At 43.9% G+C, this 70621-nt stretch overlaps 5 protein-coding genes across 6 annotated transcripts in view; all 5 read left to right on the top strand.

Moving 5' to 3' along the window:
• Positions 1-1096, top strand: part of cfap61 (cilia and flagella associated protein 61) — a 26000-nt gene extending 24904 nt beyond the window's left edge. The window contains 2 exon segments of the mRNA XM_055232380.1: positions 520-622; positions 992-1096. Of these exon segments, the coding sequence (XP_055088355.1) occupies positions 520-622; positions 992-1096 (208 nt within the window).
• Positions 1097-2883: 1787 nt separating this feature from the next.
• LOC117393180 (insulinoma-associated protein 1a-like) lies at positions 2884-3773 on the top strand. Its single transcript, XM_033991373.2, has one exon. It carries the CDS (start codon positions 2884-2886, stop codon positions 3730-3732), a length of 849 nt encoding a protein of 282 aa, XP_033847264.1. The 3' UTR covers positions 3733-3773.
• A 3981-nt stretch (positions 3774-7754) lies between these two features.
• cpsf3 (cleavage and polyadenylation specific factor 3) lies at positions 7755-18154 on the top strand. Its single transcript, XM_033991022.2, has 18 exons — positions 7755-7960; positions 8341-8404; positions 9227-9324; positions 9444-9572; positions 10414-10591; positions 11428-11517; positions 12614-12764; positions 13214-13389; positions 13483-13641; positions 14198-14344; positions 14561-14713; positions 15024-15132; positions 15205-15303; positions 16119-16213; positions 16556-16643; positions 17081-17150; positions 17345-17438; positions 17718-18154. The coding sequence occupies exons 1-18, from the start codon at positions 7890-7892 to the stop codon at positions 17805-17807; spliced, it is 2061 nt and encodes a 686-aa protein (XP_033846913.1). The 5' UTR covers positions 7755-7889; the 3' UTR covers positions 17808-18154.
• An 11851-nt stretch (positions 18155-30005) lies between these two features.
• LOC117393179 (NACHT, LRR and PYD domains-containing protein 3-like) lies at positions 30006-56965 on the top strand. Its single transcript, XM_055232176.1, has 14 exons — positions 30006-30099; positions 37110-37386; positions 37467-39219; positions 39288-39455; positions 39521-39691; positions 46170-46331; positions 46566-46754; positions 46829-46996; positions 49778-49945; positions 50220-50387; positions 50460-50633; positions 55397-55443; positions 55861-55997; positions 56223-56965. The coding sequence occupies exons 2-14, from the start codon at positions 37110-37112 to the stop codon at positions 56634-56636; spliced, it is 3996 nt and encodes a 1331-aa protein (XP_055088151.1). The 5' UTR covers positions 30006-30099; the 3' UTR covers positions 56637-56965.
• Positions 56966-57790: 825 nt separating this feature from the next.
• Positions 57791-70094, top strand: LOC117393178 (protein NLRC3-like). Of its 2 annotated transcripts, XM_055232177.1 has the most exons (12): positions 57791-57938; positions 59736-59804; positions 62758-62871; positions 64408-64521; positions 64740-64826; positions 64922-64982; positions 66044-66239; positions 66320-68090; positions 68217-68384; positions 68462-68635; positions 68717-68763; positions 68859-70094. In XM_055232177.1, exons 1-12 carry the CDS (start codon positions 57883-57885, stop codon positions 69419-69421), a joined length of 3420 nt encoding a protein of 1139 aa, XP_055088152.1. In that variant the 5' UTR covers positions 57791-57882; the 3' UTR covers positions 69422-70094. The 2 variants fall into 2 exon arrangements, with proteins under 2 accessions (XP_055088152.1, XP_033847262.2); XM_033991371.2 differs by lacking the exon at positions 59736-59804 and having other exon boundaries at positions 57792-57938; positions 68859-70078.
• Positions 70095-70621: the final 527 nt, after the last annotated feature.

Genomic DNA, 70621 nt, shown 5'->3' with positions numbered 1-70621 from the left:
GGAATTGAGGAGACTTGAGGAGAATTAACAAGGAAGGGAAATGAGGAAAGGAAACAAGCAGAGGAAATGAGGAAGGGAAACGAGAAGAGAGGGAACAAGGAAAAGAAACAAGGAGAGGAAGCAAGGAAAAGAAATGATGAAAGGTAACAAGGAAGTGAAACCAGAAGAGGAAACAAGGAAAGGAGGCAAGGAAACAAGGAAAAGAAGCAAGTAAAGGAAAGAAGAAGTGAAGCTTTTTAAATGAGGCAAAAACATGCAGGTGTACTTTAAAGCAATTCCTGGAGATGAGGGCTCCACTTAATGACATCACCGGGTGTAACAGAGTGTTGTGACCTGTGCAGAGATTACTGAAACATGTATGAATGAAAAAAACACAAGTCCAGGGATGGTTCTGGGGAGGTTAGTCTTGGTTTTGTCCTGGTTTTGTCCTGGTTTTGTCCTGGTTTTGTCCTGGTTTTGTCCTGGTTTTGTCCTGGTTTTGTCCTGGTTATTAAAGGATGGTTCTTTGTCTGTCCTCAGTTTCTTCAGGCAGAGCTGGTGTTTGGCCATTTTCCATGATCGATTCAGTGATTTCCAACAGGAGCTCCGGGCCATGGCTCACCACTCTGCCACTGACACAAAGGTTTGGGCCACATACACTTATGCACCTGATCATATACAGTCCTGTCATGCTGTGCTTTTTGGCTACAAGACAATTTGAAAACCATGTGTGGAGTCTTACCATTTTAAATTATCACAACTACAGCAGAGCTGTGGGCAGAGATAGGGGGTAGGTGAAAACTGCAATTTTTTGAGCACTCGAGCTTCAAAGACTGACAAAGTGAGATGATTTTGTATAACATGTCCCTTTCAGTGTGTGCAGGTTAAGAAGACAGAGGACAAGACTTCCACAGGAGGTGAAGAGGACAGAGAGGGAGCAGTGAGAGAGGAGAAAGAGAAGAAAGAGAGAGAGGGGGAGGAGCGAGAGGAGCCAGTGCTTAATTCCACACAGGTTTTGGACGCTGAACCCAGAGCCATGGTCGGAGGTGCTGTGGTCAAGTATGTGAGCTACAACAGAAACCTGCTGCCCATGTTCGCTCTGCCTGGAGAACTCTGACCAAACCAAGAACAGAACTCTGACCAAACCAAGCAGACACAAACACTGTGTCTGAGGACGTGACACAATAAGGGATCTGCAGACATGATCGGATCACAGTTTTTGTTTTTTTTCAGGATTCAGCTCAAGTTATGATTCTATCTTGAACAGTACTGGAAACTCAAGTTTCAGAAGTTGTAGTGTAAAAGGCAAACAGAGCAGAGGATGCAGATGAGAGGAGCAGAGGAGAGGGTCAGAAGAGCAGAGATGCTCTACTCCTCTGACCCTCTCTTCTGCTCTTCTAATCCTCTACTCCGCATCCTCTGCTCAGAGGAGAGGGTCAGAAGAGCAGAGATGCTTTACTCCTCTGACCCTCTCCTCTGCTCTTCTAATCCTCTACTCTGCATCCTTTGCTCAGAGGAGAGGTGTAGAGGAGCAGAGGATGTAGAGGAGAGAGTCAGAGGAGTTAGAGGAGAGGGTCTGAGGATGCAGAGGAGCAGAAGGTGCAGAGGATACCCGGGGGGGGGGGGGGGGGGGGGGGGGGGTGCAGAGGAGGACATCTGTTGAAGCTGAACATTAACTGTTTTTTTGTGATTCAAATGAGGCTCAACGTAGAGCCCCTGACACCTGCCGCTACACGCACTGGAAAAATGTACTGCAAATACCAGCACTACTACAGTTAAATACTGCTACTATCACTACTACTGTCACTACTACTGCTACTACTACTACTACTGCTACTACTACTGCTACTACTGCTACTACTACTGCTACTACTACTACTGCTACTACTACGGCTACTACTGTTACACTGCTACTGCTAAAGCTACTACAGTCAGAACTAATGTTTGTAGTTTCAGTAAGTACCAGACTGATTTCATGGGTTGTACATTTGCTCACTCATTTAGTTCATGTTTTATACATTTTACATATTTAAAACATTTTGTAGAAACAAAAGATGGAAATGGTGCCACTGGTCCAGAAGCATTATATTTATGATAAATACAAAATAAAAAAAACATTTGTCCTAAAGCCTCATGATATTGCATGTTTTTTATCTTTATTTAAATAGATTTTTTTTCTGTAGAATTTGGATTTGAAGCTGTTTTTTGTGCAGAGTCAGAGGAGAGAGTTCAGAGCTTTGTCAAACACAGCCATATGCCACTCATTTACATACAGCTGCACAGGAAACCCCCACCTCCTCCTCCTACTATTATTAAGTACTACTATAGCTACTACTCTTACTACTACCCCCGCTAGAACTACTGTTTCTACTATTATACTCCAATAACAGATTTAAATACACTACAGGCCTACTCGAAGTTTGAAAAGTTTAGTGTTATTTAGATCTGTCATTTTCATTATTCCTCCTCAGACAGAAGGCCACTCTAATCTGTGCCTCGGGCTGACCCACCCCACCCCCTCTCCTCTCTCCCCAGGGTCTGAGCACCTGCTGCTATGAGAGACCCCCCACTCACAGGTCCTATGTCCTGCAGTAGGCCTACACCAGCCACACACCAGCTAACATGTAGGCCTATCTATGCTGAGACTGGAGCAGACCAGATCTCAGACCAGGTCTCAGACCACAGACGGCCTGATCCTGACCCGGGTCAAATTTAATCCGGACTCATTCCAGTTTTCCTTTTGTTTGGCGGAGGTCGCGTATACTCCACTTTGGGCACGTGCGGTCCTTTGTGATGCAGCGGAGCGCGAGGAGAGGGGGCGGGCTGTGATTGGCCCTGTAGGCGGCGCGTGTCGTGGGGCCCCTTTAAAAGCGCGTGGCTCCGAGCGCTAGGACAAACGGAAAGATGCCTCGCGGACTGATGATCAAGCGTAGGAGAGGTGTGAGCGCTGTGTCGTACCGCGTGCGGATAGAAGAGGAGGATGCGCCGCGCGTCACGCACGCGCCTGAAGTTTTCCCACTTTTCTCTCTCCCGCTGCGCGCACAGACGGCTCCGCGTGCGCCCCCAGTGCCGTTTGGAATCCCCGAGGCCCTGCACCCGCTGCACAGTCCCACGCGCCCCGTGAGCCGCGAGCACAAGCGGCGCTTCAGCCCCTTGACCCCGGAGTCTTTCAGCGCACGCGCCGCGCTCCCGGAGCCGGAGTCAGGAGACGCGCCTGAAATCACCTCCACGCGCACAGACTCAAGGGCCAAGCGCACGCGCCTGGAGGAGCGGAAAAAGAAGACACCTGCGCGGAGACTTCAGGTGCGCGATGACGTCACTACGTCCCCGGTGCTTGGGCTGAAGATTAAAAAGGCGGCACCGGAGCCGCGGGCGCAGGCGCCTGTCGCGGGGCTCCTATGTCAGCTCTGCCGCGAGACCTTCCCGGAACCGCTGGCGCTCGCGCAACACCGGTGCTCGCACATAGTGCGCGTGGAGTACCGCTGCGACTGCGGCAAAGCGTTCAGCTGCAGCGCTAACCTGGCCTCTCACCGCCGCTGGCACCAGCCCCGCGTACACGCGCACAGCGACTCGGACTCTGCCGAGGACGCGCCTCACGAGTGCGCGCGCTGCGGGAAACGCTTCAAAAGACTCGCGTCTATGCGCAAGCACGAGGCGCGGCACGAGGACGCGGCACCCATCAATCTGAGCGCGTGCCATAGAGCCGCGGTCAGAGGGCACGCGCCGGTTCACCTGCACGCGCTCAGCACATGAGTCCTGACCAAGACCCTGGACCAAGACCCTGGACCAAGACCACGGACCAAGACCACGGACCAAGACCAGGAACCAGGTCTGGACCAGGTCTGGACCAGGTCTGGACCAGTGGATTGTCTGAAACACTGAGTTGGATTCTGTGGAGCCAGAGCTAAGACTAAACCCGAGTCTGAACTGTATTTATTTATTAACATGTTTCACCTCTAAATCATATGTATGTGTTATTTATATTATTCTTATTCTTATTTAAGTTATGCACAAAAGAAAATAAAGTGCTGCTGCAATTAAAAGATGTTGTTTCTCCTTACATAACGTCTTAACTCCATACTGAATTCTGACATCATAATGTCATAGTCCCAGATGAGGGGCTTTGCTGAATATTCAAAAGGCAAATATTCAAATGTTGAACCTTATCATTTCTATTAGTGACTAGGGCCAAGAACTCACTGTGTTACAACAACAATACATCTGAGTTTGAACAAGATTCATTTGATCTGCATCTGTGTTAAATATGACTGGACTATAGATGTGGTGATGTCATCTTAAACTCAGAGATACAGTTCTTAAAGCCTCAATATTACAGAAAATTGATTCTTTAAGTCATGTTATAATAATCTTCCTCAAAAACAGACCTGGAGTTGTGTTTTGTTTCATTCAGACATGTTTGAGTAACACTTGTTACCTCACCTTGTGATGTCATGAAGTGGCAGTTTTCATGTTAACAGCTCCTTTTACCTTTAGTTCAGCAGAGATTGGCAATTATTCCAGGGCTGAAATCATCCAAATGGTTCTAGTGACAGTGTATGGAGTTTAAAAACATAGTGGACCACTTGCTGTATTACCTCATGACATCACAAGGTGGAACAAAGTGTTTTCTATTTTTGTTTCATTCACATGTTAAACATGTGTGAATGAAACAAAACACAACTCTAGGTCTGTTTGTGATGAGGAAACAACATTAGAACAGAGCAGAGAATAGTGTAATATGGGCCTTTAATGTCCCACAGCAATGACTGTGGGACATTAAAGTTGTGCGTGCGTGAGTGTGCCCCCTTCTCCAGTTTCTCATGTTCCTTTTTCCTGATGTTCCCATCACTTGGTTCTGCGATGTCCACCACAACGGCTTTGCTCTGTTGTTTTACCACCACCACAATGTCTGGTTGGTCCATCACTATTCTGTCAGTCTGTATCTGGAAGTCCCACAGGATCTTGGCTCCATCATTCTCCACTACCTTTGGAGGTGTTTCCCACCTGGACCTCCAGTCCATACTCTGCACAGATGTTCCTGTACACTTTGGCTCCACTTGGTTATGCCACTCCATGTATGCTTTCCCTGCAGCATCTTACACTCTGCAGTTATGTGCTGGATCAGGGGCCTCTTCGCACAGCCTACACCTTGGGTCTTGTCTGGTGTGGTAGATCTGGGCCTCTATCACTCTGGTGCTCAAGGCCTACTCCTGTGCAGCCAGGATGAGCCTATGTCCTTCAGTCTGGCTTTCTCAAACCATTGTTAGAATTTCTTGATATCAGCCACTTCAGTTATGTTCTGGTGGTACATCCCGTGCAGGGGCTTGTCCTTCCATCATGGTTCCTCCAACACCTCTTCCTCTGCACTCCACTGTCTGAGACGTTCACTGAGCACATCATCTCTTGGGCCCTTGTTCTTGATGTACTTATGGATCTTGGATGTTTCATCCTAGACTGTGGTTCTCACGGTTACTAGTCCTCGGCCTCCTTCCTTACAGCTCACGTACAGTCTCAGGGTGTTGGATTTGGGATGGAACCCACCGTTCATGGTCAGGAGCTTTCGGGTCTTAACATCTGTGGTTTGTATCTGCTCCTTTGGGTATCAGATTACTTTCTCGCATCTCGCCCATCTCCGTCTTGTTCCAGTAGCCCATTTCTCATCAAGGTGCTCTGGTTCCCCAACACCTGATGCAGACCTTGTTTGGCCAGGCGACGTCTGAGCCGGCATCTCGTAAGTTTCATTCGGACTCATCATTGCATGAGGTAGACAGTGGCTTGAAGGGTCTTGCCCAATTACTCACACTGGTTGTTGGTAATTGCTCATTGCACCAAACCCGGGTGTGTGTGTGTGTGTGTGTGTGTGTGTGTAGGGGTGTGTGTGCCTGTGTGCATGAGATTGTGATTGTGTCTCAGACTCTGTTTCTGTCACAAACATCAGGAACAGATGGAGCCGACAGATGGAGACGTCTCGAGGACAGAACTACAATTGTCATTAAGAACTACAGTTCCCATCATCCGGTCTGCAAAAGGTCTAAGGATTGACCAGATCCAGGCTCAGTTTAATCCTGAGACCCCGAAGAATAGGTCAAATGCAGAGGACACATAGGAGCAGGGAGGGTTCACATGGATGAAATCATACAACCTGGTTTAGTCCTGGTCTGGTCCTGGTTTAGTTCTTGTTCAGTCCTGGTTGAGTTAAGGATTAGTCCTGGTTCAGTCCTAATTTAGTCCCAGTGATTTAGTTCTGGTTTAGTCCTGGTCCTGGTTTAGTTCTGGTTTAGTCCTGGTTTGGTCCTGGTCCTGGTTTAGTGCTGGTTTGGTCCTGGTTTCTTGTTTGGACATGTTTAGTCTGAGCCAGGGTCTCATCTGGTCCTGGCACTAATGAGGCTGATGAACATTTGAGGCCTTAGCTCAGAATCAGCTCTGGGAACAGTTTAGGGGAGGGCATCTGACACACACTTGGGTCTGGCTGACTGACAGGTGTTGGTTTGGAGTAAGGTTGTTCATTGACCTTTGCCCTTTGACCTCTATACTCTGAGTGCAGCAGTTTAATCTTGTTTTCAAACATTTAAACCCTCTCCTCCTCCCTCACTCTATCCTCCCTCTTTCTCTTTTACCCCCCCTCTCTCTCCTTCTCCCTCTTTCTCTCTCTCCTCCGCCCTCTCTCTCTCTCTCTCCTCATTCTCCCTCTTTCTCTCTTACCCCCTCTCTCCTCCTCGGTTTCTCTCTCGTCCTCCCTCTCTCTCTTTCCTCCTCCCTCTTTCTCTCTTACCTCCCCCTGTCTCTCCTCCTCCCTTCCTCTCTTTCCTTCTCCCCCTCTTCCTCCTCTTCCCTCCTTCTTCTTCCTCCCCTCTCTGACCTCTGACCTCTTATTGATTCTGTCCATCTCTCTCAGATTAAACACAAACTAAAACAATTATTGACAAAACTAAATGGACTTTACAGATTTAACCCAGGACTGAACCAGGTCTAAACCAGGTCTAAACCAGGACCGAACCAGGATTTGGTGAGGACTTAGTCAGTGGCAATAGTAAAAGGCCAAAGTTAAACCATATGATTAAATACTATCTTAAGGAGTATAGCAAAAGACGAAGTTTAAATCTGTCAACTGGACAAATCGTTGTAAAGAGTGACAGATTTAAACTTCGTCTTTTGCTTTGGATCAAACCTGGACGACTGAGGGTTTACACAGACATCTTAAGGAGTAGGCTGTTTTGTGTGATTACTGCTTTTTCAGACCTGGTTCAAACCAGACTATATAAAGAAGATCTATATATACAGTGCATGGTTCAGACTCGTATTTGAAGTGTAAGAAAACAGAAAAATAAATACAATAATGCATTGTTCTCCTTGATCATTTCAATGCAAAACTATAACATGTATCTTATTTTAAGAGAGAAAACCTGAAAGGATAAAAGTAATACAAATGAAACGGACAAATTAACACACAACATGTATTGCGTGATTGTTATGCAGAAGAAGAATAAATAATAAGTGACAATTACGCTTAAAATCATACTTTAGACATCCGTTTTAAAGTCGCCGCTGATCCCTGGATACGAGAAAATGTGAAAGGCCTTCATCTTGTGGTGTAATTCCGTCACTACAGCCCGCAGAAATTTATTTTGCGATATTTATTTTTTCCTCAAAATTTGGAACAGCTAATTAACATTTTAAATAGTACCATTTTGCTGCTATGCATACAGATTAATATAAAAACGAAAACAAAGAAGAACGACAATCGGAACAAAACACTGAAATCGTCAGTTCCCGTCGGACTCTTTAGCGTGTTACAGCGGTGGAACTTCTTGCAGAGCCATGGTGCTGAGTTAACGAAGCTAACGCGGCTAATGCATGCAGTTAAAATCTGAATGAAAGTTGTGCATTTTAAACTAAAATAATTTTTTAAAATGGCAGCGAAACGAAAACCGGACATCATCGTTCCAGCGGAGGAGAGCGACCAACTGTTGATCCAACCCCTGTGAGTCCGGAGTCTGGTCTAGACCTGGTTTAGTCCTGGTTTAGTTCTGGTCTAGACCTGGTTTAGTCCAGGATTAGTTCTGGTCTAGACCTGGTTTAGTCCTGGTTTAGTCCTAGTCTAGACCTGATTTAGTTCTGGTTTAATCCTAGTCTAGACCTGGTTTAATCCTAGTCTAGACCTGGTTTAGTCCTGGTCTAGACCTGGTTTAGTCCTGGTCTAGTCTCCTGGTTTAGTCCTGGTCTAGACCTGGTTTAGTCCTGGTCTAGACCTGGTTTAGTCCTGGTCTAGACCTGGTATAGTCTCCTGGTCTAGTCCTGGTTTATTGTAATGTGATAGATTAGAATATGAAGAACTAAAAGTGAAAATAATTTGTTTTTCAGTGGAGCGGGACAAGAAGTGGGGAGATCGTGCATCATCCTGGAATTTAAAGGGCGAAAGATCATGGTGAGAACATATTTATTAGTGTTTACCCTAGATTTGGTTAAGACTAGTAGTACAAGTCCGGGACAACAGATGGAAATTAGCCTTTGGCTATAATCTGGCATGTTTACAAATTATGTTGAACCATGTTTGTTCATTAACATGCATTGTCCCAGTCAAATAAATAACACAAATCATTTTAATTTGAATAATTTCATCAATTTGTGGAGTATAAATGTCACTTATAGTCTGTATTCAATATTTAAACAGACATTTTGACCTGTGTTGTCTCTATTATAAGTTTATGATAAAATAATGAGCAACCAAGTCTAATTTTGTTATGCCAATGTATAGTCCAGGCTGTTTTTAGACTCTGGGGGCCATCATAGTCCCCTGAAACACTGCATTTATATTACAACAGTAATAAAGTATGAAAAATATGCAAGATAATGAAAGAAAATGACCTTTAATCTAAAACCAAAATGCACTTTGAATAATATTGAGCTTTTAAATTTTGACAAATTGAATGCTATTGTAAATTGGATTAAGAGTATGTCCACTGAAGTTTATGAACCACAGACAGAGTGTGCGCTTATATATTGCAGCTCATGTTCATTAACAATACTGCACGCATAGAGTTTATTGTGGGAAATCCTGCTTTAAAGTGCTTGTTTCAGAGGCAGAATGGCATTCAGTATTATCGTTTATCGTCTATATTTTCTTCCTGACAGGTCTATCTTTTGGACTGGCTCAGTTTAGCACTTTTGCTGTAGTTTATCTCGCCCATTGTAAACTTAACACTTGTTGTAGTTTCTGGTTGATTTTAATATAAAAATTTTGGTGTAGTTGGACTGTGGGATCCACCCGGGCCTGGAGGGGATGGACGCGCTGCCGTACATTGACCTGATCGACCCTGCGGAGGTTGACCTTCTGCTCATCAGCCAGTGAGAACTACCACAGTAACAGTCCTGGTCTAGTCCTGGTTCAGTCCCTGGTTCAGTCCCTGGTTTAGTCCTGGTTTAGTCCTTGTCTAGTCCTTGTCTCACTCTGATCTTCTGTGCAGTTTCCATCTGGACCACTGTGGGGCATTGCCGTGGTTCCTGCAGAAGACCAGTTTCAAAGGTCGAACGTTCATGACTCATGCATCTAAGGCCATTTACCGTTGGCTGTTGTCGGACTATGTCAAAGTCAGGTACCTGCTCCAGTCTCTTTCTCTCTGCTCTCTCTCTCTCTCTCTCTCTCTCTCTCTCTCCTTCTGTCTGTGCTTTCTTTACTTTCTTTCTGCTCATTCTCCCTCACTGCTGTCTCTCCCTGCTCTCTCTCTCTGCTCTTTCTACTTTCTCGTTGCTTTCTCACTACTCTCTCCGCTCCCTCTCTCTGCTATCTCAGCTTCCTCTTTGCTCCTTATTCTTTCTCTCTGCTTTTTATCTGCTCACTTTCTTCTCTCTGCTCTTCTCTCTCTCTCTCTGTTCTCCTCTTTCTCTCCTCTCTGCTATCGCTCCCTTTTCTGCTCTCTATGCTCTCTCTGCTCTTTTTGCTCTCCCTGCTCTCTCTCCTCTCCCTCCTCTCACTCCTTTCTCTCCTCTCTGCTCTCTCCTCTCACTGCTCTCTCTCCCTTCCCTCTCTCTTCCTTTTCTCTCTCTGCTCCCTTTGCTCTCTCTTCTCTCTCGCTCTCGCAGTCTTTCTCAAATGTGTTCCCAATTTATCTCATGTTTTGTCCTGCTTGGTAAAGTCATTATAGTGATGCTATTGGAGGTTTTCATACTGTCAGATGGGGCAGACACAGTTCTGTTGATTACACTGGACTTTACCATGAAATATACAAAAGGTAAATTCACAAATCTTGAACCTGATCATTTCTATAAGAGACTGGAGCCAAGAACTCACTGTGTTACTACAACAACAAGCGTTTGAACAAGATTCCTTCAACTGCCCCCATCTGTGTTAAATATGATTGGTCTATGGAATGTTGTGATGATCGTTTGCCCTCCGCAGACTGCTCACATGTTTATTACCATATGTTATCGCCATAGTAACATCTCAGCGGACGACATGCTATACACGGAGACTGACCTGGAGGACTCGATGGAGAAGATCGAGACCATAAACTTCCACGAGGTGAAGGAAGTCGCTGGGATCAAGTTCTGGTGTTACCACGCAGGACACGTGCTCGGAGCGGCGATGTTCATGATCGAGATCGCTGGAGTCAAGGTGTCAACTCTTTATACACGCTTTAAATGCTCTATCCACACTTCATACACTCTTTAAACGCTCTGTACACACTTCATACATGCTTTAAACACTCTGTACATGCGTCATACATTTTAAATGCCCTGTACATGCTGTACACACTTCACACGTGCTCCGGAAAGCCTAGGCCTGTAGTCGACTAAAGAAATTCTTGTTGGATTTAAAACATGAGCTGCTGATCAATTAGTCGACTACTAAAAGGGGCAAAAGCCCTCAAAACTATTATGCATCTCTGTTCTCTGTGTATCATACCCAAACTCCACTTCCAAGACTACACCTGCAGGAGGAGCTCAAGCCAAAATTACTATTTATGCAGAAAGAAAGTACTAGGAAACAATGTATTGATGTAAAGACAGATTAAACTTCTGTATCATGAGTTTAATCTGACTTTTTACAAAATACCAAATCTTCATCTCCCTCACTCACTGATTCATTGACCAATTAATGGACTTAATGACTAAAGAACTCCAGCCCTGTGAAGCACTATTTATCACAACAAATGCTAATTTTAGTATTTTGTATCTTAAAATATCTAGTGGTTCAATCTTAGGCTCACTGAAGAGTCTGTGAAATATGACGATGCCTGAGCTGAGTACACAGTGGTTACGTTGTCTGAATAAACCTGACCTTTATTTGAGTGAAATTCTGGAAACTGCTTCTGTCCATATGTAAATCTGAGCAGAATATAAATGCAAAGGAACAGTTTGACCTGTGAATGAGCATACAGCACTGATGTTAAAGCCCCAGTGTGGGGCTTTTTCGTTAGTTTTGTTCAGAAATTCCCTTCCTCTGTGCAGCTGCTGTACACTGGAGACTTCTCTCGGCAGGAGGACAGACACCTGATGGCAGCAGAGATCCCTAGTGTCAAACCAGACATTCTCATCACGGTGAGTGTGACCCCTGTGTGACCCCTGTGTGACACCAGACATCCTCATCACGGTGAGTGTGACCCCAATGTGACCCTAATGACCCCTGTGTAACACAGTGTGTGTGGGTGGGTATTTATCACATTGTGGTGGCAAAATCTGCATACAATGGTCCCTCACTAAATCGCGGTTCACCTTTTGCGGTCTTGCTGTTTTGCAGATTTTTATTTATTTTGTATTTTTTGTGCAATTTTGCTTTTTTTTTTTTTTTTTTTAAACAACCTATGAACGTGCATTGTGTTCTGCGTCCCGATTGGCTAAGGAGCTGTAGGCCATAGTCCATCAGTCTCCTCTCTGCCGTGTCTCCTGTACAGTACAGAATGTGTTCAGACAAATTTACATAAATGTTGTATCGCAGTGTGACTCTGAAGTGCTGTATGTTTGCAAGTTTTCTCCCTGACAAAACCCACAATGTTGATCAAACGTTCTGCACCGACAAATTTCAGAAACGCTTTAGACTTAAAAGTGTTTCTCTGCACGGAGAGATGCCTCTGCAGATACCGCTGGAGCAGAGTCACATGAACAACACATTTAAATCGATCATCAAGGAAGAGGGATATAATATACAAAGGTTTGAACTTTGAGAGTGTTTAAACAAGAGAGAAATGTGAGAAAATGTTAATGCCTGTCTGAGAAAAGTGTATAAAGTGTGTGGTGAGGGGTTTTACAGCCTTAAAACATATATATTACACATATACATATTATTTTTAGAACATAACCCCTGCGATAAACAAGGGACCACTGTACATACTTGCTTCGTGGGGACTTGCCCCTTTAGGTAAACGATGGTTTAAAGTTGAGATTTGGGTTAAATAGGTTAAGGTTAGATTTTTAGGGTAGGGTTAGGCTTTAGGGTAAGGGTAGGGTTAAGGTTAGGTTTTAGGTTGAGGTTAGGGTTAAGACTAGGTTTTGGGTTAAGGTTAGGATAAAGTTTAGGTTAGGCGAGTAGTGACAATAGTTAAGGTTAGGATCATTCTCTGGAGGTGAATGGAAGTCCATGTGATGTCCTGCTTTAACCTTATAGTCTTTTCAGTATTTTATGTTTTCCGTGGCGCAGGAGTCAACTTACGGGACACACATCCATGAGAAGCGCGAGGAGCGAGAGGCACGTTTCTGTAACACGGTCCACGACATCGTGAACCGGGAGGGCCGCTGCCTCATCCCTGTGTTCGCCTTAGGACGAGCCCAGGAACTGCTGCTCATCCTGGGTAAGAGCCTCCACCCAGACCAGAGACTTTACATATAAAGTGGCCATAGCTAACCCGCTAGCCATTCCAAATAGAAAGCCAGCATGGACATGATTTGGCTCCAATTCACTTTCTATTGAAAAAGCTTGGCCCCTCTCTCTACCAAACCAGCGGTGCGCTGTAACCGGTGTTGCGATGGTCATGGTTGGCTTCTCTTGTGGCTGAATGGCTGGCACTGAGCAGTTTTGTTTTTTTTTAAATGTTATCTTACATTTTTTACCTAATCATTTTGACCAACTAAGAAGTGCAGCTTGTACAGTTCAAAGGATGGAGGTTCAGGACCTGTTGGGCTGTGTGATCTGAGTGGTTTGTTTTTCCTTGTATCCAAGCCCTCTGGACGTTTGTTTGTGTTGTTGTGTAGATGTTTGGTCCTGTTGTGATATTTGGCTCTGTGGGTTGTTTCTCTCTAGATGAGTACTGGCAGAACCACCCCGAGCTGCACGACATTCCGATCTACTACGCCTCATCTCTGGCGCGGAAGTGCATGGCTGTGTACCAGACCTACATCAACGCCATGAATGACAAGATCAGAAAAGCCATCAACATCAATAACCCCTTTGTGTTCAAGCACATCAGCAACCTCAAGGTGAGACTGGGACCAGGACTGGACTAGGACTGCATCAGGACTGAACCCTAGTTGTTTCTTGTCTGACTGTGATCTTTAACCTCTGACCTCCAGAGCATGGACCACTTTGACGACATTGGCCCCAGCGTGGTGATGGCGTCTCCGGGGATGATGCAGAGTGGGTTGTCCCGGGAGCTATTTGAGTCCTGGTGCACGGACAAGAGGAACGGAGTGATCATTGCCGGATACTGCGTGGAGGGAACACTTGCTAAGGTAACCGCTCGCCATGGTCGCCAATGTAACAATAGTACACTTGACTCCAACATAACCACTCGCCAACGTAACGGCCACTGAAGGGCTGCAGCAAACGATTATTTTAGAAGTCGAGTAGACAAATGTACATTCAGACTTTTTACATTTTCAACCGATTAAATGTTGGAATGTGGTGACTGGAGGCTTCTAGAATATTTACAAACAGCTTTTCGATTACAAACGGCCCAGGCCGGAGCATGGAAACGCAGCTTGGCTAGAGTTGCGGTTGGGCTTCCAATGACTGGCCGTGACTACCACCGCCCCCTGCGAGCCGCTCCCAAGTCCCAAGCGTTCCAGACCCTTTTGGGAGGTAGTACCTCCAGCATTCCGTTGGACCCTAAAAGGGAGCTGTACCGATCACTTGCAATGGAAACACTCAGGGCCTGCACTGTACCGCCCCATATCGCCTCAAAGTACAATCCAAAGTAGAAGCCCAAACCAGTTTAAGGGTTACACTTTTTTAGGGAATATACTTTTGATGAAACTTCTTTTGTACTGCTCCCTCGTCTTGTCGCAGCACATCATGACAGAGCCGGATGAGATCACCACGATGTCGGGGCAGAAGCTCCCTCTTAAGATGTCTGTGGACTACATCTCCTTCTCCGCTCACACAGACTACCAGCAGACCAGCGAATTCATCCGAGCACTCAAGCCTCCTCATGTGGTACAGCTCCCGTCTGTTCCCGTCTGTTCCCGTCTGTTCCCGTCTGTTCCCGTCTGTTCCCGTCTGCTCCCGTCTGCTCCCGTCTGCTCCCGTCTGCTCCCGTCTGCTCCCGTCTGCTCCCGTCTGCTCCCGTCTGCTCCTTCGGCACGGCTCCTCTGGCTCCTCTGGCTCCTCTGGCTCCTCTGGCTCTGAGTCTAATGTGTGGTTTTATCTCAGATCTTGGTTCACGGGGAGCAGAATGAGATGGCTCGGCTCAAAGCAGCTCTGATCCGTGAGTACGAGGACAACGATGACGTCCACATCGAGGTCCACAACCCGCGCAACACTGAGGCGGTCACACTGTACTTCAGAGGAGAGAAACTCGCCAAGGTCTGTACCCTGTGTGTCAGGTGCCCTCTCTGTGTGTCAGGTGCCCTCTCTGTGTGTCAGGTGCCCTCTCTGTGTGTCAGGTGCCCTCTCTGTGTCTCCATGGGGTAAAATGCATTTCAGTTTGTGGAGGTCTTAAGTTCAGTTTTCGGTCGGTCTCAGATTGTGACTGCCCCTTGACAACAATGACGTGACATTATCCGATTATGATTTGAATAAAATGTTATAAAATAGTTTAAACCTGGGTCTGCTTTTGACTATTCTGGCGTCATAGTTCTAGTCTGGCTCTCACTCCCATGATGCTTTGCTGCAGGTCATGGGGTCTCTGGCGGACAGGAAGTGCGCTCAGGGTCAGAGGGTCTCAGGGATCCTGGTCAAAAGGAACTTCAACTACCACATCCTATCTCCATCTGACCTGTCCAGTGAGTACTGAACCCGGACCTGAACCCGGACCTTTAACCCGGACTCCTCTCAAACCCCTCTCTCTGTTTCAGACTACACAGACCTGAGCATGGGTACTGTAACTCAGACTCAGGCGATCCCATTCACTGGACCCATCTCAGTCCTGGTCAGTCAGCTGCGGCACCTTGCAGGTCAGTAACACTCACACCATGTTTCTGCCCCACCTGCTGATGTCACAATGTGGTACCCATCTGTTTTTAAAGCTGCACTGTGTAACTTTTCTAATGGAGAGACTATGAAGCAGGGTGTTCTGGGTAAACCATTTTGTTGAGCAGTATAGTTAAAGGGCACAACTTGTTACAACTTGTTACTGAAAACACTCTGTTCCACCTTGTGATGTCATGTGGTAATAGAGGAAGTGCTTCACTGTGTTTTTAAAGTCCATACTCCTTCAATAGAATCATTTGGATGAATTCAGCCCTGGCATTACTGAACACTACTAAACTAAAGGTGAACTAAAGGTTAAAGGAGCTGTTAACATGAAAACTACCACTTCATGACATCACAAGGAGAAGCAGAGCATTTTGAGCTTTAGAGATGTAGACAGACTAATAATAAAGCATTACTCAAACATGTGTGAATGAAACGAAATACAACTTCATGTTTGTTTTTGAGGAGGTAACAACATTGTAACATGGATTAAAACTCAAAGGAGCAAATTTAGCAAAATACAGCAGAATGAAACATTAATTGGGCATTACAGGTGCTCATTTTCTAAAAGTCACATCAAAATCTCCTCAGTCTCACTCTCTCAGTATTGTAAAGAAAAGGTACATGATAAATACTGAGGACCAAAATGTATTTTTCCATGTATCATTTACAGAACCATAAGTCGATAGTTTATGTACTGTGGAACATTCAGAGCAAGGCAATGTCTCCATGGCAGGTTGGGGGGCCCTCCTCCAGAAAAGTTCCACAGGGCAGTTTTACAATGTGATGTGTTTAGGGGATGTGGAGCAGGTGGATGGAGCAGAGAAGATCACAGTCAAAGTCTTTAAAAACATCACACTGGTGCACGAGGCCGGGATGGTGCTGCTGGAGGTGAGGTCTACAGCTCCCAGCATGCTTTGCACCATCACATCCAGGAAATGCCTAATCATTCATTATTCTCTCATATTTTAATAAGAAGGTTGAATCCACAAATGTCTGTTTTTTATCAATTTTTTTGATCAGTGACAAGGTCCATTCTCCCACTGTATTTATCCAACCACACCAGAACATTGGGGAGGGCATTTGACACACAACACCTGCAAATTAATTAGACATTTGACCTGCCCCCACCTCAGTCTAACAGTACAGGGATACAGGAGGATGGGAGGGCATCTGACACACAGGGATACAGGAGAATGGGAGGGCATCTAACTTACTTCTTTTCTGTCGTAGTGGATCGCGAACCCCCTGAACGACATGTTTGCAGATGCAGTGACCACAGTGATCCTGGCGGTACAATCCAATCCCAACGCTCAGAAATGTATGCTCCTCTCCTCTTCCAACAGTATTTAAACCACAGTCTCACGTGGATTTAACAGATTTTTGTAGATTTAAAATGGAATGTAACAGCATTATCTAATAGTGTGTGTTTGACAATTTTAGTGCAAACTAAACATTTGCAGCTTTCTGGTCAAAAACTCCTAAATCTAAGTATGTATTGTCTCCCGTGGCCATTGCAGTTTCAGGTTGTACATGACATTGCACAGGACTGCCCTGATTACAGCCTGTTGTTTCGGATTACAAACAGCTGGCTATAGGGGCAGATTTTGAAGTGTGGATACCTGTTAAACCAATCATAATGTTCCTTATACCCCCAGACCCCACCCCACTTCCTCCTTCACACTCCACTTTAGTCCTCCAGACCCCACCCCTCCTCCCCCTCACTCTCCCCTTTAGTAACTGTACTTTGTGTTTCAGATCTGGAGGGCCGCAGAGAAGCATCAGACCCTGAGGATATTTTCCCTGAAAGACTAGCACTAATGTTAAAGTGAGTCCAGGTTCTCAGGACTGGGCCAGGGACTGGGCCAAAACTGTATCAGAGTGCATCTTCATGTTACACATTACATTACATTATTTACACATTATTTTAACTATTTCCTAATGCCGTTAGTGTTAGTGTGAGCAGTTCTACCTCGGTGGTTCTGTAGAAAGGCCCTGATGCCCTCCCTCTCTCTGTTTCAGTGACATGTTTGGAGAGGGCTGTGTGAGTTTTTCAGAAGGAAAACTCAAAGTGACAGTGGAGCAGGCCACAGCTGCAGTCGACCCACGCACCAGGGTTCGTCTCTCTGCTCCTTCTCTCTTCATCCTCCCTTTCTCCTCTCCTCCTCTCATTGCTTCTTGTTGTAGTCTGTGGTTTATCTGGCTCTTTCCTTCCCTTCCTCTCCTCTCCCCCCCCTCTCTAAATCCTGTCCTCTTGTTGCAGTCTGTGGCTTGTGGTCCTCTCATCCCCTTTCTCTCTCTCCTCCTTCTCTAACTCCTGCCTTGTTGCAGTCTGTTGTTTGCATCCCTCCTCCTCCTCCTCTCCTCCTCTCTATAACTTGTCTTCATGTTGCAGTCTGTCGTTTGTGAAGAAGATGAGACTTTGAGGGAGATGGTGGAAGTGGCCGTTCACAGATTGTACGACGCATTAAGCCCCATTTTCTGATCCTGACCAATCACAGCTCTGCCTCCCCCAGACCACGCCCACTCTGTGATGTGGGCCACGCCTTTCTTTAGTTTTTGTAGAAAATGTTTAAATGTGTTTTTCTATGTTTTGTATGACAAAATGACATGAGAAATAAACAACAATAAACAGGATGTAGTCCTGGTGTAGTCCTGGTGTAGTCCTGGTGTAGTCCTGGTGTAGTCCTGGTGTAGTCCTGGTGTAGTCCTGGTGTAGTCCTGGTGTAGTCCTGGTGTAGTCCTGGTGTAGTCCTGGTGTAGTCCTGGTGTAGTCCTGGTGTAGTCCTGGTGTAGTCCTGGTGTAGTCCTGGTGTAGTCCTGGTGTAGTCCGCCATAGTACCCGTGCCTGGACTATACCCTCATGAAGGCTTGATTGTGAGAATTCTTTTTTGTAAGCATTGCTCCATGGAAACGCTATTACTCAACCTGGAATGTCCCACAGTATGGCATTAAACATATCTATCTGTAATTTAATAAATCCAAGACTGATACACTTAAGGACAAAACAATTCATCATCTCTTTAGAGACAAGCAGATGGTGGACACTATAGCAGAAATTTACCACAATGAACCATGACATTAACCTTGACTGTACTGCAGGATATAGGGGCAAAAAAAGTATTTAGTCGGCCAACAATTGTACAAGTTCTCCCACTTCAAAATATATGTCATTTTCATCATAGGTTCACATCAACTATGAGAGACAGAATCAAGGGAAAGAATCCAGGAAATCACATTGTAGGATTTTTAATGAATTAATTGGTCACTCTATAGTGACCTCTGCAGTATTTCTAAAATCATTGTAGGTAAACAAAATGAAAATACGATTGAAAAGCTTATATGCTGCAAACCCAACATCTTTATTTAATTGCTAGTCTTTTACTTATGATCTCATCATTGTATAATTTCATTTGCTCCATTTGTTTGCTGAGTTAATTTGTTTATGAGAGGAGTTTAAAATTTGCTTAAAACCTTGTTTGTATAAATGCTAAAATTACTTTGTATGTAAAATATACCAAATTTGTTGGTAAAAAGAATTCAGTTAAAATGTTTAAGTTATGTATGGGATTTTGTTCACTTAAGTGTTCAATCATACGAAATAACATGCACTCAGTTAGCTGCTTTCTCAGATTTTCAGCCAGCTCTTTAGCAGCTTTTTGTCACTGTTGAGAATGATCCACATTGAGCATCCACATCAAGCCTCATCAATGGAATAACCTTTGACCCCGAGACTTTTTTTTTTTCTCCTCCTTCCAGAGAGTTCTCTTGTGGCTTGATTAAATGAAGTGAGCACCCTGAGCATCTCTTCAATGATTTCAAATTCTTCAGGAGTCAGTGGAGTAATACCAGTTTTTAATGAGGCTAGTGAGACCCAGACGGCCTCCTGCTCATTCTTTCCAGCATGTGGTAGGTGCTGTTCCATCGTGTCGGCACCTCATTTATTTTATGGAATGTTTTTTCTTTTTTTTTTTAGCTGTTGCTGCATTTGGGTGAGCTTTTCTTTGGCCCTGGTGTCACAGTTTGCCGTGTTTTGTTGCGTTTGTTGCTGTGTGTGATTTGATCACATGTTTGTTTGTTTTTTACAAGTAAATTCATGGAATGGGCAATACAAAAGGTTTGCAGTATTTGCAGCATTCGAGCACATGAAATTATGTTTGCTGCTGCATCAGTGACAAGACACCTGACCTTGCCTACTATACCCCACTCCTCCATGAGGCTCCTTTTAACAGTGGCCATGTTTTTTGCACTGCGTTTCTGAGGAAAATAATGCACTCCCAAGACTGATGAACGGAGTTCTTTGTCCATAGTGGCAAGTAACAGCAAGATATGCCTCCATATTAATGGACGTCCACATATCAGCTGTTAAAGTAACAGTAATGGTGCTCTGTAGGTCCTTTTTGTTTTCTTCTTTTCCTCCTCATATTTCTGGCTCACTAAGTCCTTGATGGTCTAAAAATAACCAGTCAGTGTAATAAACTATTTTTTAAGATTCAGATATATTGAAATTCTCACAAAAAATGGGGTACTCACAGGAGTATCTGCCAATTCTTCATCAATGCTGAGGCATTATAGAGAGCGGCATGGCAACGAAGTGCTCTTACTGATGTAAGATAGCTCTGTGGAGCAGAGCCAACACTTCACCTACAACAGTGTCTCGTTTGGTACATCCATACGACACACTTCCTGTATCGGTCATGTGTATTTTTTTTATTAAAGCGTTACACGCACCAATACCAGGTTTCGTTCTTGTGCACTCGCCACAGAACTGACGGACCAGTGATGTTCGTCCCATCACTACCCTTGATCTGAGGCTCCAGGCAAGATCTCACCCTGTGGGGTCAAAATGATCACAAGAACGGTGAGCAAAAATCCCAGAACCACACGGGAGGACCTAGTGAATGACCTGCAGAAAGCTGGGACCAAAGTGACAAAGACTACCATCAGTAACACACTACGCCACCAGGGACTCAAATCCTGCAGCGCCAGACGTGTCTCCCTGCTTAAGCCAGTAATAATAATAATAATAATAAATTTTATTTATATAGCGCTTTTCAGGACACTCAAAGTCGCTTCACAGTGGATACAATAATAAAATATCACAAAAATTTACAACATAAAATCAAGCATTAAAAGCGATTTTGAACAGGTGAGTTTTGAGTTCTTTCTTGAAGGTGGGGAGGTCAGAGCAGTCACGGAGGGGTTTAGGTAGTGAGTTCCAGAGGGTGGGGGCAGCGATGGAGAAGGCTCTGTCCCCCCAGGTTCGGAGCTTGGTCCTACAGGGCAGGGACAAGAGGTTGGAGCTGGAGGAGCGAGATGGAGTGTGGTGGTGGAGCAGGTCTGTGAGGTAAGGAGGGGCCAGGTTGTGGAGAGCTTTGAATGTGATAAGAAGGATTTTGAAGTGGATGCGCTGAGGGACGGGGAGCCAGTGGAGCTTGTGGAGGATAGAAGTGATGTGTTCATGTGAGCGGGTGTGGGTGAGGAGGCGGGCAGCGGAGTTCTGAATGTACTGTAGTCTGTTGAGGGTTTTGGATGGTGTACCATAGAGGATGCTATTGCAGTAGTCGATTCTGGATGTAATGAATGCGTGGATGAGAGTTTCAGCGGCAGAGAAGGTGAGTGATGGGCGGAGACGGGCTATGTTTTTGAGGTGAAAGAATGCAGTCCAGTATATGTCCAGATCCGTCTGGCGTTTGATAGAGAGCATTTGGATAATCCAGAAGAGGATTGGGAGACTGTCATATGGTCAGATACAACTTTTTGGTAAAAACTCAACTTGTCATATTTGGAGAAGTAGTAATGCTGAGTTGCATCCAAAGAACACCATACCTACTGTGAGGCATGGACTGGAAACATCATGCTTTGGGAACATTTTTCTGCAAAGGGACCGGGATGATCGTGAGATTTTGAGTGAAAACCTCCTTCCATCAGCAAGGGCACCGAGGATGAAACGTGGCTGGGTTTTTCAGCATGACAATGATCCCAAACACACAGCCCGGGAAACAAAGGCGTAAGAAGCATTTCAAGGTCCTGGAGTGGCCTAGCAAATCTCCAGATCTCAACCCTATAGAAAATCTTTGGAGGGAGTTGAAAGTCCGTGTTGCCCAGCAACAGCCCCAAAACATCACTGCTCTAGAGGAGATCTGCAGGACGAATGGGCTGAACTACCAGCAACAGTGTGTAATGAGATGAACTTTTGTTATTGACCAAATACTTATTTTCCACCATTTTCCATCTTTAAAGATCAGACAATGTGATTTTCTGGAATTTTTTTTTTTTCTCATAGTTGAAATGAACTGATGGATTCAAAATATATATTCAAGTTATATTATGTTATCTCACTGTTCATTTTAAAGGTACTGTAATGTTCACTCTTAATATAATCATTATATTCATTTCAACTATGTAATCTGCACTAATGTTTGTTGAGTCTTGCAGAAAATGTCTTTTGAAAGTGCAGGATCCCACGGGAAGAAGGTCACTGTGAAACCTAAAACAGAAACATCATGGGAGGATGTTTTGTGGAAAGAGTGACCTTCTGGAAATGCAAAAACAGAATATATTTCTCTGTGTATTTCGTCATATGTTTTTACACTGCTTGCAAAGTATACGCCCCCCCCCCCTTCAGATGTGTATGTAACTAGGGTTCCCTAACTTTAATAAAAGAGGTGAAAGACGGTCTGGGCCCCAGAGAGGGTGGTGGTTTGTAACTGTTGTTTTTTTTTTTGCCTCTCCGCTCTTTCTCCTCAATATTGAGACAAAATAATCTCTCTTGTCTTCTCTTCTTTTGAACTGTAATATAGGTTGTGAACCTATCAACTTGGTCCTTCGAGCCGGATCCCAATATACCGGAGGACTCCAGCTGATGTCGGAGACCCAGGTGAGACTGTGGCCACAGCATTCGAGACCTTTTCCAGGACTGGTCTCTTCGATATTTTTTGGAGTCCTCTAAAGGTTGACGGGATACCGAGGGAGAGAGAGACGAGAGAGTAAGTCTTGCTTTAAAAAACGGTATGACTGGGGGTCATGCCCGTAGAGAAACCCTAATTATCCTAGGCTCCAATTAGGTACTAAAACCTACTAATAGTAGTAGTAGTAGTACTAGGGACGGATGCGGAGTCCCGTTACCGGGTAAAATAGTGACATTTTACTGGCTGGTACAAAACCGTGGGAAGTAAATAAAAAGCAAGGGTGTGTGTGAGAGAGACGTGTGAGTGGAGATTCTGAACCACTAGGTGACGAATCTCATACCAAAAAGGTTGGGGAAATACGGTGTATTTCTGTGGATGCAGAGGCAAGATTTCTCCGCCTGCTGAGGCTAAAGTGAGAGATACCACACTAATCACTCGTACCAACCTGTTGTTGTATTCCAGCGATAGAGACCTCCCTAGGAGTTAAAAGCTGGACTAAATTTGAGGAAATAAAAATGGGAAATAAAACTACAAAATTGGCACTAAAAGTAAAAGACTGGAAAGCCGTGCACGCAAAATATCCTGAAAAATGTACACAGTTAGATTTGTGGGTAACAAAATATAAATTTGAAGGCGAGTTAAAATCTTCTAAAATAATGGAGCTCCAAAATAAAATATAAAATACATGAAAAATGCAAAAATAAAGAATATGATGTGTAAACTATCTATCATTACTATACTATACTATACTATACTATCATTGGGAAAAATGGCACAAGCCAGAGAAAAAGGCCAAACACAGGCAAAGCGTAAGCAACAAATTATGCTTAATACAAAGGAGGAAGATGACTTCACCACTGTAATAGCGGCTCAGCCAGAAACACCGGTACAGCAGGCTCAAGCCGAGATAGAGGGAGCAGTAGCGGGAGGGGAGCAACAAGCGCCCCCGCCTCCGTATCACCCGTATCAAAAGGCAACAGAGCTATTACACCAGATGAAAACTACACAAACTAGAAGTGAGGCAAAAGCTAAAGGTGAAAAAATTGAATTTAGTAAAACCATTACTACTTATGAACAGCCTAATGAAGCATCCAAGCAGGAACAAACTTTCATTATTCCTACTGCCCCCATGATAAGTAGTACAGAGGTACAGATCAAGATAATTTGGAAATACTGTCCCATGATGACGAACAACTCCTAGTTAGGTTGACCGCATTAAGAACAAGGATCCAAAATAGATTCACTAGGAGAGCAAATTATATGGAAATAAACAGAACTAAACAAAAAGAGGATGAAGATTTTGAGGAGTTTAAACACAGACTTACAAAAGTGTTTAAAGTACATAGTGGACTTGAAGATGAAGCTGGCAATGAAAATTGTGCATACAGACAGCAATTAAAGAATGCTTTGCACGCTAATTCTACCACAAGAATTCGTAATTGGATTGACAAGCATTATATAAATTTTGCTACAGGGGCACTAGACCAATATGTAGATTGGTCCTTCGAGCCGGATGCAATGCATGCAGATAAAGTGATTAAAAAACCACAGGAAGGAAAAATACTAGTTGATTTACAAGCTGCATTAGGGTGCGGACGCACCTTACCAAAAGTTACTCTACTTTTTAGTTTAGATTTACTTTAGTTTGTTTATTATTGTGTCTTGCATACAAAGAATGCCGAGCCCGTAAATGGGCTTATAAGACACCATTAACAAAAATACAATAGTCCAGATGTGTGATACAACAAACAAAAAGAAAACAAAACAAACAAAATCTACTAGTTAATGGGGTACAAATTTCTTTCTTGTGTGATACTGGTGCGTGCAAAACCACCATGAAAACTAAAGTCCCACATATGATGCACAGTGGGGAGAGCAGCAAATGGGGAAGTTACACATGTTTCACTGACAAAACCTGTCATGATACAAGATCCGAAGGGAAAGACAATAAAACTAGCTGTATTGTATTTCCCTGACAGCCCGTTAAATTTGTTGGGTCGTGATGCATTGGTAGCTTTAGGATTAGTCCTAATCCCAGATAACACAGGTAACATACAAGTAAAAAGAATGCAAGAAGTTCAAACCAACAACTTATGTTATTCACCCAAATGACGAGGAAGAACTGTTTCCCTGAAATGCATTAAAACTTACACAAGAGGAAGAGGCCATATTAAGTGACGTGACAGTGTTTGTGGTCAAAAGGGCCATCTGATGTAGGTCTGATTAAAGGGGTAATACCGGTAACAATTAGACCCAAATCTCAATACAGACCTTGTGTGAAACAGTATAAATTAAAACCTGATACTATAGAAAATGGCCATAAAGTGAGTAAAAATAAGCTTCAACTTTGAAAAAATACAGTTAAGTATTTAGGACATAGTTTAAGTGCTGGAGGCCGTACATACAATAATGGCAGGACGTAAAGAGGCTATACTTAAAGCACCAAAACCTCAAACAAAGAAACAAATGCCACCTTGTGTTCGAGCCGTCTTAGCTGCATCTTTAGCTGTAAAAGCTAGTGCACTACTGGTACTTTTCCATAGATTAATACTACGTGTACCACACGCAGTGTCAGCACTGCTGTTACAAACAAACTTTTCCTTTATGTCCCCAGCACGCCATCTATCTTGCATGACCAATCTATTATCACAACCTCATTTGACAATAGAGAGACGTACAACTTTAAATCCTGCCACATTAATGCCATGTGAAGATGATGATGAATCACATAATTGTATTGAATTGGCAGAAGAGACTACTAAGTGTAGACCAAAAAGACCTTAAAAGGACAAAATCATACAGGTTATGCAGTAGTCACAGACACAGAAATATTACAAGCAAAAGCATTGCCCCATACATATTCTGCTCAGGCTGCAGAATTGTATTAACTGAGGCATGTAAAAAATTTTATTTTTTTAATTAACCTTTATTTAACCAGGAAGGTCCCATTGAGATTAAAAACCTCTTTTTCAAGGGAGTCCTGGCCAAGAGGACATATAAACAATGTTTAAATTGCATAGATCATGAAAAATTGCATAGATCATGAAAAATTGCATAGATGGTAAACTTATGAAAGACAAAATATGTACAATATTTACAGACAGCACTTATGCTTACTCAACAGTGCACACATTTGCTAAATACTGGCAACACCGTGGAATGGTTACTTCTATAGGAAAACCTGTAGTACATGCTGAGTTATTAAAAGCTCTGATAGCCGCAGTACAACTTCCTAAAAGTTGGCCGTATGTAAATGTGCAGCACACACTTCTGGTACAGATTCAATAACTAGGGGAAACGCCTTTGCTGACAAAAACTGCTAAAAAAGCAGCAGAAAATCTAGTGCAAAAATAGACCAGGAACTTGACATAGGACTGCTAAAAGACATCAGATGTGGTTAAAAAAGGGAGCTAAATTAAATGATGACATTTACGTATGACCAGAAGGAAAACCTATTTTACCAAAAAATCTTTTTAAATATGCAGCAATTTTGACACATGGTGTCTCCCATGTATCAACAGTGGGGATGGTAAAGCATATAGGTCAAATATATACAACGTATGGATTTAATAATGATGCAAAAAAAAATTTGTAGAGCATGTCTCATATGTGCTAAACATAATCCACAAGGAAATTTAAGACCAAAAAGAGGAAGTTTTCCAAAACCAAAATATCCATTTCAAGAAATACACATGGGCTATATACAACCAAATAAAAGTGAAGGAAAACAGTATTGTTTGGTAATAATAGATGCCTTCTCTAAATGGATATTTCCAACCAAAACAGCAGATGCGCTAACAGTAGCAAAAGCATTGTGCAAAGATATCATAACTGGATATGGAATACCAGAAATAATATGATCAGATAATGGAAGACATTTTGTAAATGAAGTAATCACAAACATAGGGCAATTATTCTGCATTAATTTAAAGAATCACTGCGCTTTTCACCCCCAAAGTGCAGGATTAGTAGAAAGAATGAATGGTACTATTAAAGTGTATGGAGGAAACTAAAAGACCATGGACACAGTGTTTAGATATGGTAAAATTGTACATTAATGTACTACGACATCAAAAGGTTGTAAAAAGGTGATACGTGTAAAAACAATAACTTATGTTATTTGCATGTTTATGCTCACTATGGCTGCAATAATGCTCACACTGGCATTTTAGTATGGGTTAGTACCTTTAAGATGTGTAAGACTGCCTGCTCTTTCAGTGACACCAAAGCAAGCTGTGCACTCCTACGTTTATGTGGGAGATCCTATAGTGATGCATACATCCAATTTGACCAGGCTAAAGCGAGAAGTAAAAAAAAAAAAAAGACAGATCAATGCTCAAAAGAAAGACATTACAGGTTTGGAATTCAAGTTTGCATACCAATTGGAACTATCACCACAATTACTATTCCTATAAGTAGTCTTACAGCTGGGAAAGATGCACAAAATGGAATAAAATACGCTAATGACTTACTAATGATATTCAAAACCAAGGGTGGGATACATTAGTAGCTGACCAGGATAATACATGGACACCGACACAGGCAAAAACTGACTGGGCAGGTAGGCAGGCAGAGCTCCTAACCTTAGCCAAAACCGAATCCAATCTACTGGTAACAATAAATAACATAAATAAAAATTTGACTAATAATGGTCAAGAATGTTGGATGTTTTTGCTGAGAGCTCATGTATCAGGGATAGATCCTATTTACAAATTAATTATATGTGAAATGTTACAAACCCCTGAACCGGTTCTGAGTCCCAGGCTGCAAGGTAGCGGAATAAAATTAAAGCAACAATAACCTTTACTAAAGAACAAGTGTTCAATATGGCAACTGGTGTATCTGATTTTGGAAACAATTGGCTAACAATGATAGAACAGGCATCAAAGTACGTTAATAAAGACCCAGACCGCTTTTGAGAATGGTACCAGCACCTCCTGAATTAACAGTGCATTGTGTGGAGGATATCTTAACTAAAACAGTACCAGAGGCAGAGTGCGCAAAGTGGGATGCAGTGTACCCACTAACTAAACCTGAAAAACACAAACCAATATTTGAGGCCAAATTGCCAAAAGGAAATTACACCTGTATCCAACGCTCAAATTCGGTAACGAATGTTTTAGGTAATATTGATGGAAATCTATGTGAAAAAAATCTGACTACAAATAAAGCACTACCCAGAATGCACAGTGACATCTACTGGTACTGTGGAGGGAAAATACTTAGAGCAAATATGCCAAATGAATTTACTGGAGTATGCGCTCTAGTTAATCTGATAATACCTAGAATAGAAGTAATGTCAATAGAACAAGAACAATTAACAGCATTGATTGAACAACAATCTACTGAAAACCATGCGATTTGGAGTGCCCAGAGGGGTTCCTGATAAATATAAATTAGCTAATCAAATTGTTAATAATTAATTAATAATAATTCCAATCACTCCCAATAAAAACGTAGACAGAATAAACTACATCCACTACAACGTACAAAAATTGGGAAACTACACACAGGAGGGGTTTGAAGCAGTGCACGAGCAATTAAGCGCCACCTCACTTATGGTTTTCCAAAACCGCATAGCTGTTGACATGCTCCTGGCAGAACGAGGAGGAGTTTGTTCTGTTATTGGGGCCAGCTGTTGCGTGGTCATCCCTAACAATACCGCTGCAGACGGAAGCCTGACTAGAGCTATAGGCAGCCTGCGTGCGATGAATAGACGCTTAAAGGAGCAGTCTGGGTTGAGTACCCCCTTCTGGGATGACTGGCTAAGGGGGTTTGGGCGCTACAGAGCACTGGTCTCATCGGTTCTAGTATCAATTGCTGTGTTTGTAGCTATTTTAACCTTGTGTGGATGCTGTTGTATTCCTTGTCTTCGTTCCCTGATCAATAGGTTAATAACCGCTGCCATCTCACCCGCACCTGAGGACAAAGGGGTGCAGATGTACCTACTGGAGGGCAGTGATGACGAGAACCCTGAAGGAGCACTTCCAAATCACAGTTCGATAAACAGGAGGGTATGATATATTCAAGTTATATTATGTTATCTCACTGTTCATTTTAAAGGTACTGTAGGTACTGTAATGTTCACTCTTATTATAATCATTATATTCATTTCAACTATGTAATCTGCACTAATGTTTGTTCTTGAGTCTTGCAGAAAATGTCTTTTGAAAGTGCAGGATCCCACGGGAAGAAGGTCACTGTGAAACCTCAAACAGAAACATCATGGGAGGATGTTTTGTGGAAAGAGTGACCTTCTGGAAATGCAAAAACAGAATATATTTCTCTGTGTATTTCGTCATATGTTTTTACACTGCTTGCAAAGTATACGCCCCCCCCCCCCCTTCAGATGTGTATGTAACTAGGGTTCCCTAACTTTAATAAAAGAGGTGAAAGACGGTCTGGGCCCCAGAGAGGGTGGTGGTTTGTAACTGGGTTTTTGCCTCTCCGCTCTTTCTCCTCAATATTGAGACAAAATAATCTCTCTTGTCTTCTCTTCTCTTTTGAACTGTAATATAGGTTGTGAACCTATGATGAAAATTACAGGCCTCTCTCATTGTTTTAAGTGGGAGAACTTGCACAATTGGAGGCTGACTAAATACTTTTTTGCCCCACTGTATACCAGGATTCAGAGGAATATGTGTGAGAAAGTCGACTGGTCCATTGTAACAGCTGATGCCACCAACATCCCCTGGGGGTGTGACGCTGACCGGAGGCTCTGCTGTGTTTGAGGCTCTGATACTCAAATCAGCCTTTAACCTGATCTTTTAACACAATCTGACCTTTTTTAAAAAAACTGATTTAGTTGGAAATTCAACAAGTGAGCTGATTAACAAATGCTCTGCTATTAAACAAGTCCCACTCAAATAATATTAGTCACAAGCTAGCTAGCATTAGGAAAATTAAAACATGCTGTTTAAATTAATTTTGTATTTTTGAGTTTTCCAAATAATCTTAAAACTCTTGACAGTCTGCTAATCTGTGCATTGTGTTGCCATGGTGACCGCTGAACATGCCCCCATAGAGATGCATGCAGTCCACTAGCATGACATCACTGCAAAGTATCAATACCAAAATGTATTTAATCCACATTTAGTTTAGTTAACTTGACTGTCAAATTTTCAGGGCTGAACTATTTGTTTTTAAATAGTTTGATAGAAGTCAAAACCAGTTTTGAAAACTATGACCAGCCAAAAACTGTACACAAGTAAAAGTACAGTTACTTCAAAAAGAATATTACTCAAGAAGAAGTACGAAGTAGTGGTACAAGAAATTATTCAAGAAAAACTGACAAGGTATTTGGGAATAGTTCTTCTCAGGTAAGACTAGGTACTGTAACTTCAATCAAAATATTACTCAAGTAGGGGTAAAAGTATGCTGCTAGAAAAGTATGATTTATTTAAAAAGTAAATGTGACTGTGGAAAAGGTGGGTTTGCCATCTGTTAGAGAACAACACTGTGTGAGATTTATCTATAAGGGACTACTTCAAAACCTGCGTGAATCCCTCACCTGTTTTAATCACTGATAAAGGAACATTTTATCCCGAAACGCGCTGGTGTTTGCTTTATCCTTAAAAGCGAAGATGCCAAGAAGGTGTTTGAACTTTTCTAAACAAAATGATTTTTTAAAATATTTAAGATTGTTCACTTTTTTGCAAAAAAATTGGTCACTGTCAGCAACAACAAAAGTTGGACCATCCGGAAAAAGTCAAACCATAACATCACGTGCTGGGTTTCTACAATACCGTCTAAGGGGCTGGACACACGCAGCAGACACGGGCACACTGAGCCCTGCGCGCGAGGAAGAGCCCTGCGCGTCCAGAGGAGCACCAAGACCCGCTGCAAGTGCATCACGCCTCCAACAAGGTCAGGTTTAAGTGTTTACAATTTTTGGGAAAATAAATTCACTTATATTTAAAATAATGACGCAAGCTGCGATATAAGCAGAAGTGAAGGGAAAAAACGGAAGGATTTTCAAAGCCGCTTGTCATGAGCAGCATGACTTGTGAAATGTGTAAAATATGAATAGAATAATAATCAAGTTGTATTATTATTAATATTAGTTTTCTACGACTTTAAACTTGAAGGAAATACGGCAGCACGCTTGTACCTGGCTACAGTCTACTGCGCATGCGTCCTGATCGAGAGGGCCTGACCTCCTTTACTTTAACCAAACTAGAAAATCTATGAAGTGGGATAATGGACCTCCACAGACCTGACCTGTAACTTGACATCACCTGCTCGTCTCCATGGAGATCAATGGTTCAGTGGAATTTGAGAGCAAAGCAAAAGCAATAACCTCTCCACCTCCTGGAATCTCCCCACTGTGGGACTATTAAGGCACATCTTATCTTCAGACTGTTGGGGCGAGATCGAACTGACTTGTTGACTCGCCATTGCCACCACCTACTTTATACATTTTATATACACACAGAAGATACACAAGGAATTATACAGAAAAGAAAAAAGGTTAATAGGTTAACTCAACTAAATATTTTGAATCCAATGGTCCCTCACTATATCGTGGTTCACCTTTTGCGGTCTCGCTGTTTTACAGATTTTTTTATTTTTTTATTTTTTGTGCAATTTCACATGCTTTTTTTTACTGTATGAACGTGCATTGTGTTCTGCGTCCTGCGACTGTAGACCATTGTCCATCAGTCTCCTCCGTGCTGTGTCTCCTGTACAGCACAGAATGTTTGATTAACACTACAGCAGAGGAACTGTGAAATACACATGAGTCACTATTAATTAAACAAGAGAGAAATGTGAGAAAATGTTAATGCCTGTCTGAGAAAAGTGTATAAAGTGTGTGAGGGGTTTTACAGCTGCAAATCATATACAATAATTGTAAAAAATAAAGCTGATGCTTAATAAGTGGGTTATTTTTAGAACGTGACCCCCGCAATAAACCAGGGACAAGTGTACTTTATATCAACTGTTTCATTGTCGACGGTACTGCAAACCCTTGTCTTTTTCTCATTGTGATGAACTCACATGTGATGGTTTTCACTTCACAGCTGAGCCTCAGGGTTGAGAAATGCAAGAGAAGTGCAAACCAAGGTTCAAAGCAAAGATTAAAGGATTTAATTAAAAAAGACAAAAACAAGTTATTTTGAGTTTATTTTTAATTAATTAATAGTGACTCGTGTGTATTTCACAGTTCCTCTGACTGTGCCTTTTCATCCTGGTGTTGCTCTGCTGTAGTATCGATCCAACATTTATGTAAATTTGTCTGAACCCATTCTGTACTGTACAGGAGACACTGTATGGAGGAGATTGGCTAAGAGAGCGTAGACCATTGTCAATCAGTCTGAAGTGGACTGAGTGAGTGACGTCACCCACAGCAGATGAAGCTCAGTGAGGCCAGCAGTATTATTATTATGGAATTCCAACCACGAGTATCATAGTAGCCAAAGAGCCAATCTGGAGCAAGGTTGTTGAAGGTAACGCCCCTTCCCTTATGTAACAGACCCAGGTTCTGGGCCTGTTGAGCAGATTAAATATACCTGTGAAACACAGGGAAATGATGAGAGGCTACAGTGAAGGTTGTTCTTTGCCATGCTTCTGCCATATTGGAGAATGAGGACCTCTGACCCCACAAAACCGTCTCCCAAAATGAAGCACCACCTACTGGCGTGAGGGTGTAATTACTCAAAACATTATTTCCCAAATGAAACTTTTCCATTATATAAAAAACTAAAACATAATGTGAACACATTACTGTGTGTCACACTTAGCAATGTTGTCAATCAACCCTGTTGCTAATGCTAGCGGGAGCAACCTTGGGGAAAGAAGGCACCTGATATGTTAATTTTTGCATATCTTTCTATCTGATTTACAGACACAATAGTGAAATAAAAAACAAGATCATGTAGAGAGGGTTAATGTGAACATTTTAAGACCAAATTATTCTGTCTGACAGTAGCAGCAGTTACAGGGAGAGGGGCCACAGTTTTTCAATGTAAAGTGAATTAGAGCCACGGTCAATGGAGCTGGAATCTAGTAGAAATCCTCTTTTGTAAGATTGATGAATTTGTATATGGTTTCTGACAAACAAAGAAGAAAGAAAAAAAAAAGAAAGGAAGCGCGACCATGATCACTTCCTGTTTGGAACGCGGCAGCTAGCAGGTTGCAGTCCATGCCTTAAACCCAGGTTAGCCTCCACACCTCTTTACAGGTGCCTCAGACCTGCCACTGCCCTTACTCCACCCAACACACCCAAATAGAGAGCAAGCCCACTGAATGACTCCTTACACATGGAACAACCAGTGTCACATGACCTTTTGACAAAACCAGTGCCCACCAGGTTAGATTCTGCAGTAAAAAGTAATGTGCACATTTCAAAATCAAATCAAATCAAACTTTATTTATAGAGCACTTTTCATACAAAAAAAGTAACACAAAGTGCTTTACAAAGCATTAAAATCAGTCCCACCCACCAAACCCACCCAACCACCCGACAGCCAAGCAACCCAACCCCAACAAATCAATAAACATAACCAAACAACCCCCCACCCCAACACACACTCCCACCCCCCCACCCCAACGCACACTCCCACCCCAACGCACACTCCCACCCCCCACCCCAACACATGTTAAAATACCTTGGTTTCATTTAAAATATGTTTAATGCAATAGGCTGGATAAAGATGAACCAGAAGAGAGAGAGCGCCACCAGAGGAACCATCTGCACCAGGAGCAGGGTCACCCACAGCCACAGGACACCAGCCCAGGGCCCAGAGAAGAGATGAGGTCAAGACCAAACCTCCAGGGCCCAGCAGCCACAGCCAACCACAGCTCCCTGTGCAGAGGGCACCTCAGAGGAAACACTGGCAAATCTAAAATTATTAAAAATAATAAAATAAGTCAAAACTAATAAATAAGTCAATAAATAATAAAATAAATAAAGAATAAAATAATCAATAAATAATAAAATAAGTCAAAACTAAACAAGTAAATAAAACATAAGTAAAACATAAACACACTAGCCAGCCTAAATAAGACTAAATAAATAGAGAAGTAAACTAAAATGATAAATACTAATCAAAAGCTATGCTAAAAAGATGGGTCTTGAGCCTGCTTTTAAAAACCTGAATGTTCTCGTATTTCACGTAGAATATCTCATGGACAAGAAATAATCGGAGGTCATCTAACTTGACGTCAATATTACTAACAAACCAAATCCCCAGGCATTAAATCGATCCCAGTCAAACTCTAATAAGACTATTATCCCTAAAGAGCCAGGGCGATCTGATGCAAAACTTCAAGACAAGAAAGGGACTGGGAATGTACATAGTGTCACATCTAAATGAGACTACATTAAAGTCTGGGTCAAACGGACACAGATATAGTTATATTTTCTGAAACCTGGGTCTCAAATAAAATAAGTGATAAGGAAATCAATTTTGAAAATTACATTTTTTCGTGACAAGCAGGTCTAAATGAGGTGGTGTTTAAATTTATGTCAAAGATCACCTGTCTGTGGACCTACTGTTCTCCTGCTCAAAGCATAAATGTTTTGTTTCTATTCAATTTCTTATTCAATTTCTATTCTGTCTACACCTGACCCTAGAAATGTAAATAAAGGCACTCTCACTGACAAACTTAACAAACAAACCCCATAATTATGAGAAGCATGGTGTTTTTTTCTAGTTGATTTTAGTGACCATTGTCCAAGTTGATGTATTCAATACAAAAGTTAAAAAAAACACATCCATTTGTAAAGGTGAGAAGATCATATAAACATTTCAGCTTCATCTCTGACCTGTGTTGCAGTGATATCAGAATCAGAATCAGAATCAGAAGACTTTTATTGCCATAGTCTGTGAACACAGTTCACAAACTAGGAACTTGATACGGTGAAAAAGTGCAACATAAACACACTGAATAAATACAAATACAAATACAAATAAGGGCATGCACAAAGTTAAAAAGATATGCTTAAAAAAATCAAATGAAATACTTAAAGGGAGAAAATATGTACAATAGCAGCATCAGAACAACAGTGCAAAATGGCTTATTAAAGTGACCGGTGTTATAAAGTGTCCAGTATAGTGCAGATATTATAAAGTGTTCATGAGACAAACAGCAGAGGAGAAGAAACTGTTCTTATGGCGAGAGGTTCTGGTCCCAATGGACCGTAGCCTCCTGCCAGAGGGAAGTGGCTCAAATAGTCCATGTCCAGGGTGAGAGGTGTCAGCTGCTATACGGCCTGCTCGCCCCCGAGTCCTGGAGACGTACAGGTCCTGTATAGATGGAAGGCTGCAGCCAATCACCTTCTCAGCAGAGCGCACAATGCGCTGCAGTCTCTGTCTGTCCCTGGCAGTGGCCCCAGCAAACCACACAGTGATGGAGGAGGTGAGGATGGACTCAATGATGGAAGTGTAAAACTGCACCATCATCTGGACTGGCAGCTTGCGTTTCCTCAGCTGCCGCAGGTGGAACATCCTCTGCTGGGCTTTCTTGATGAGGGAGCTGATGGTCGGCTCCCACTTGAGATCCTGGGTGATGCAGGTGCCCAGGAAGCGGAAAGAGTCCACAGTGGTGATGGGGGAGTCCGTCAGGGTGAGGGGAGGCAGGGGGGCTGTGACTTTCCTGAAGTCCACGATCATCTCCACTGTCTTCTGGGCGTTGAGCTCCAGGTTGTTGCTGCTGCACCAGGACACCAGCCGGTCCACCTCCCTCCTGTAGGCAGACTCATCGCTGTCCGAGATGAGTCCGATGAGGGTGGTGTCATCCGCAAACTTAACCAGTTTGACGGAGTCGTGGCTGGAGGTGCAGCAGTTGGTGTACAGGGAGAAGAGCAGGGGAGAAAGTACACAGCCCTGTGGAGATCCTGTGCTGATAGTCCGAGTGTCCGAGACATTCTTCCCCAGCCGCACGCGCTGTCTCCTGTCTGTCAGGAAGTCAGTGATCCACCTGCAGGTGGAGTCATGCACGTTGAGCTGAGCGAGCTTGTCCTGGAGCAGAGCAGGGAGGATGGTGTTGAATGCAGAGCTGAAGTCCACAAACAGGATCCTGGCGTAGGTTCCCGGGGAGTCCAGATGCTGGAGGATGAAGTGAAGGGCCAGGTTAATGGCGTCGTCCACAGACCGATTGGCTCTGTAGGCAAACTGCAGAGGGTCCAGGAGGGGGGAGGCAGGCAAACATCAGCATTCACTAACCCTGATACAGCCCTGTAACCTTTTTATTAATACATTTAATGAAATTGCTGACAGACATGCACCTAAAAGAAAAATTCAGATGAAAAACTAACACTCCTTGGCTCAACACATGAATTGTAAGATTAATTAAGAAATTTGTAAGAAATGTTGCCTGGAAAACTGCACACACAACTAGGTCAGATTTGGATTGGGTCTTTTTTTTCTGAAAAAAGAAATAAATGTTTATCAGCAGTGAGAAAGGCAAAAACCTCTTCATGTCTGGTCACAGAAATCCGGCCAAGTCCTGGAAGACAGTTAGATCCCTCTCAGAACCTAGTATTCAGACATTACAAACTGATATTTTCAGCTTCAGGATTCAGCTGTTGTAAATTCTGAAGATGAAATATGTGATTCTTTTAATAGGCGTTTTACCTCTGCATGTGATGTTTTGGATAATAATGGTGAACCTTCTGATCTTGATTGTTGAATCCATAACTGTATAGATAAATTTTCCAAATAGGAAATGCTCATGGACGCACTTCTGGCTCCATCAGCTCCAATTCACTTTCTATTGTAAACCTGCGTGCCTCTCTCTGTAACAGCTGCAGACTTGTCATTTTGGTCTTAAGATTGACAGCGTTGCTAAGCATCTGCCCCTGCTAAAACAGCAGTGCAGCCGGGAAGGGACGTTACCTTGAACAGCCTTGCTCTGGATTGGTCTTTGGTTGCTATGATATTCGCAGTCAAAATTGCAAATATGGAACTCTACTCCAGATCCACCGCTATAGCTGCTAGCCTCGATGAGCTTCATTTGACTGAAGCTGAACCCTGTGGGTGACGTCACACTCACTTAGTCCACTTCGTTATAGAGTGTGGTTGAATCTGAACCTCGGGCAGATAACAACCATATTTAGTACAACCTTTATAACATATTTTTAATTTATCAATTCAAATGGCATTTATACCAGAATTTTGGAAAACGGCACATTTTGCTTTTACATAAGAACCTCTTGAACCTGCTCTAAACGGTACAGAGCGGCCTGCTCTCGAACCTTCTCTTGTCCGGTTTGAATTTCTTTTCACAAACGTTGGATGCTTCTATATAAATAGTTTCAGCTTGTTTAAGAGGAATTTTGCTTGTCAAAGTCGAACTTGTAATGCAGTCATTTAGATGAAGTAAAATCATTGAATTTAAACACATAGATTGCAGAGTTTGTTGTTAGATTATTTCTTATATGATGAAAATTTGATTAATTATATTTGATTTTATTCACTGTTTTTTGTGTTGTTTAAACAGCTGTGGGTTCAATGCAACTCCCAGATACTTGAATTCTTGGACTACTTTCAAGCATGAATACATTTGGGTCTGTATCCATGCCAGGCTTTTTTGAAAAAAACAAACCAAACATACTAACTGAGAGACATTGAGACATTTGCTGCCTTTGACATGGCAACTGACAGGTCCTGTGCAGCTTGCTGTTTGTTTTTACAGTGAACATACAGTACAGCATTGTCAGCATATATCTGATAGATTACATTAGACGGGTTCATTGGACTCTCCCTGTATAAATAAAGGTAAATAAAATTAATAAATATAACAAAAACAAGGCCTTTAAAATTGCCTCTATGCAGAACCTCCACCAAAAATGTTCACACTATACCTTTAAATGAGTCCTAGTAATTTCCTTTTAGATATTTCCATGACAATACCACCACATAACCTTTGTCCAGATGTCGACTCCAAATGAAGTCCTGCTTCAGATCCTTGAGGACCTGGGGTCTCAAGATTTCCAGGTCTTTAAGTGGCTTTTGGAGCAGAGAGGGGTCCTGGAAGGCCTGCCCTGGGTCCCAGTGAGCCGCCTGGAGACCGCAGACCGACTTCAGACTGTGGAACAAATCATGAAAGTCTATGGAGTCTTGTGCATCGAGGTCACCAATAAAATCCTCACCAAAATGAACAAAAACCAACTGGCACTGGAGCTGTCACAGTTCTCCTACTGTCCTGAAGGTTAGTTTTGGTTTAGGCCTGTTTTAGTCCTTATTTAGTCCTCATTCAGTTCTGCTTTAGACTCAGCATTTTGTTTGCAGAAATCGCAGCCCAGTACCAGAGCAGATGTCAGGCCAAACTCCGGGAGAAGTTTGAAAAAATCTCTGAAAAATTCTCCTCAACTGGAAGCGCCAAACTGTTGTCCGAGGTGTACACAGAGCTCTACCTCAGCCCAGCGGAGCCTGAGATTCAACATGAGTTTCAGCAGATCCAGACCCAGTCTAAGCCTGAGCACAACCTCCTCTGCACAGACCTGTTTAGAGGCCAGAGTCCAGCGGGGAGCACCATCAGGACGGTGCTGACAAAAGGCGTGGCTGGTGTGGGGAAAACAGTGCTGACTCAGAAGTTCACTCTGGACTGGGCTGAAGGCAGGGCCAACCAGGACCTCCAGCTGCTGTTCCCATTCACTTTCAGAGAGCTCAATGTGCTCAGAGACACACAGTTCAGCCTGGTGGGACTGCTGCACCACTTCTTCAGTCCATCCAAAGGTCTCTGCAGCTTCCAACAACTCCAGGTGCTCTTCATATTTGATGGTCTGGACGAGTGCAGACTTCCTCTGAACTTCAGTCAAACCCGGGTTCTGACTGACCCCACAGAGTCCACCTCACTGCACGTGTTGTTGATAAACCTCATCAGAGGGACCCTGCTTCCCTCGGCTCACCTGTGGATAACCACACGCCCCGCCACGGCCAGTCAGATCCCTGCTGAGTGCGTCTCCATGGTGACAGAGGTGCGAGGGTTCACTGACCTGCAGAAGGAGCAGTACTTCAGGAAGAGGTTCAAAGACCAGGCTACAGCTATCATCTCCCACATCAAGAGCATCCGCAGCCTCTACATCATGTGCCACATCCCGATCTTCTGCTGGATCCTCTCCACAGTTTTACAGAAGCTTCTGGACCAAAGAGAAGAACCAGAGCTGCCCCAGACTCTCACAAACCTCTACATCCACTTCTTGGTGGTGCAGCTTAAACAAAAGAATATCAAATATGATGGCAAACTGGTGACAGCTTCTGCCTGGTCTCCTGAAAACTGTGAGATGGTGCAGTCTCTGGGAAAATTGGCATTTGAGCAACTGCAGAAAGGAAACCTGATCTTCTATGAGAGTGACCTGAGTGAATGTGGACTGGATGCTGCAGAGGCCTCAGTGTACTCTGGAGTGGTGACAGACCTCTTCAGAGATGAAAGTGGCCTCTATGAAGACCAGGTCTACTGCTTCATCCATCTGAGTGTGCAGGAGTTTCTTGCTGCTCTTCATGTTCATCACACCTTCTTCAGTTTTGGGAAGAATCTGCTGCATGATAAACAGCCTCGTGGGTTCAGTGCCATGTTCAAACCCTCAGGCCTGTACCGCTCTGCTGTGGATCTGGCCTTACAGAGTCCAACCGGACACCTGGACTTGTTCCTGCGCTTCCTCCTGGGGCTGTCTCTGGAGGAGAACCAGGGGCTGCTGGGGGGGTTTGGGTCCAAAGGGCTGAGACGAGCTGAAAGTCATGAGGACACAGTGGAGCTCTTAAGGAGGAGGATCAAGAGGTGTGGATCTGCAGACAGGAGCCTGAACCTGCTTCACTGTCTGAATGAGCTGAAAGACAACAGTCTTGTGCAGCAGATACAGGAGGTCATGAGAAGAGGACATATCTGTGATAGAATCATGTCTGCTGCTGATTGGTCGGCCCTGTCCTTCCTCTTACTGTCCTCAGACTCAGATCTAGAGGAGTTTGACCTGAGGAAATACTGTGCCTCAGAGAGAGCGCTCCTGGGTCTGCTGCCGGTGGTCAGAGCCTCCACCAAAGTCCTGTGAGTCTACACTGTATTTAAACTCTTGTGTGGTGGTTCTAGTCTCTAATGTCCCTCTCTCTCCTCAGTCTGATTGGCTGTGGCCTGTCCCCTCACAGCTGCGGTCCTCTGGCCTCAGCCCTCAGTTCCTCCAGTCTCACACACTTGGATCTCAGTAACAATGACCTCCAGAACTCAGGAGTGGAGCTGCTGTGTTCTGGGCTAAAGAGCGTCCCCTGCAGACTGGAGACTCTCAGGTCAGTTTGAGATATAGGACTTGTTTGTGAATGATATCCTCCCTTGCTCGTGCGTCTCTTTTCAGGCTGTGTGGCTGTGGACTGTCAGTGCGCAGCTGTGAGTGTCTGTCTTCTGTTGTCTCTTCGAATTCATCTCTGAAGGAGTTGGACCTAAGCAGGAACCTTCTTCAGGACCCAGGGCTGCAGCTGCTCTGTCAGGGACTCAGGGCGCCACACTGCCCCCTGCTGACACTCAGGTCAATCTCTTTTCATTTTTGTCCATTCTGTCTTAAATTTGACAAACTTTTTAGTATTAACTGTCACCTGAGTCATACTTTTCATAATAAGTACAGTTTCTTGCAAAAGTATTCATACCCCTGGAACTTTTTAAGGTATTGTCACATTACAACCAAAAATTTACATTACATACATACATTTTCTTAGCATTTTAAGTGAATGAGTAAGACAAAATTGCGCTCAAGTGTGAAGTGGAAGGAAATATTTTAAGTTTTTTATTTTTAAAGAATTTGGAAATCTTGTAAAAGTCCAGCGTACAAAAGTATTCAGCCCCCTTTTTCTTGAATGCAACCAGTTGCTTTTAGAGGTTGCCTGATGATTTTGGAAAGATTGAATGTTGACCCAAAGACTAAAGAGAGTCCAACTGTGTGTCATCTTGTCTCAGTATAAATGCAGCTGTGCTGTGAAGGCCACAGAAGTTTGTTTCCCAAGTGTTGAACATCTCAAGGAGCACTGTTCAATCCATCATCCAGAAATGGAAAGAGTATGACACAACTGCAAACCTACCCAGACATGGCCGTCCACCAAAACTTACAAAACGAACAAGAAGATACTCATCAGAGGTGCAGCCACGAGGCTGGTTTGATTTTGCTCTGATGAGACCAAAATCTAACTTTTTGGACTAAAAGTTTTCCTCCACACGTAGCGTTTTGCTAACACTGCACATCACTCTGAACACACCATCCCCACAGTCCCCCACACGGTGGTGGCAGCATCATGCTGTGGGGGCTTTTCTTCAGCTGGAACAAGGAAGCTGGTCAGAGTTGATGGGAAGATGGATGGAGCTAAATACAGGGTAATCTTGGAAGAAAACCTGTTGGAGTCTGCAAAAGACTTGAGACTGGGCGGAGGTTCACCTTCCCGCAGGACAATGATCCTAAACATAAAGCCAAAGTGACACTGGAACGGTTTAAAGCAAAACATATGAAAAATGCAGTTCACAAACGGTCTCCATCAAATCTGACAGAGCTTGAACTGTTTTGCCAGGAAGAATGGGCAAAAATTTCAGTCTGTAGGTGTGTAAAGCTGGTAGAGACATAACCTGAAAAACTTGCAGCTGTAATTGCAGCAAAAGGCGGTAACAGAAAGTCTTGACTTAGGCTGAATACTTTTGCACGCTGCACTTTACAGCTTTGTTTTGTTTGTTTTTTTAATCTGTAAATGATATATAATTTTCTTTCTACTTCACACTTATGTACCATTTTTGTGTTACTTATTCACATAAAATGCAAATTTAAAAAATATTTAAATTTGGTTGTGACTTCACAAAATTTGAAAAAGTTCCATCCATCCATTTTCTTCCGCTTATCCGGGGCCGGGTCACAGGGGCAGCAGTCTAAGCAGGGACTCCCAGACTTCCCTCACCCCGGACACATCCTCCAGCTCATCCAGTGGAAGCCCAAGGCGTTCCCAGGCCAGCCGAGAGACATAGTCCCTCCAGCGTGTCCTGGGTCTTCCCCGGGGCCTCCTCCCGGTGGGACATGCCCAGAACACCTCCCTAGGGAGGCGTCCAGGAGGCATCCTGAGCAGATGCCCGAGCCACCTCAACTGGTTCCTCTCAACGTGTAGGAGCAGTGGCTCTACTCCGAGCTCCTCCCGTGTGACCGAGCTCCTCACCCTATCCCTAAGGGTGCGCCCGGCCACCCTACAGAGGAAGCCCATTTCAGCCACTTGTATCCGCGACCTTGTCCTTTCAGTCATTACCCAAAGCTCATGACCATAGGTGAGGGTAGGAACGTAGATTGCCCAGTAAATCGAGAGCTTTGCCTTTGGACTCAGCTCCTTCTTTACCACAACGGACCGATACAGGGACCGCATCACTGCAGACCCTGCACCGATCCGCCTGTCAATCTCACGCTCCATTCTTCCCTCACTCGTGAACAAGACCACGAGATACTTGAACTCCTCCACTTGAGGCAGAGACTCACCACCCACCCGGAGAGGGCAAACCACCTTTTTCCGGTCAAGAACCATGGCCTCGGATTTGGAGGAGCTGATTCTCATCCCAGCCACCTCACACTCGGCTGCAAACCGCCCCAGTGCCTGCTGCAGGTCCTGGCTCGAAGAAGCCATCAGGACAACATCATCTGCAAACAGCAGAGATGAAATCCTGTGGTTCCCAAACCAGACCCCCTCCGGCTCCTGGCTGCGCCTAGAAATTCTGTCCATAAATATAATGAACAGAACCAGTGACAAAGGGCAGCCCTGGCGAAGTCCAACATGCACCGGGAACAGGTCTGACTTACTGCCAGCAATGCAAACACAGCTCCTGCTCTGGTCATACAGGGACCGGACAGCCCTTAGCAAAGAGCCCCGGACCCCATACTCCCAGAGCACCCCCCAAAGGACACCACGAGGGACACGGTCGAATGCCTTCTCCAGATCCACAAAACACATGTGGATTGGTTGGGCAAACTCCCATGAACCCTCGAGGACCCGATGGAGAGTATAGAGCTGGTCCAGTGTTCCGCGACCAGGACGAAATCCACACTGCTCCTCCGGAATCCGAGGTTCGATTATCGGTCGGATTCTCCTCTCCAGTACCCTGGAATAGACCTTACCGGGAAGGCTGAGGAGTGTGATTCCCCTGTAATTGGAACACACCGTCAGCCAAGACAGCCCAACAACATCCAGAGACTTGAGGTACTCAGGACGGATCTCGTCCACCCCCGGAGCCTTGCCACCGAGGAGCTTGCCAACCACCTCAGTGACTTCAGCCAGGGTGATGGACGAGTCCGCCTCCGTGTCCCTAGTTTCTGCTTCCTCCTCGGAAGACGTGACAGTGGGATTGAGGAGATCCTCAAAGTATTCCTTCCACTGCCCGACAACATCCCCAGTCGAGGTCAGCAGCTCTCCACCCGCACTGTAAACAGTGTTGGTGAAGCACTGCTTCTCCCTCCTGAGGCGTCGGACGCGTCGGATTTTGCCAGAATCTCTTTGAGGCCGTCCAATAGTCCTCCTCCATGGCCTCCCCGAACTCCTCCCAACCCCGAGTTTTTGCCTCTGTGACTGCCCAAGCTTGGCCCGCCGATACTCATCAGCTGCCTCAGGAGTCCCACGAGCGAACAAGGCTCGATAGGACTCCTTCTTCAGCCTGACGGCATCCCTTACTTCCGGTGTCCACCACCGGGTTCGGGGATTAATAATAATACATTTTATTTGTATTGCACTTTACATTTCAAAGAAATCTCAGAGTGCTACAGACAGAAGAAACATATTACCTTTTCTGATTTATAATGTTTTTATAAGCATATAAAAAGACATTACAATTGACATTTGCAAACATTAAATAATTAATATTATTATGGATTTCCGCCGCGACAAGCACCGCAGACGTTACGACCACAACTACGAGCAGCCGCATCGACAATAGAGGTGGAGACCATGGCCCACTCAGACTCCATGTCCCCAGCCTCCCCCGGGATCAGGGAGAAGCTCTCCCAGAGGTGTGAGTTGAAGACCCTTCTGACAGAAGTCTCCACAAGCCGTTCCCAGCAGACCCTCACGATGCGCTTGGGCTTGCCAGGTTCTTCCGGCTTCCTCCTCCGCCAGTGGATCCACCAGGTGGTGATCAGTTGACAGCTCAGCCCCTCTCTTCACCTGAATGTCCAAGACACGCAGCCGGAGATCAGATGACACGACAACAAAGTCGATCATTGACGTCTTACCTAGAGTGTCTTGGTACCACGTGCACCGATGGACACCCTTGTGCTCGAACATGGTGTTTGTTATGGACAAACTGTGACTAGCACAGAAGTCCAATAACAAAACACCACTCGGGTTCAGATCGGGGAGGCCATTCCTCCCAATCACTCCCCTCCAAGTGTCACTGTCCTTACCCACATGGGCATTGAAGTCCCCCAGGAGAACAACGGAGTCCCCGGTTGGTGCACTGTCTAGTACCCCTCCCAGGGACTCCAAGAAGGCCGGGTACTCCGCACTGCTGTTTGGCCCATAGGCCGACACAACAGTGCGAGACCTGTCCCCGACCCGAAGGCGCAGGAACGCGACCCTCTCTTTCACCGGGGTGAACTCCAACACGTGGCGGCTGAGCTGTGGGGCTATAAGCCCACACCAGCTCGCTGCCGCTCCCCGCGGGCAATGCCAGAGAAATGGAGAGTCCAACCCCTCTCAAGGAGTTGGGTTCCAGAGCCCAAGCTGTGCGTGGAGGTGAGGCCGACTATATCTAGCCGGTAACGCTCAACCTCCCGCACAAGCTCAGGCTCCTTCCCCCCCAGCGAGGTGACATTCCATGTCCCCAGAGCTAGTCTCCATGTCTGGAGATCCGGTCGTCGAGGTCCCCGCCTTCGACTGCCGCCCAGATCTCTCTGCACCCGCCCCTCATGGCTCCTCCCACAGGTGGTGGGTCCACGTGGGGAAAGGCCCAGCCACCAGGCGCTCGCTGCCGAGCACCCACCCCAGGCCTGGCTCCAGGGTGGGGCCCCAGTAACGCCAGTCCGGGCGACGTAACTGGCCTTGCTGTCTCTCTCCTCATGTAGGGCTTCTGAACCGCTCTTAGTCAGACCCATCTCCCAGGACCTGTTTGCCATGGGTGACCCTACCAGGGGCATGAAGCCCCCGACAACATAGCTCCCAGGATCATTCGGGTGCTCAAAGCCCTCCACCATATTAAGGTGGCAGTTCGGGGAGGGGCGAAAAAGTTCCTGGGGTCTGAATACTTTGCCAGCCACTGTATGAGTCAGGTGAAGGCTGTAATACAACCTGCAGTGATGATTTCTTAAGTCCTTTTTTGAAATCACATAAAACATAAATCATACCAACATAAATTACATGAGTACGACAGAGTATAATGGTCACTTAAATTAAAAAAAATTATGCGGGTGCTACGAGGAAAAAAAGTTATAATATTACGAGAAAAAAAGTCGTAATATTTCGAGAATAAAGTCGTATTTTTATGAGAGTATAGGCTGCTGTGTGTGAATGAGTGACCAGCGTGTTGTGTGTTATGGAGAATTTGGAGCATTTTGTTCAGTAACCACACTATCATCAGTATAAGTACTTTGAAGGGACAATGCCAGCATTTGAGTTTGTTTAGTCGGAGGAACCAGACAGATTTGGAAGAAATTGCTATATCTGAACAAAATGCATTGCAGTGCATTTTGAAATTCTTCATAATGCACTGGTCACTCATTCACGCACAGCAGCCTATATTCTCATAAAAATACGACTTTATTCTCATAGAAATACGACTTTATTCTCATAAAAATGCGACTTTATTCTCATAAAAATACAACTTTTTTTTCTCGTAATATTATGACTTTATTCTCATAATATTACGACTTTATTTTTGTAATATTACAACTTTTTTTTCTCATAATACTACGATTTTTTTTCTCGTAGCGCCCGCATTTAAGTGACCCTTATACTCCATCGTACATGAGAGTCAGTATTCTGGTGCATTTTAGATCTATTATTAGCAGTTCATTTTACTGCGAGAGCCCCCCACAGCCCCTGAGTTTCTCTGCCCCGTCCCCTGCTTCTTGCCCTGCCCCCTGCTTCGCCCTTGCTCCAGCGCTCACAGCCTTTGCACTTGAGACTACAGAAAACACTATTGTCAGGATGTTGCTCAGTTTGGCTGGACGACCAGCTCTAGGAAGGGTTCTGGTCGTCTCAATCGTCTTCCATTTAAGGATTACGGAGGCCACTGTGATTTTAGGAACCTTAAGTGCAGCAGATTTTTTTTGTTTTTTTTTTTTTGTTAAATTGGCCAGAGCTGTGCCTTGCCACTATTCTGTCTGAGCTCTTCAGGTAGTTCCTTTGAACTCATGATTCTCATTTGCTCTGACCTGCACTGTGAGCTGTAAGGTCTTATATAGACAGGTGTGTGGCCTTCATAATAAGTCCATTCAGTATAATCACACAGCTTTGTTATATTGCAGCTATTTGCTAAAATCCAACTAATAGTGAAAAATTGAATACTTTCCATACCCATTGTATCTGAAGGGAGGAGCTAGCTATACTGAAACTGGAAACACCTTTTATTTACAGTTTCTGTTTGTGGTCGGTCTATTGAGCTACACTAAGTGTGCACTGTGCCTGAATCATAATTAGCATATTCATACAACTCTTAACGGGTGCTTGGTGTGTAAGCACATATTAATAGTTGTATGAATATCCTAATATATCCTAACCTACAAACAGAAACTGTAAACAACAGCTGTTTCCAGTTTCAGTGTAGTTAGCTTCTCCCTTTACACTGATATAAAGCCTCTACCAGCAATTTGACCAGAACTGAAGAAGCAGCTTGGATGAGCAGCCAAATGCCTTCACTCCTACAAGTTTTTGTCCAGTTGACAGATTTAACTTTTGCCTTTTACTATGGATCAGACATGGATGACTGAGGGATTACGCAGACATAAACTCTGGTCTATGTGTTGGGGGCTGACTCCGCCCCCTTCTCTCTTACCTGTGCTTCAGGCTGAGATGCTGTGGCCTGGCTCAGGGACACTTTCTGAGTGGAGTCCTCAGATCTGGGACTAGCCGCCTAAAAGAACTGTACCTCCAGCACAACCCCCTCAGAGACACAGGTGCTAGACCACTGATCCAGTGTCTGCCCCACTGCAGCCTGCACACACTCAGGTAAACTCTACATGTCCACACACACACACATGTGCAGGTGAAGTGTCTCTGTCCACATACACACACACATGTACAGGTGAAGTGTCTCTGTCCACACACACATGTACAGGTGAAGCTTCTCTGTTCCTCCACACATACATGTACAGGTGAAATGTCTCTACACACACACACACACACACGCACACGCACACGCACACACACACTTGCAGGTGAAGTGTCTCTTGTCTCTTTCAGTCTGGGCAGCTGTAGTTTGTCATGGGACTGCTGGGGGGCGCTGTCCTCTGCCCTTGGATCTGTTGTTCTTAAAGTCCTGGATGTGAGCAATAACAGACTGAAGGACGAAGGCCTGAGGAGGATCTGTGCTGGTCTGGGTTTGGTCTCTTGTCTGGACTCTTGTCTGGACTCTGGTCTGGAGACTCTTAGGTGAAGAGGAGGTTGTGAGTGAGATTCCCAGTGCTTCAACAGTTTTCTGAAGTTTTATATATTGTTTTTTTCAGTCTGATTGGCTGTGGCCTGTCCCCTCACAGCTGTGGTCCTCTGGCCTCAGTCCTCAGCTCCTCCAGTCTCACACACCTAGATCTCAGTCACAACGACCTCCAGGACTCAGGAGTGGAGCTGCTGTGTGCGGGACTGAAGAGCGCCCCCTGCAGACTGGAGACTCTCAGGTCAGGACATTTAAATTAGGAGTTCAAAATGAAAAACAAAAGACAAATGTTTTATCATAAAACCACTGGTCACTGGCACAAGGCTCTGACTGAACATAATCCCTTTGAGTGCCAGTGTTGTTTTTATGTTCACCACCAGCCAAAAGTTTGGACACAGCCTCTCATTCAATGTTGTTTTATGTTTATTACTTTGTAAATTTTATCAATACAATGGTCCCTGGTTTATTGCAGGGGTTACGTTCTAAAAATAACCCGCAATGGGTGAAATCGGCGAAGTAGTCAGGTTTATTTTTTACAATTATTGTATATGTTTTAAGGCTGTAAATCCCCTCACCACACATTTTATACACTTTTCTCAGACAGGCATTAACGTTTTGTTACATTTCTCTCGTTTAATTAATTAATAGTGACTCAACAGTTCCTCTGACTGTCCTGGCGCCGCTCCACTGTAGTGTCGATCAAACATTTATGTAAATTTGTCTGAACACATTCTGTACTGTACAGGAGACACAGCACAGAGGAGACTGATGGACAGTCCCTTAGCCAATCAGGAAGTGGAACACAATGCAAGTTGATACACTGTTAAAAAAAAAAGCATGCATTTCACACAAAAAATACGCGAAACAGCGAGACTGCAAAAGGTGAACCGCGATATAAGGAGGGACCACTGTATACAGAAGACCTCAAATATATGAAGTAAGAGAGATGGAATTATGTGGCAAGGAGAAAAAAATTTAACAACTCAAATACATATTTTTAAAATACTTTAAATTCAAAATGGCTTTCACTTCACAGCTGTGCCACGTCAGGGTCAAGAAATGCCAAGAGAGCAAACAAGGGTTCAAAGCAAAGGGTGAAGGCTATTAAAAAAAAAAAATCTTAAACAAGTTTTGAGTTATTTTATTTATTCATTTATTTATTTATTTATTTGATTGGGACAATACATGTTACTGAACAGACATGATTTAACATGAATCATGGCTAATTTCCATCCACTATCCCAAGGGCTGGGGTCACAAAAGGGTCAAATTAAAAATTGCACAGTACACTCATTGCGCATTTCCCATAGTTACACATTCCACACATTATACTATATATATATATATATATATATATATATATATATATATATATATATATATATATATATATATATATATATATATATATATATATTCATTCATAGTTTTGATGCTTTCAGTTAGAATCTATAACATTAATAATTATGAAAATAAAGAAAACTGATGAAAAAATGTGTCCAAACTTTAGACTGCTAGTATGTTTCTTGCACTGGACAGGACACTCTTGCCAGAGCAGCCAGTCCCTTCCACGTCCTGTTTGAATCCAGAAGTGTCTGAAATTACACCACAGAGTGTGACAGACTATTTTCATCACTACTTGATCAAAATACAACCAAATTCAATGAAATACTGTCTGCCTGATTTATAAAATGTTACATGGCCTGGCCCCTCCTCCTCTCAGTGACTTCAGTATCAGCACCAACACGAGGCGGGTCTCTGCTTCTTTTACTGCTGCTATGTTCACTCTGCCTCTGAAACTGCTTCTGCTGCTGCCAGTGTTTCACTGTCCTGCTCTGTCTGGACTTTTAACATTTGTTTCTCTGTCTGGAGGGTTAGGAGTTAGGACTGCCTGCTTTGCTACTGCTGCACAAATTTACCTACATTTTAATTTGAAATGTTTATTTTCCTGTGATCCCTCTTTCCAGAGGCCTCCTGTGCATCTGGTAAATTCCTACAGATGGAAACTAGCATCTTGGCTATCTTTGGCATGTTATTCAGTAGTACTGTTGGTCAATATGCACTGTCCTTGTGATAATTAAATAAATAAAAAACAAACCTCTCCTATCACAGCCGCTAATTTCTATCAAGTATTGCTCAAATGCTGACAACATCTCTCCAAAATTCTTGTAACACTAACAAAATCTATCACTTCTTTTACCTGAGATAAATAAGAGATGTTTCTGTTGATTCTGCAGAAACCTGCTGTTTCTCAGTCCTCTGGGTTATTTTTTCCCCTTTTTACGTAAACCACCTTGTTTGTTTTGGTACAAGTATTGCATGTATCTCTCTGATTGGTTAATCAGGGAGTCAGGACACGGCTACAGATCGACTCCCCTTTGTAAAGTTTTGTCAAAGTCTGGACAGGCAAAGGACCCTTCATTTTTGTATCATTTTTCCAGAGAATTGTTCAGACCTACTCTCCAGCAGGTCAAAGAACAACCGGGAGACATTCAAGGCCATCTGGTAATTTAGCGTCACAGTTGACCTAATAAAGCTGGAAATAGAATAGTGACAATTCATTCATTTTAAACAATCATTTTTTGTTAGGAAAATCCTTTCTCACAAGTTATTTATTCTTCGCAGCAACTGAATACACCAGAGTTCAGGTAATTTTGGCTGAAGCAATGGTGGAACTATAGTTTGTGTGATCGCTACTGGTGTAACAGGAGTACACCGATTTCTGATATTTACCTGGGTGTTTCTTGCCCCTTGCAGTTGAATACCTCTCCCAGAGCGATTGGACTACATGCAACAGTGCTCCAAGTACTATCTGTGATATCCAGTTGTGTTATTGTGATTTGAGGAATTTGACCCACCCAGTTTTTCACACGATAAAATGCCTGTAAACACAGAGTTTACAGGCATTTTATCGTGTGAAAAACAGAGTAGGCCTGTTATTTGTTTTTTCTGTCGTGCATGTAAGCGTGGTGACTGGGAGATGGGTTAACCACTCTGCCACTGTAACCCGTTGTTTCCTCAGATTCGCTGGCTGTAGAATGTCACAGAGGAGCTGTGGACTTCTGTGTTCGACCCTCGCTTTGGACTTTGTGAGGGACTTGGATCTCAGTCACAATGACCTCCAGGACTCTGGTCTACAGGTTCTAGTCTCTGGTCTGGAGAGGCCTCACTCTGCTCTGGACAAACTTAGGTCAGAACATTGTTATAAAGAACTTTTTTTACCTTAATTCTTTGGAATATAACAGTAATATAACACCAAAGGTTTTCACTGCTTTTTAAATGGAAGAAGTAGCATTTCTTTGATTGTTAGCACATCCACAATATTGCAATAAATATCGCACCATGAAGTGAGTATTGTGACAATATTGTGCCGTGAGATTTGCATATCATTAAAGCTGCTGTGTGCTTATGGCAAGAGACTGAACGAGTGCTTTTTGTTAATATAAGCTGTCTTTTCTATGCAGACTGTCCTTCTGTGGCCTGTCCCCTCACAGCTGTGGTCCTCTGGCCTCAGTCCTCAGCTCCTCCAGTCTCACACACCTGGATCTCAGTAACAATGACCTCCAGGACTCAGGAGTGAAGCTGCTGTGTTTTGGACTGAAGAGTGCCCTCTGCAGACTGGAGACTCTCAGGTGATAATAACCCCTCCCTCTTGAGTCTCTTGGCACATCGTAGCTTATTCCTCTGGCTTCCTGTGTCCCCAGTCTGTCCGGGTGCCTGGTCTCAGAGGAGGGCTGTGCACATTTGGCCTCGGCTCTAAATGCAAACCCCTCCCACCTGAGAGAACTGGATCTGAGCTACAACCATCCAGGAGACACAGGGGCCCAGCTCCTACAGGCTCTGACCAGGGAGCCCCTCTGCAGGCTACACTCGCTCAGGTACTTAAGTGTGGTTTTCCTGTCTCCTCTCCATGAGGAGGTTGTGGGCTTGACTTATCGATGCACATTACACATTGGTTTAGTCCATTGTTCTGGTGACATGAACGCGGGTGTCACTGCTCTAGATTTGTTGTCATGTTTTGCATGAAAGAGACAGAAAATCTGCGAAAACGTGTTGAACTTTTATTTAGCTAATGCCAATAAAGCCTATTTGTATAATTTAGAAATTCAGGTTTCTTATTCTGTTCCGTTACTTTATGTAAAACGTGTCACATTTTCACAGTAATATCCAAACATGGCGAAAAGGAGAGTGGATATTAGGTCATATTTTTGTGCACCAAAACGCAAAGTTACTAAGCTCCATGGTTTGCCGAATATTGTCACGGTTTGACACAGGACCCAAAAGCAGAACGCAGAAAGGCAGTCAAAAAAAGCCCACAGAGGGTTGAACAGGTTTCAATTGAGAGACATAGAAACTTGGATGTATTATCATAGAAGGTGGTAACTTAAGTCTTACAGCTGCAGGTTAAATAATCTTGTCAATTGTCCCTGGTTGAAAACCTTCTGACCTGCTTGGTATGTAGGTGAAGGAGCCCTATGTCTGTCAGCAATTTCCTGATTATGCTCAGCAAAACACAGTAGGGGGCACATTTCCAGATGCCTCCAAGTGCTGGTTGGCTGTTTCCCACTGTCCATTGGTCTGTGGATGAAAACCTGATGAGAGGTTCACCTTAGCTCCGAGGGCTCGACAGAAGCTCCTCCAAACTTGTGAGACAAATTGGGGCCCTCAATCAGAGATTATATCCAGTGGGGTGCCATGGAGTCTGAAAACATGTTAGACCAAACATTCGGCTGTCTCGTGAGTAGATGGTAACTTTGCTAGGACCACAAAATGTACTGATTGTAATCTTAACCATCATCAAGAGTTTTTTAAAGTGCTACCCTGGCAGACAAAATCAATGGCGATATGGGACCATGGTTGACTGGGAACAGGAAAGGGGTGTAGCAGTCCTGACGGCCGCTTGTCCAAATCTCCCTGGTATCCCTCTACATAGTGGGCCACAGATTGAGGAACATACAGTCAGGGGGTCTGTTACCTGAATCTGGCTCAGTTTCTTGTGCTGTTTTAAACTTGGAGTTGACCTCTCAGGATATGGATGTGACCACACAGGAAGTAGGATGATGTCAACTTGTTCAGGCAAGTCTATGGAGGAGAACTGATGAGAGCACATCTAGTTTGACACTTCTTGACCCTAGTCTGTAAGTTAAGGTAAAATTAAAGCGCCCAAATAACAGTGAGCCTGGCAAGAATTTAGCCATTTTGCTGACTGTATGTATGAAAGGTTTTTATGCTCTGTCCACACTACCAATGGGTGTTCTGAGCCCTCTACATAGTGTCTTCATTCTTCAAGGGACAATTTTATAGCAAGGAGTTCATGATCTTCAGTTGTGTAATTGCTCTCGGCAGGGGTTAAGTGTTGAGGAAAGTATGCATAGGGATGCAACTGTGCCCAGATTATGACCGTCTGCTGGCACAGAAGACAAGTCAGGAGGCACAGGGGTGGAGGCTCCAGCTCAGTGCAGAGCAGGTTCAAACAGGTTGAATGGCAAAAAAATGCTCCAACTTAAACATTTTATGTTAGTCCAATCAAAGTGTGGATTGTGAACCTTTAACCATGGATATCCAAGTATTACTGGGGTGTGTGGAATTGAAATTAGATTAAATTATATCTGCTCCTGATGATTTTCAGAAATCAACAGTTTTAAAGGTTCAGCCCGGTGAGTTACCTTGGCAATTATTCCCCCGTCTAAGGCATTAGCAACTAATGGCGTGTCTAAGAGTGTGCTCTTGAAGCCAGCCTGAAAAGCTAGTTGTGGATCTAGAAAATTCTCTTTAGGTTGTGATGGCCATATGACAAAGAAGTGGCCAGCCTGACTGCAATAAATGCACTCCTCAGCTTTAATTCTTGGCAGGCACTCAGTGGGTGTCAATTTGGCCCAACCCAGTTGCATAGGTTCCATTTCTTGACCAGCTGGGCAGGTGTTACTGAGGCAGGTGTGTGTATAGACCAGGGGTCGGCAACCCGTGGCTCCGGAGCCGCATGCGGCTCTTTCATCCTTATACTGTGGCTCTGCGTGGCTTGGGAAAATAAATTTCAAGTATTTAATTGAAGTGTATTTTATTTGTGTTAGTTCTTTTTTATTGTAGTTTAAATTGGAAGATTATTGTGATCTTGAAATATTAAAATACAATATATTTTCTTATTTTTTTGTTCATTTTCTTGTTTTTTTTGTTGATCAAAATAAGCGTCACACTCACGGAACAATGTTAAAAACAAACACTGTTCACGCCTCACAGACACAGACATAGCTCACAGCCCTGATTTTCAGACACACTGCACACAGGGGTCAGGAGCAAGAGGATCTTCTCCGATGTAACTGTCGCCCGTCCCTCCTGACGCGCTAATAAGCTTGATGTATAATGAAAATCCTGAGAGGAAATTGCCACAAATCTATTTGATGTAGTGACAAGTATACTATATCTGTGATAGATCTGCTCTTGTCTCCGTGATGACGTATCACGTGTAACACATCATCCGTGATGACGTATCACGTGTAACACATCAGACACGTCACTCAAAAGTAGAGCCGCAAGCGAGTGAAAATGAGCCAAAACAAAAGTCTTTGGGGAGCTTTTTAACAAAGGAGGAAAGGCCAACTGAGGAACCAGAAGAGGAGCCTACGACCTCCAAGAAAAAAAGTTAAATTTAACAGACAACACCAGGAGTCCTAATTAAATATGGGTTTGTCGCTACAGGTGACTCTCACGCGCCAAGTCCGCTCTGCGTAATATGTGGGAAAAGCAAATGAGGTAATGAAACCTTCAAAACTACTTTGGCACATGGAGACTAAGCACCTGGGATTAAAAGATAAGCCTTTAGAGTTTTTTTAAAGAAACTGCGGAGCAGACTAGACATAATCACACTGCAGGTGTCATTGTCTCTCATCACTCCTCGATGGGACCACCTCATCGCAAAGAAACAAGTGCAGGGCTCCCTCTGATGCGGCGGTATGGTGAGTTGTACTTTTTATGCACTTATCTTATTTTTGCCATATTTATCTGCCACGTTTAAAAGGCTTGTCCGTGAAAATAAAACCTACATTATTCCGTTACATTATTATTATAATTATATACAATGTTATCTTCATTTTAGATGTAAAAAAGTATTTGTGGCTCGCAGTGTTTTATTTTCCGTGGAAACTGGGTCCAAATGGCTCTTTGCTTGTTAAAGGTTGCCGATCCCTGGTATAGACATTGGAAATGCAGCAGGAGCACGAGCTGGAGTATTCAGATGAAGTGGTGACAAGGACGATTGTTGAGTGGACCATTCATGGCGCCACTCATGCAGCCAATTATGGAGTTTTATGGCGATGGAAATTAAGGAGTCAAGATTATTCAAATCATCTTTAAGTGCTGGCTCATCCTTTAACTGTTCAGACGGTCCATTCACAAAAACATTTTGCTGAGGCAGAGTGGGATCATGTAGCTCTTCAGCTAGTGTTCTAAATTCTACTGAGTACTCTGCCACACTACATGTCCTCTAATGAGTGGAGAGTAATCTTTTAGAAGCTTCCTTTGCCTGGATTGGGTGATCAAATACTTCCTTGAGTTCTTCCACAAAGGTGTCAGCCCATCGCAAATTAGTGGAATATTTTGCCACATGGCTACTGCCCAATTCTCCCCTTTTGCAATTCCACACACTATCTTGGAGTAGCATATGTTACTGGGTTTTGGCTGAAAACAAGGGAACATTGAAGCAGGAAACCCCCAGCCTTGCCTTTGTTATTGCCATAAGAAGAAAACCAAAGTGAATCTTAAGCGTGTCCACGTGAGCTTCAGCTGTGCGCGCTCTCGTTCATTTAGTTTAGTTTTGAGTAAAAACTAAACAGATATCAGATAGTTACATATTTTCAATAAAGGAATTATAGTCATAATGTGAGAAAAAGCCTAAATCATATTTTTATTTCATAATTGCTTACTAATTTACACATCAAAAAATTGTTGGAGTGAAAATGAGATGTAGTGCTTCTACTTAATCTTTAAATGGTTCTTTTTATTAGTAGTTACTTTTATACGTTATCATGTGTTATGAATGTTAAACAAGCATCTATTGTTCAGCTTGTTTTTAGACTAATAACTGTGGGGGAGAAATCTTGATTATGGGGGCCCTCCAAAATCTTCTCTACAGTATTAATGGAAGATGTGTTTAAAACATCTACCACTTTGATATTTGATTTATTTTTTATTTATTTTTTTTACATTTTTTTTATTCTTCTTATAGTCTTACCTGAAGTTGTCAGAACAATTAAGTGTTTAATTTGTTTCCATATTTTCACATTGTTCAACAGTATTTTGTACAATTGCACACATAAATTAAACTGTTTACTGAATACCTTTTCATTGTTCAAATGGCAAATATTCACTAGTAGGTTAATAATAGCCTCATTATAATAACAGTTATTGAATTTATGGTTAGAAATTAGAAGTATCCTATAACGATACCTATCTATTTATTGTCCCCCCCTTAGACCAAACTGAGAGCTTCAGCCCTGGTTAGAGTCTTGATCTCTGTGAGTGGAGTGTGCTTGTTCTCCCTGTGTCATTGTGGCAGAGTGGTTATCCTGACTATATAATATAGGGCACATCTCCATGTGTTATTGTGGTCAATATCAGGTCAGTACCTTTCTCTATTTATTTTCAGGACTGACCAGAGTGGACCGCAGCGACTTACACCTGGTTTGAGGAAGTGTAAGTGTTGTGCACACTGGTGACCGTCTGCTGAATGTCTGTACTGTCTCTTGGGGCGACAGTAGCTCAGTCATTAGAGTGTTGGTCCCCCAACCCGAAGGTCAGAGGCAAGACACTTCACCCACATTGCGTAGTATGAAAGTGGTGTGTGCGTGAATGATAGGTGGTGGTCGGAGGGGCCGATGGCGCAGATTGGCAGCCTCGCTTCTGTCAGTCTGCCCCAGGGCAGCTGTGGCTACAATAGTAGCTTTACCATCACCAAGTGTGGAAATGAATGAATAATGACTATAGTGTAGCGCTTTGAGAGGCTTTGACAAGCCTGTAAAGCGCATTACAAGTGTAAGAGTCAACACCGGGTCGATACTGGTTCGAAACCAGGTCGATACCGGGTCGAAACCTTGGTGTTAATGTTTCTAGATTTGTTTGTGCCGAGCCCCGACCTGAACTCTATCCACCCAAACCTGAGTGTGTCGGCTGACGGCAGGACAGTGAAGTGTGAGAAGCATGAGCATCCGTATCGTCAGCATCAGGACCGCTTCGAGGAGATACCTCAGGTACTCATCTGTCACACAGGACCGTCCAGGCATAAATATATCTTTAGACTGACATGTCAGTGTGTGCACTCTGTGAGGTTTCATCCTGCAACCTCCTGGCTGGGTGGCGAGGACTTATCAAAATGCTGAGGTGTCCTTCTGAACTCAACATAACTGATTCATGTTTAGCTTTGTGTCCTGTCGCTGCTGGTTTTAGAGCATCTGACTGGTCGATGCTTTCCACAGGTGCTGTTTTCGGAGCCCCTAATTGGTCGATGTTTTTTGGAGCAGGAGTGCCAGGGGCTGGTTACGGTTGCAGTGTCGTACAGAGACATCCAGAGAAAAGGAAAAACACATGAGAGTAAATTTGGGGGAAATCGTTTTTCTTGGGCCCTGTATTACTCCAACAAGTACTATTCTGTGTGGCATGACAATCGGCAGCTGGTGAGGTCCCAGGTCCCAGATCTGGACCAGGACCCTGGAGCCCTGGGGGTGTATGTGGACTCAGACTATGGGGTCCTGTTGTTTTACTTGGTGCTCTCAGACCGACTGCTTCTCCTGCACAGTCTCTCTGATGCCTTCACTGAGCCACTCTTCGCTGGGTATCGCTTCTGGCGCATGTCTCCTGGATCCTCCATCACTCTGCGCTCTGGACAATAATCCAGCTCTGTTTAATAATAATAAAATAATAATAATCAGTAACACTGGATAGGTTCACTGCTGTTGAATGAGCAGAGATAAATTCAGCCATGTAAACGACAAACATGTCAACATTTCGCTTTGTGTTAAAATGGTGCAATACCCTTTACTGTAATGTGTGTGTCTGGCCACCAGAAGATGCACTTCCACTTGAGGGCTCTTATAATAAATGCATTACACATGTTTAGTTCACTTTTTTTGTGTGTGACAGATTCTTGAGAAATGTATGCCACTGCCCTTTTTTGTCCAATTCAAATGTAAATACATGGAATAAAATCTCACTAGATCATTTTTTCAGGTGTGCACAATATTGTGTCATTTTTGTCTCACAAGTTCTTGTTGCATGATCTATACTATATCCATACTCCATCCATCTATACTGAACAGGGAAACATTCAAAAGGGTGAGACTCGGTGTAATGTGTTGCTAACCAGAAAACTGCAGCTGAACTATAATAAACCAGTCGATGGAGTCACACAGATCCAGGTGAGATAGATTTAAAATCTTTTTCCTTGTTTTTATGGATTTGTTTATTATAATTTGATATGATGACTGTGTAGAACATGTTTTAAAAGTTTATTGTAGTCAGCCTTGGTTTACTCCTGTCAGACTAAAGGAACATACAGAATGAACATGACTGTAGTATGAAGCATGTGGATGTCCTAATTGTTCAAGTCCAAGTCACTTTGGACTAGGCCAGTTTGAGTTTGAACAACACTGTAAAATAAGATTAGACTTGAAGTCAAACACATACAAGTCGTAAGTTCTGTCACTTGGACAAGATAAGTCTCAACCTCGAGTCTCAAGTACTACATTTCAGCCTCCACTTGGAACTCCTGACCAGAATCCTGGCTCAGACCTGGAGAAGGCTCCAGCTGTGACACTCTGTGATAATCTACTGAAGCTGCTTGTCTCATGTTTGGGTTTGGCATGTTTCTGCCATGTATTCAGGCTTAAACTGTATATACACACTGTATAACAGAACAGGAGGAGCTGAACATAATAGTGTTAATAATGGTTTGAGTTTATTTTTAGAGTGGGAGTGCCACTTACTGTCAAAGCCCTCTCTTTTTTTCTTGAAGAAAAATGTGGTCAGACAAGTTCTAAGCCGCAGCTTCAGAAGGAGAAAAGGAAACTAAAGAACTTAACTGGGACTGAACGAGGACTCAGCCAGAACTGAACCGAGATCTGGACCCACTGGGGGAGGATGGCAGAGCCCAATTTGCTCCAGAAGCTGGCGAGACACGACGCCTTGATAAAAGGGTAAGAATTAAAAAAAAAAAAAAAAAAAGTATTAACATAAATTAATTGTATTACAAACACAGTTCTCCAGTGAAGGGCGAGTGTTTCAGACAGTAGACTGGCGTGTCCCTCTCTCAGACAGAGCAGGAGCCAATGTTCTGTGTTATGTGAGAAATATCCAAAAAAAACAATTCTCAATTGTGCCTTTAAACTGAAAATATTTTAAAGTCAATATCGGAAGCGCCTGCCAATACAACTAGTAAGACAAGTTTATTTGTATAGCACAATTGGAACACAAAGTAATTCAAAGTGTTTTACACAATGAGAAATTTAAAAATCATAATCATCATCATAAAATGAACACTGGAAGAGCAGAGTGCACTCTGTTGAGTCCATTATTACCCCTAGATTTCCAGTCTGATTTGAAGGTTTTAGAGAGAGAGACCAGAGGTGACTGCTGACACTTTGTTTCTGTGGCCAAAGTCTATGACTTCTTGTCTGAGTTTAGCTGGAGAAAGTTGTTTCACATCCACACACTGATCTGTTGGATGCAGTGGCAGAGTGAATCCACTGGTCCACATTCACCTGCTGCAGTGAGACATAGATCTGAGTGTCATGCAGAGTTGTGGTAGGACACTTTATTGCTGCATATTAACTGGTCTAATGGCAGCATGTAGAGATTGAACAACAGGGGTCCCAGTATTGACCCCTGAGGCACCCCGCAGGTCAATAAAGAACTAGTTCAAGTCCTATTTAGAAGACGGGGAGTAAAGTGCCGTACCAGAGATGCTCACCCAGTCCTCTAGTCTCTGTAAGAGGATGTTTGGATGTTTAGGCGGATGTCATTTGTCACCTTGATAAGAGCAGTCTCACTGCTATGGTGGGGTCTAAAACCTAACTGGAAAATATCAAAGGAGTTGTTAATTTGGAGAATGTTAATAAGCTACTGGTGAACAACTGGTGAAGGACTTTGTCTAAAAACGGTAGATTTGAGATTAGTCGGTAATTGTTCAGTATTGTGGCATCAAGACTGCTTTTCTTTAGGAGAGGATGGATAACAGCAGTTTTCAAAGCTCTTGGGAATGTTCCAGATTGAAGTGATATGTGAACCATGCAGCAAACTGTTAAGCACAGACTTTAGAAATCTACTGGGTAACACATGGAGGCAGCATGTAGATGAACTCAGACTGGTGATGATCTATCCATCCATCTATTTTCTTCCACTTATCCGGGTCGTGGGGACTGCAGTCTAAGCAGGGACTGTCGGACTTCCTGCACCCCAGACATGTTCTCCAGCTCCTCCAGTGGGACCCCAAAGCAATCCCAGGCCAGCCGAGAGACATAGTGCCTCCAGCCTGTCCTGGGTCTTCCCCAGGGCCTCCTCCCAGTGGGATATGTCCGAAACACCTCCCTAGGGAAGCGTCTAGGATGCAACCTGAACAGACATGGAGGAGCAGCGGCTCTACTCCGAGCTCGTCCTATGTGACTGAGCTCCTCACCCTATCTCTAAAGGAGCGCCCAGCCACCCTGCGGATGAAACACATTTTGGCCACTTGTATCCGCGATCTTGTCCTTTAGGTCATTACCCAGAGCTCATGACCATAGGTGAGGGCAGGAACATAGATTGAATCGAGAGCTTTGCCTTTCAGCTCAGCTCCTTTTTACCACAACAGACCGATACAGCGATCGCGTCACTGCAGATTCACTGGTGATGATCTCTGGACAGTTTTTTCAGGTGCTGCACAGGTGTGAACAGTCCTAGTTTCGCTTTAGTCTTGATGAAGTTGTGATTTAAACCTGTTTTATTTTTTTCTTCAGTCGGCCTCAGCGTATGTCTCGCCTCAGGTTTATGAATGAAGACCCGAAGACCTCTTTACACAGATCCAGGTCAGATATAGATTTTAAATCTTTGAAATGAACATGACTGTAGTATGAAGCATGTGGATGGCTGTCCTCATTGTTCAAGTCCAAGTCACTTTGGACTTGTCCAATTTGAGTCTGAACAAGTCTGAGTCATTAAAATAAAAGTAGACTCCAAGTCAAACACACAAGTCATGAGTCCTGTCACTTGGAAAACAAGTCTCTACCTCGAGTCTCAAGTACTACATTGTAACATTGTAAACATTGTAGACAATAACTGTATGCTCATATGAACAGAGGAGGCTGTAAAAAGTTTCTTCCATATATAAAAATGCTATCTTTAGCTCAAAGTTTTGCCAAATTATGAATGTTGCCAGAACCAGTGTTAAGTTTATCACATGAGGCCACCTATGTTTACTTTTTCTATTGTTATGAAGGGAATGGGGGAGGGGTTAAATAAGGCCAAGTCTTATGTAAGTATGTATGTTGTACATTCTCATGTAAAAGAACAAATCAAATCAAATGAGAATCAATGCTGTTAAAGTTAGTTGGAGCTTGGGGTCATAAATGTCAAATCAAGAATCAGCTTTCTATATCGCAATAAATCCTCATTCACCCATTCCGCAAAACACACCCTTGTCAAAATGCCAATTCTCCCTATCTTCGATTACGGTGACATCATCTACAGGTCAGCATCAAAAACTCTCCTCCATAAACTTCAGAATCAGAATCAGAATCAGAATCACTTTTATTGATCCCCGAAGGGAAATTCTCTTAGTTAACAGATGCCACAGGATAGAATTTAAGAATAAGAATAAAAGTCATTTAAATAAGAATAAAATTAGTGCAATAAGAATAAAGTGTCATGCAATAAGAATAAAGTGTCAGTGTTAAACAAAATAAATAGATAATCTCACAAAATCACACACTATTTACATCTATGTACAAAGTGGAATATTGGAGTATTGAAGTGTTTGGTTAGAGAACGGAGTTTAACAGTTTGATGGCGACAGGCAGGAAAGATTTCCTGTGTCTCTCAGTGGAGCAGCGTGGCAGTAACAGTCTGTGGCTGAACGAGCTCTTCAGATTGGCCAGCACCCCGTGGAGGGGGTGGAGGGGAGAGTCCAGAATAGTCCTGACTTTGGTCAACATCCTCCTGTCCGACACAACAGTCAGAGAGTCCAGCTCCTCCCCCACAACATGACCAGCCTTCCTGATGATCTTATTGAGTCTATTAGTGTCCCTCACGCGCAGACTGCTGCCCCAGCAGACCACAGCGTACATGATGGCACTGGCCACCATAGACTCATAGAACATCCTGAGCATCGTCCTGCAGATGTCAAAGGACCTCAGCCTCCTCAGGAAATAGAGGCGGCTCTGGCCCTTCTTATAGACTGCGTCCACGTTTCTGCTCCAGTCCAGTTTATTGTCCAAGTACACTCCCAAGTACTTGTACTCCTCCACCACGTCCACACTGACCCCATGGATGGAGATGGGAGTCACAGCCGCTTTGGTCCTCCTCAGGTCCACCACCAGTTCTTTTGTCTTGGTCACGTTGAGTTGAAGGTGGTTCTTCTCACTCCACGTGACAAAGTTGTCCACAACAGTCCTATACTCCCTCTCGTCACCACCGCTGATGCATCCCACCACTGCAGAGTCATCAGAAAACTTCTGAAGGTGGCAAGTCTCACTGCAGTAGCTGAAGTCCGTGGTGTAGAGAGTGAAGAGGAAGGGAGAGAGGACTGTCCCTTGTGGAGCCCCGGTGTTGCTGACCACTCTGTCTGACACACAGCCCTGTAAGCGTACATACTGTGGTCTTCCAGTGAGATAGTCCACAATCCAGGACACCAGGGAGTCCTCCACCTGCATCACCGCCAGCTTCTCAGCCAGCAGAGCCGGCCTGATGGTGTCAAAGGCACTGGAGAAGTCAAAAAACATGACCCTCACAGTGGCAGCCGGTGTGTCCAGGTGGGGGTAGACTCTGTGGAGTAGGGTCAAGATGGCGTCATCTACTCCGAGATGGGGCTGGTAGGCGAACTGGAGGGGGTCCTGCAGATGTTGGACCCTGGGCCTCAGCTGCTCCAAGACGACAATAAAAAGTAAGAAAAAAGCAAAAAAGTGGTCGGAGCGATCGTAACAGGCAGCACACGACTCGCGCATGCGCACTATTTGTTGACTTGATGTCTTGATGTCATTTATCACTCAGCAATCCGTTTTGTCACAGGTGCCCCTTTCACTACTCATCACTGTCATCTGTACTCACAGGTTGACTGTGAGTCACTTCACTCCTGCAGATTAAATAAATAAATTGGTACAAATTCATCTATAAAACATTAATTGGTAAAACCCCTCATTATCTTCGCTCACTCATCAATATTTCTAATAACACACATAACCTATGTTCCAGTAACATTATCACCATGATCACCCCACGAGTCCGTACATCCTTTGGTCAATCATCATTTCAGTCCGCTGCACCCAACGACTGGAACAATCTACAAAAAACTAAAATTTAGTATTATGATACCAATAGCTTCATTCATCAACTCAATAAAATCTATAGTACGTGACCAATGTACTTGTTTTTAACTCTGTTTTTAAACTCTGTTCACCTATGTGTATATATGTAAATAGTGGAAAATAGTAACTGTCTTAGTGTTGTTGTTTTGTCTTGTCTTTGCCTGTATGGATGTTATTCTGTTGTATGTTGAAATTTCTGCCTCTTGGCCAGGTCGTCGTTGAAAATGAGAATTGGTTCTCAACCGACCTACCTGGTAAAATAAAGGTTAAATAAATAAAGTCTCTTACAGCACAGTTTTACCAGGAGAGCCATGTTGGTGTAGACCAGAGGAGGACAGTGTGGGGGAAGGGTCCTGGTCCTGAATAATAAAAATGCCTTTTCTGTATAAAAAAAAATGAGTCTGCATGCTTTACACTCTAAAAGGGTCATTTTTAAAAGTGTATGTTTGTTTGTTTTAAGCTCTGAGACAGACTCCAGACCTGACCCAGTCCCCGGAGGAACGTCAATCAAGAGTGATTCCTCCATGGAGCCACCCATTTTCTTCAAAAGAGAACCCCCCTCAGCCAATCAGAGGTGAGAACAGACCATAGACATCATTTTAACTATTTAAATTATGTGTCTGTGTTAGTGAATGCAAAAGTCTAACACAGTCTGTTGTCTGTGTATGTGTGATTTGAACTTTTCTTCTACTATGGATTTGTCGTAAGGCTGGTGCAGGTGGGACCAAAAGGTGCAGAACTCAGAGCAAGTTTACAGTGTTTATTTACAGTTTGTGAAATAACAGACAAGTATAGATTAGACTGGCGAGGGGCGAGGAGCCGGGTGCGAGCTAGAGTCCGGGAATGCGTTGCGGAGAGCAGGGACAGGAACAGGGAGTAACCAGAACCGGAGCGGGAGACAGGAACCGGGACAGAGCCAGGGGCAACGGAGGCAGGGAGCGGGAACCAGAGCGGGAAGCGGGGTGCAAGCCGGGGTCCAGGACGAGACAAGGTGGTGGAGACAAAACAGACAATACTGGAGCAGGAGCACGGGGTCGGGAACACAGCCAGATGCAGAGGAGCTGGGACGGTCCAGGGAGCAGGAATGTTTGACACGCGGACGATCTGGCACCGAGTGTCTGGTCCTGGCTCCTCTTATCCACGACAGGTGGTGATGATTGCGCTGATGGGATGCAGGTGCACGCGGGAGGAGCCAGGAACTCCGCCCAGCTCCAGGTTCAGGCAGGTGAGGGAGGGGAAAAGCACACAGGGAAACAACACAGGAGACAGGATTATACCTGTACAACTAAAGGATTACACAGACATTTTTTAATATCATCATACCGTCCTCTAATTATACCGCAATAGACGGTATTATCGCCTGTCAAATTAAGTCAGATCTGTTCAATTTAGACTTCCTTAAATAGCACAAACGTGTTTAATATACATCAAATAATGTTCATTTATGAAGAGCAATATAAATTTAGTTCATTTTAATGCAAAATACATCATTAGTTGACCAATAAGCCTCTCGTCTCTCTCCTCTCCACGCTGTCTGCTCCGGCCCACTGCCACCTCGCTCTGCTCACTCCAAATCCGAACTAAATGTGTGAAACTATGACAGTAAAGAACATTGGAGGTTGTGTTTTCAACTGTCAGCCTCTAATGACAGCAAATAAACACATGCTCATTAAATCAAATACAGAGTGTGGATATACAATTTGTTTGAGTGAAGGAAAACATTCTATTCTGTGTATTTGAGCAGTTTATGACTTGAGTTCACTCACCTGTTTGTCCTGTTCAAGCGACTCACGGATATGAAGAAAATAACATCCAAACAGTACGTCCGAGTATGTTTCCATGACAAGTCCTGGTTTAGTCCAGGTCCAATCATGGTTTATTACTAGAATCACTGCTGTTAAGGTTAGTTGGACCTTGGGGTTATAAAGTCTCTTACAGCACAGTTTTACCAGGAGAGCCATGTTGGTGTAGACCAGAGGAGGAGAGTGTGGAGAAGGGTCCTCGTCCTAAATAATGAAAATGCCTTTTCTGTATAAAAAAAAAAAAAAAGTCAGCATACTTTACACTCATAAAGGGTCATTTTTTAAATTGTATGTTTGTTTGTTTTAAGCTCTGAGACAGACTCCAGACCTGACCCAGTCCCCAGAGGAACGTCAATCAAGAGTGATTCCTCCATGGAGCCACCCATTTTCTTCAAAAGAGAACTCCCCTCAGCCAATCAGAGGTGAGAACAGATCATAGACATCATTTGAACTATTTAAGCCTGAAAGCAGATTATATCATATTATGTTTTTGAGTATTTTGGTTTCATTAATCTCATAGTAAATGTATGAGGTTCTGTCACTCCCTGCTGGCAGCAGTGGGAAGTGTAAAGAGCACATTGTATTTTCAGAATAAATGCCGCTTTTCCACTCAAATCAGACACCATATGTTTTTCTCCAGGGACAAACTTCTCACCTCTGTGGCAGATAGAAGCAACGATTCCACGATGGAAACCATTTCAGAAGAACATTCAGCTTATGATGAGAGGTACAACGATAGTAACATTTAAAATGGAAATCTTGTTTAATTGAACAGATTTAGCAGATTCCAGAGAGATAAAACTGTAGATTTCTTCTCTGCAGTTTGGTAGAGACACGTCCAGAGCTCCAGCTGAGAGGCCCTGACAATGGAACTATTTTTAAGGTGAGAGTTCTGAGCCTCTGATACATGAGACTCGTACAGGTAACACACACATAAACACACACCTCAAGAACAGTGTCACAAACCTGACTTAGATCCAAAGACACAGACAAGAACAGGTCCAGAACTATGAGGGTGAAGCAGAGGCCAAAGATCACTGTCCAAGTCTTTTGACAGAAAGCCACTCTCGCTCACTGGCTCAGTATCAGCACCAAACGGGGTGCGTGCTCTGTACACTTGAGTGGACTGGGAACGTGAGGACTGTCATATGCTCAGTGTAGCGGGAAGTAGCTCAATAATTGAGCTTATGACTAACTCACAATGGGATCATCTCTAATCCAGCACTAAACCCAAACAAAACGAGGTATAACACCACAGACAACTAAGACTGAACCCGGTGGAGGTCAGGATAGCCCACACATCATGACACACAGCTCAGAATCTACATTTGCTCATAAAATCTTTTCATAGTAAAATATTCACATAATTAATGAGGCAGTAGTCGCCGCTTCAGTCCAAGCTACCATAGCCCCGCCCTCCGGAGGAAGTCAGGTCAGGTAGTATGTATTAAAATGCTGAGCCAGTGAGCTAATGCAGGTTTGTGTCAACAGCCTCAGACAGTGATCACCGTTCCTCAGCCTGCCTCAGCCCAGTCTCAAAAACAAGGCTGCAGACAGCTTGTCCATGCTGCCCAGAAGCTCTCACCTGCCCACGGCTTTGCCTCTGTGCAGCACCTTTCACTGGGCACTTCCCACAGGGCTCATTTCTGCCTCCCTGGGTCCCATTGTTGTTACAGGCTCACACTGTGGTGTTATGTAAAAAGGATTTAGCAAAATGAATCAATGCAGCCACTCTCTTTGGATTTTTAATTGTACAATTTGATCTTTAGTTAATTATACAATCGTTTGTGTTTTTATATTTCATGCACAAAAATGGAAAATCAATCATTCCTTTTTAGTTTTTGATATTAAAAATCAACTGAATGAATGATCCACAGATTCGTAACCACACAAAAGGCTAACCAAGCTATACATGAACTGACTTTGATTTGAATCTTGTTACAGAAGTTGGAGGAGCACATTGTAAGCTTTGTGAAAAAGGAGTTGAGTAAGTTACACAAGGTTCTACTGGCAGAAGAACTAGAGTCCTTGGCATTTGAGGACGAAGACGAGGAAGGAATTAAAGAGGCCTTTCTGAAGATTGTCCAGAGCTTCCTAAAGAGTATGGAGCAGGACAAAATGGCTGAGTGTCTGTACAACAGTGAGAAGCTTCAGTTTGAGATCTGTCGTGTCTCTTTATGTCAGTGTGTGATTTTACACGTATTTACTCTTCTGTTGCAGGACAATGTGTTTCCAAATGTCAACATGAACTGAAGGCTGATCTGAAGCAGAAATTTAGCAGAGTGTCTGAGGGTGTGGCTAAAGCAGGAGACTCCACCCCCCTGACTCAGATCTTCACAGAGCTCTACATCACAGAGGGCGGTGCCTTAGAGGTCAACCAGGAACATGAGGTCAGACACATGGAGACCGCATCCAGGACACCAGAGACCACCATCACATGCAAAGATCTCTTTAAAACCCAGCCATATTCAACCGAACCAATCAGATTGGTGCTGACAAAAGGCGTGACCGGCGTGGGGAAAACAGTGCTGACTCAGAAGTTCAGTTTGGACTGGGCTGAAGGCAAATCCAACCAGGACCTCCAGCTGCTGTTACCGTTCACTTTCAGACAGCTCAATGTGCTCAGAGGCACACAGTTCAGCCTGGTGGGACTGCTGCACCACTTCTTCAGTTCATCCAAAGGTCTCTACAGCTTCCATCAGCTCCAGGTGCTCTTCATATTTGACGGTCTGGACGAGTGCAGACTTCCTCTGAACTTCAATCAAACGCGGGTCCTGACTGACCCCACAGAGATCGCCTCACTGGACGTGCTGCTGGTAAACCTCATCAGAGGGACCCTGCTTCCCTCCGCTCACCTGTGGATAACCACACGCCCAGCAACGGCCAGTCAGATCCCTGCTGAGTGCATCTCCATGGTGACAGAGGTGCGAGGGTTCACCGACCTGCAGAAAGAGCAGTACTTCAGGAAGAGGTTCAAAGACCAGGCTACAGCTATCATCTCCTACATCAAGAGCATCCGCAGCCTCTACATCATGTGCCACATCCCGATCTTCTGCTGGATCCTCTCCACAGTTTTACAGAAGCTTCTGGAACAAACAGAGGGACCAGAGCTGCCCCAGACTCTCACACAGATGTATGTCCACTTCCTGGTGGTGCAGGCCAAAGTCCAGAACATCAAGTATCACCAGACATCAGGGGTGGAACTTCACTGGACTCCAGACATCAAGAAGATGGTGCAGTGTCTGGGAAAACTGGCCTTTGAGCAGCTGCAGAAAGGAAACCTGATCTTCTATGAGCGTGACCTGAGCGAGTGTGGGCTGGATGCTGCAGCGGCCTCAGTGTACTCTGGAGTGTTCACACAGGTCTTTAGAGAGGAGGCAGGCCTGTACCAGGACAAGGTCTACTGCTTCATCCATGTAAGTGTGCAGGAGTTTCTGGCTGCTCTTCACGTCCATCACACCTTCTTCAGCTCTGGAGTAAATGTGCTGCTGGAGAGACGGCCGTCTCTGAACATGGGCATAGGGAGAACAAATACTGAAGTTCTCCACTGCTCTGCTGTAGACCAGGCCTTACAGAGTCCAACCCGACACCTGGACCTGTTCCTGCGCTTCCTCCTGGGGCTCTCTCTGGAGGAGAACCAGAGACTGCTGCAGGGTCTGACAACCCACAAAACAAGTTCACAAAACAACCAAAAGACTATTGACTACATCAAAAAGAAGCTGGATGAAGGCTTTTCTCCAGACAGGAGCCTGAACCTGCTCCACTGTCTGAATGAGCTGAATGACCACAGTCTGGTGCAGCAGACACAGGAGGGCATGAGAAAAGGACATCTCTGTGATAGAATCATGTCTCCTGCTGATTGGTCAGCCCTGTCCTTCATTTTACTGTCCTCAGACTCAGATCTAGAGGAGATTGACCTGAGGAAATACTGTGGTACAGAGACAGCGCTCCTGGGTCTGCTGCCGGTGGTCAGAGCCTCCACCAAAGCCCTGTGAGTCTACACTGTATTTAAACTCTTGTGTGGGGGTTCTAGTCTCTAATGTCCCTCTCTCTCCTCGGACTGTATTTAAACTCTTGTGTGGTGGTTCTAGTCTCTAATGTCCCTCTCTCTCCTCAGTCTGATTAGCTGTGGCCTGTCCCCACACAGCTGTGGTCCTCTGGCCTCAGTCCTCAGCTCCTCCAGTCTCACACACTTGGATCTCAGTAACAATGACCTCCAGGACTCAGGAGTGAAGCTGCTGTGTTCTGGACTGAAGAGCACCCCCTGTAGACTGGAGACTCTCAGGTGATAATAACCCCTCCCTCTTGAGTCTCTTGATGTTACACATTGTAGCTTATTCCCCTGGTTTCCTGTGTCCCCAGTCTGTCTGGGTGCCTGGTCTCAGAGGAGGGCTGTGCACATTTGACCTCAGCTCTGAAATCAAACCCCTCCCATCTGAGAGAACTGGATCTGAGCTACAACCATCCAGGAGAGACAGGGGCCCAGCTCCTACAGGCTCTGACCATGGAGCCCCACTGCAGGCTACACTCACTCAGGTATAAACAGATACTAAACAAGCTCATTGATCTTCTTCTCTGCTCTGGAGAACAGTTCTGACCCTGCCTTTCTTTCTTCAGACTACACCCCTTTGGACCGCAGTGGCTAAAACCAGGTTTGAGAAAGTGTAAGTACAATAGTATATTCCTGTCTTATATAAAATATATAATAAATAAAATATAGAGTACTTCAATTAAATAATGATGCATTCCTGCCCACCAGACTCTGTTGGTCTCACGTGGGACATGGACTCTGTCCACCCCAGACTGAGGTTTTCTGACAGGACGACTGCAGTTATGTGTGTGAGCGATAATACGCCATACTCCGAGCACCCCGACAGGTTCAACTGGTTCTATCAGGTGCTGTGTTCAGAGGAGTTGCGCGGGCGTAGCTACTTCCAGGTGCAGTGGAGCGGACATGTCCATGTGGCTGTGACATACAGAGAACTGCAGAGGAAAGGGAAGAGCACTGGAGCTGTTTTAGGAGGAAACAACAAGTCCTGGTGCCTCTTCTGCTCCGATGAAGGCTTCTCCGTTTGGCACAATGATCAGGAGACAGTCCTGCCAAAGAGACCTGAATCTAATACTGTGGGGGTGTATGTGGACTCAGAGGCCGGGGTCCTGTCCTTCTACTGTGTGTCCGACAGACTGACCCTGCTCCACAGCTTCTGCACGGCGTTCACTCAGCCACTAGTCCCTGCTATTGGGTTCAGGTTCACCTCTCTGGGCTCATCCGTGGTTCTGTGGTCCATTGAAAACAAAAAACAGTACCTAACTTGGAACTGAAGAACCAAAAGACAAAAGTGTAGATTTATTATGTGCATAGATGTAATAAATATAATAAAGCTTATGTCTGTGTAGACCCTCAGTCGTCCAGGTCTGATCCATAGCAAACAACTAAGTTAAATCTGTCAACTGGAAAAATCTTGTAGGAGTGAAGAGGACTGTTCTCAGTCCTTCTTTCTCAAACTTCTTATTACAGCAACAACTTTTTGCAATGTTGACCCTGTGTCAAAATCTCGAGTGGGAATTACAGACTGCTGTATCAGTATATCGCCATTGAGTAGTCTTTGGTACTGTAAGGTATTTTCTAGCAGTGCAGCACTACACCAAACTGTTACCTTGATTTACTAATGCTAAGGTAAATAACATGTGCCCACCAGTGGATATGGAATGCATGGGGGATCACCAGGACGCTATGGAGACCAGCATGGGACATTACAAATACTGTGGACAATATACAAAGGCCATATCTTCTTATCTCCCTCTCACTAAGGAATGGGTGACCCCCACTTTGAGAGGGTTTTAAAATTGTCACCTTGTTCGACTTTGCCTAAAGTTTCTTAATGTGTAACACCATGCTGACCACAAGCTGTCAACAAGTTCATGTCAGGGCTCTCCACGTATCCTTTAGGGAGAGTCCGTTGCTTCATTAAACTCATTAAACCCTTCTGACTTTATGTTTGAGTCTCTTTGTCCTCTTTGACGCTTACACACCAGAAACGAACATTGTTACAGTACAGATTGCATTTATATTAAGTGTATTTTTATAAACAGAAACGGTTTAACCATAGATTAAACATATAAATGATCATTGCTAACGGCTGCATTCCTAACAGGAAGTGCTCATGGGCACGCGTCTGGCTCCATCCACTCTTGCTCCAATTCACTTTACATTGAAAAAATTGGATCAGAATTCACCCCTGTAACTGCTAGCCTCAATGAGCTTCATTTCACCCACTTAGTCCACTTCTTTACACAGACTATGGGTTTAAGAATGAAATACTGTTGTAGGAATCTGTTCCTTTCAAAACAGTGGCTGCAGTTACATGCACACTCAAAATCTTATCAGATGAGTTTTATAAGTCTACAAATATGACACATGAACAACAAAGACAGTTCAGATTTTGCATTTTTCGTTTAAATTATCTTTGGCCCATGACATATGATGGTATTGTGAGCTATGTATTGTGTATCGATTCCCAG

Source organism: Periophthalmus magnuspinnatus, chromosome 24, assembly GCF_009829125.3.
Source record: "Periophthalmus magnuspinnatus isolate fPerMag1 chromosome 24, fPerMag1.2.pri, whole genome shotgun sequence".
In the NCBI taxonomy this organism is placed as follows: domain Eukaryota; kingdom Metazoa; phylum Chordata; class Actinopteri; order Gobiiformes; family Gobiidae; genus Periophthalmus; species Periophthalmus magnuspinnatus.
This window is presented reverse-complemented; position numbering and strand designations above follow the sequence as displayed.

Coding starts and splice junctions, on each gene's coding strand:
- LOC117393180 (XM_033991373.2), top strand. CDS start 2,884: ATGCCTCGCGGACTGATGATCAAGCGTAGGAGAGGTGTGAGCGCTGTG.
- cpsf3 (XM_033991022.2), top strand. CDS start 7,890: ATGGCAGCGAAACGAAAACCGGACATCATCGTTCCAGCGGAGGAGAGC. Junction 12,765..13,213: donor GGAACTGCTGCTCATCCTGG/GTAAGAGCCTCC, acceptor GTTTCTCTCTAG/ATGAGTACTGGCAGAACCAC. Junction 13,642..14,197: donor TGGAGGGAACACTTGCTAAG/GTAACCGCTCGC, acceptor GTCTTGTCGCAG/CACATCATGACAGAGCCGGA.
- LOC117393178 (XM_055232177.1), top strand. CDS start 57,883: ATGGCAGAGCCCAATTTGCTCCAGAAGCTGGCGAGACACGACGCCTTG. Junction 59,805..62,757: donor ACCTCTTTACACAGATCCAG/GTCAGATATAGA, acceptor GTTTGTTTTAAG/CTCTGAGACAGACTCCAGAC. Junction 68,764..68,858: donor AAAACCAGGTTTGAGAAAGT/GTAAGTACAATA, acceptor CCTGCCCACCAG/ACTCTGTTGGTCTCACGTGG.
- LOC117393179 (XM_055232176.1), top strand. CDS start 37,110: ATGTCGACTCCAAATGAAGTCCTGCTTCAGATCCTTGAGGACCTGGGG. Junction 39,220..39,287: donor AGAGCCTCCACCAAAGTCCT/GTGAGTCTACAC, acceptor CTCTCTCCTCAG/TCTGATTGGCTGTGGCCTGT. Junction 46,755..46,828: donor TCTGGTCTGGAGACTCTTAG/GTGAAGAGGAGG, acceptor TGTTTTTTTCAG/TCTGATTGGCTGTGGCCTGT.